This window comes from Myotis daubentonii, chromosome 16, assembly GCF_963259705.1.
Source record: "Myotis daubentonii chromosome 16, mMyoDau2.1, whole genome shotgun sequence".
Lineage (NCBI taxonomy): Eukaryota > Metazoa > Chordata > Mammalia > Chiroptera > Vespertilionidae > Myotis > Myotis daubentonii.
The window spans coordinates 46981519-47051839 of record NC_081855.1 but is presented as its reverse complement, the minus strand read 5'-3'; the positions used below and the strand labels follow the sequence as shown (position 1 = coordinate 47051839).

At 47.1% G+C, this 70321-nt stretch overlaps 2 protein-coding genes across 8 annotated transcripts; one reads left to right on the top strand and one right to left on the bottom strand.

Moving 5' to 3' along the window:
* Positions 1 to 3368: 3368 nt before the first annotated feature.
* Positions 3369 to 25967, bottom strand: TTLL6 (tubulin tyrosine ligase like 6). 2 transcript variants are annotated; one of them, XM_059670714.1, is made up of 15 exons: positions 25558 to 25967; positions 25124 to 25164; positions 23356 to 23474; positions 23111 to 23241; positions 21072 to 21228; positions 19961 to 20104; positions 19092 to 19177; positions 15939 to 16164; positions 14086 to 14261; positions 11887 to 12075; positions 10929 to 11106; positions 9458 to 9730; positions 6146 to 6500; positions 5102 to 5370; positions 3369 to 4100 (listed from the first exon to the last, which is right to left on the bottom strand). In XM_059670714.1, the coding sequence occupies exons 2-14, from the start codon at positions 25146 to 25148 to the stop codon at positions 5102 to 5104; spliced, it is 2328 nt and encodes a 775-aa protein (XP_059526697.1). In that variant the 5' UTR covers positions 25149 to 25164; positions 25558 to 25967; the 3' UTR covers positions 3369 to 4100. The 2 variants fall into 2 exon arrangements, with proteins under 2 accessions (XP_059526697.1, XP_059526698.1); XM_059670715.1 differs by lacking the exon at positions 25558 to 25967 and having other exon boundaries at positions 25124 to 25479.
* Positions 25968 to 43166: 17199 nt separating this feature from the next.
* On the top strand, positions 43167 to 69339 carry CALCOCO2 (calcium binding and coiled-coil domain 2). Of its 6 annotated transcripts, none has more exons than XM_059670704.1 (13): positions 43167 to 43265; positions 49511 to 49699; positions 54425 to 54527; positions 54681 to 54814; positions 55611 to 55736; positions 59073 to 59161; positions 59551 to 59620; positions 59775 to 59888; positions 60185 to 60271; positions 64011 to 64106; positions 66436 to 66571; positions 67788 to 67816; positions 68291 to 69339. In XM_059670704.1, exons 2-13 carry the CDS (start codon positions 49520 to 49522, stop codon positions 68465 to 68467), a joined length of 1341 nt encoding a protein of 446 aa, XP_059526687.1. In that variant the 5' UTR covers positions 43167 to 43265; positions 49511 to 49519; the 3' UTR covers positions 68468 to 69339. The 6 variants fall into 6 exon arrangements, with proteins under 6 accessions (XP_059526687.1, XP_059526688.1, XP_059526685.1 ...); XM_059670705.1 differs by having other exon boundaries at positions 43236 to 43352; XM_059670702.1 differs by lacking the exon at positions 43167 to 43265 and adding an exon at positions 43279 to 43413.
* The last annotated feature ends 982 nt before the right edge of the window (positions 69340 to 70321 follow it).

Sequence of the window (70321 nt, the reverse complement as noted above, 5' to 3'; positions counted from 1 at the left end):
CGCGGCCGCCCCGCCGGTCGGTCCCTGGGCCTGGCTCCAGAGCGGGATGCGGGATGCGGAATGCGGGATGCGGGATGCGGGATGCGTGCGGGGCAGACGGCGCAGTGGAGGGGCGGCGTCGGGGAAGCGCGCAGAGCAGCGGTGGACCCGGGCTTGCTCTCGGCTCAGCCCCTGGAGTCAGCCCTGCTCCTCCGGTCGCTTGGACAGCAACGCCGCCCTGACGCGCCCTCCCCGTGCGCACCTTCTCCAGCAGAACCTCCAAACCAGCCCGGCCCCGGGCCTCTCTCCCCTCGGGACCCCCAGCCCCGCCCTGGGCCTCTCTGCCGAGGGAGACAGGGAGGAAGCGCTCCCGGCGGCCCTCCACCTCCACTTCCCCAGGCCCCTCTGACCAATGGCCTTTCCCCGCAGGGTCCCGGGGAGAGCAGATCAGAATGCTGGGTGGGAAAAGGACTGGTTATCAGATCCACTGAGTCCCATGAAGGGTTCCTGTTTCTTCTCCTGTCCTCTCCCCTCAAACAGGGATGTTGGGGAATAATCAGGAAATTTCAGATCATCAGGAAAGCTGTTGAGGAAGGGGGACTCGGAAGGGTACAGCCAACCCAATAGCTGGCTTTCTTCTCTCAGTGGGAGCCCAGCCCTCCATGAGACATGAATGCAGCCACTGTCTATCTCTCCGTGAAGCATACAGTTCCCAACCAGGTGGCAAGAGGGACGCATTTTTGTGGGTATACACTGGGGCCTAGAGACACCAAAAGGCAGCGGGTCATAAGAGGGTCTACTGAGTCTATGTTTAAATACAACCACATTGTAACTAACATGAAGAAAAAAAAAGCAGAGATCTTGATTCAGATCTTTCGTGTTTAAATAAAGGGGGAGGGGTTGTGACTTATTGAAATATGCAAAAAATTGAAAATATTTGTAATCGTATTCATTTTACTGGGCCTCTGTGTTGGTGGGTGTGGCAGATAAAGAATCAGGGGTGTCAATGAGCTGGTCTAAAAGCAAAAACAATCCCTACCCTCCTTTGAGCCTCTGCTTCACTGGTTTAGATGGTGGGAGCTCTGCCCGTGAAGGGAGTGTGGGAACTGAAATGGGAGAGTTCGGGTGGAGAGGTGGGAGGGTGGAGGGAATGGGAAATGCAGCAGACCCCGAGTCAGAGGCCCCCACACTAAGTCCGGGCTCTGATGTCCCTCCCCTCGCCTCAATTTTCTCATCTGTAAGATGGGGATAATACTGTACTGATCTCACAGGCTGCTGGGAAGAATAACCAAAGGAATACACGTGAAATGCTTTATCATGATCAGACTTTCCTTGGCCAAAGTGCCAAAATGAAAGGGGACCATGCATGCCAAGGAGAGCAAGAGCAGCAGCCCAGGGATCGGCATGAGCACACCCATGGCTACTCGATGCGCTGGTACATGGGCTCAGCTAGCTCAGTCTCACCCTCTGCCAGATCCGAGTAGAAGTGAGAGTTCATTGCAGCTGGCCTGCCTCGGCCTCTGTTTGCTTTGGCCACAGTGTGCTGGCCCTGCTGGCTTTGCCAACAGGATTTCGGTGTTTGCTCTCCCACCTGGCATAACTGCTGAGGCAGCTGGCATTCTGCTCCTGGTGAGCATGCCTACCAATGCTGCTCACGGCAAGAGGGACCTGTCCCAGCACTGCCTGCTGCAGCTTCCTGCGGCCTCCATCTCTTCCTCAGACGGATGGGGTCCCTTTGTGCTATCTTTCCTAAGACTACGAGGCTTGAGGGAGCAGGGTGGTGGAGGGGCACCACAGTCTTTCCTTTCACAATGGTTGCCCAAAAAGTACATTTTCGAGGGTTAAAAGGAACCAGGAAATAGCAGGAAAAGAAATCAAAGGGCCAGAGAGACCAGGCACCAGCCCTAGACTTTTAAAGGACTCGTTTTGTTTCCCACACTTCTTTCCTCATGCTTTCTGCAGACAGTAGATGTTCCGGAGTAAAGAGAAAGGGGGGGCCCTTGCTGAAGATCACCCCAGACCCGTCAGAGCCCATGGTGGTGGGAGTGTCTTGACGGAAGCATGATTAGCAGGAAGCATGATTAGCAGGTGTCTGATGGGAAGAACACGTGCTCAGAACAATCACAACCCCTCCCACCCCGAGACGGCTCCTGGAGCCTCCAGCCACCTCCCCAGCACACAGTGTGCCCTCAGGAGGCGTGACGTACCCTCCACAGGACACACTGCCTGCTTGGCTTCCCCAGGCTGCTGGTGAGAGTCATGGCTGGAGAATGCAAAATCATCGAAAGCAATACTTAGGAAATTGCAGTTCCAAGGTCTTCGTGGACTCCCTAACAATTTGCAAAACCCATTTTATTGCTGCTTTAGATTCCTCAAGTTTGAAACGCCACAGTGCCCTGTCATTAAGCCAAGGGACATGCCAGTTGTAAAGACGAGGGTTGTGCATGATTCTATTCGGTTCATGTAATCACCCAGGATGGGCGGGGGAGGACGCTTAGAACAGCTGCCAATCTGCCTGACTTACACTCCCTGCCAGGGTGGAAGCAAAACTGGACTCTGAGATCAGCCTTCGAAGGCTCAGGAGAGGTGTCCTGCCTGTTTGAGGTGGGCCAGGGGCTGTCCAGTGTGGGTGAGCCAGGTAAGTGGCTCCCAAACATGGCTATGCATCAGAACCCTCCGAGGGAGCATTCTAGATCCAGGTCAACCCCACCCCACTTCCCCACCCCACCCCACCCCCTCACTGACCAATTTGGTCCACAGCAAGGTGAGCGCACAGTCCTTTTAGCTGCCCAGATCGTTCTGAGCCTGGAAAAACCTGCCCAGACCAACGTGGCCATTTTCCTAATAATTTTAGGAAAGTTATTTTTGCATCGAGAAACTTTTCCGTTAGTGCTGCTCTTTTCAACCCATCTGAGGACAGGAACTCATCCACTTGCTTTATGACACAGACTCTCTGATCTCCATCCCCCAAAGCTGCTTCTCCCAATGTCCTTATTTTCTTTCAGGGACTCAGTTCTCTGGAAGCCGCCTTTTTGTTCCCGTTTCCTTGTTCCCTCCATTTGTTCAATGCCATGCCCAGCTCTACGATGGCTGACTGGCCTGCCCGCTTTTCTTTCCCACCGTCAGCCATTCTGATAGGAGCTGCCAGGGCTTCAAACGCAGGCCACTGTCTGAGCCTCCAAACCTCTCTCCTACCTCAGGCTCTCTCCTTGCCACTCATCCGTCCTACCACCTGCTACCAGATCCATCGTTCTCACCCTCCATGAAATCTCTCTCCCGTTCAAAAACCTGCAGTGGTTTTCCACAGCCCACGGAGTTAAGGGGAACACTTCCCAGGATAACATTTTAGGCCCTTCACAATATTAACGAATCGGGCTCCTTGTCCTGGCATCGAGCATGGTGATTTATTTTATTAATGTACACATGAGGGGGAAATGCAGCATTTCTGTAGGTTGATGGAAGAAACATCTGCAGGCTGGGCACTCTCACCTCACCTCTGTCTTCACTGGCGAGATTGAGTGGGGCTGGTAGGGGCAGTAGCAGGAAGATGTCTGGGTACTGAGGTGGCTGGGATGGGAGGAAGTATGATCTGTACCTGGTGGTGATGACTGCCCCAATTCTCTCACTCGGGGCTCTGAGTTCTCCATCATGTCTAGCCCTCTCTCTGCCTTTGCTCTTTGGAGTTGAAGACCAACTGACACAGGCCTGTTGGTGGACTGAGGACTTTGGATTCTTGAAAGTTGTGAACCCTCCTCTGACACACTCCTCCCTCGCACTGCTCTGTCTGGGGGAGTGTTCTGGATGATGGTGCCATGTGAGGGGCCCATGGGAATGACACCGGTAGGAGCAACTGGGGCGTGTCCCGGGACAACATCGATAACTCCCAGAAGTCATGGTCCTACACTGTCAGCTAACTGGGAGGGCACAAAAAGCAAGGCTGTTGGCCTCAGTGGTGCTAGTGAGAGGGAGGGACTTAGTAGACTAGGATATCTAGTTGAGAAAATAAAACTTTTGGTTGATCCCATGGGCATTGTAGACACTGTAAGAAGAGACAAATCATTTCCTGGGAGTAAAAAGTAAAATGGGGGTGGGGTGGGGAATAGCAGAGATCCAGTCTGATTCTGGGGGGAGGAAAAAGAAGATTTTTTTTTTTAGATTTTCCTGTAAAATGGTAAAATGGCCTCTAGAATATTCAGGCCAATTAACACATCATCACCATTCTTATCTAGTGTTTCAGGAGATGCTCAGGTGATTCACCCATGGTCACCAGAAATTCATTTTACCTACATTCATTTTACATTCATCTTCCTACCTCCCTATAGCCCCAAACATTTGCTATAGATAATTTAAGAGCAGCCAAGATGGCTGGCCAGAGATAATAAGTGGTGGTGATTAAGAGCACACGCTTAGGAGCTCATTATCTGTGTGTTCTTGGGCAAGTCACTTAACCTCTCTAAACTTTGGTTTCCTCATTTGAAAAAAAAGAATGACATGGTATTAACCACATAGAGTTTCTCTGGGGATTGAGATAATGCACGCAAGGCTTTTGGTACACCAAAGGCAAGTGTGCCCAGCAGCTCAAACCCCTCTACCATGCAACGCTATGCTGTAGCGCTCTCTGAGGTTTCTATATTCCAACTGAAGTTCTGACAGGGGGCTCCCTGCTCCCTTTGGTCCTTTCACACAGTAGAATCAAAGCTTAAAGATCTTTGTTTCCACATCTCAGTACCCACTGTCCAGCTGCTCAGTCCCCTCGGTACACGCCATTACAGGGCCAGCTTTGGGGCAAGCGGCCTGGGCCGAGGCCAGGTTGGCACAGCATGAAAGCTGTGGAAATCAACCCCTCACAGTTGACATGGTTCTACTTCTGGGACTGGCTTTAATGATGGTCTCAATTTTAGCCGTAAGTGAAGACAAGACCAAGTGCACTAAAGCAGGGGGGACAGAGTAGTCGTAGCCGAAGTATAAATTGCACGGGGGTCACACGTTAACTAAGGTTAGTCTTAATTGTCTACTTACCAATCCATCCACCCACCTACTTACCCAACATTCATTCCATAAATATATACATATGGTGCTTGCCAATGCACCAGGCACATTAAGGGACTATGGGTGGGCCTACCTATTTCCTCTCACATTCTTTTTGGCCAGAGACCAGGCAGTGATTGCATGCTTCCCGATCCTGTATACACGGCTCCCTCATAGCACCCAGACGTCTTCTGTCAGGCCTCGGGTCCAGTCGGGCTGAGGTGGCCACCACCAGTAGATCCCTCAGAGAAACATCACGGCGGTGAGTTTTCTTCAAGAAGAGGAGGGAGGGCATATCCAGCGGCCTCTTCTCATGAGAGCTTTGGCTGCGCAAGTAACACTTCTGGGGCAGGGAGAAGTTTTCTGGAAAGGCAAAGAAACTGATAAATTGGCATTATCAATTTAGGCTGCTGGACTCAGCACCAATTCTTGGAAAAGGCCACCTCCCTCTAGGGCAGCGGTTCTCCACCTGTGGGTCGCCAACCCCCTTTGGGGGTCGAACGACCCTTTCACAGGGGACACCTAAGACCATCGGAAAAACACATATATCATTACATATTGTTTTTGTGATTCATCCCTATGCTTTAATTATGTTCAACTTGTAACAATGAAAATACATCCTGCATATCAGATATTTACATGATGATTCATCACAGTAGCAACATGACAGTGATGAAGTAGCAATGAAAATAATTTTATGGGTGGGGGTCACCACAACAGGAGGAACTATATTAAAGGAAGGTTGAGAACTACTGCTCTAGGGTCTCCTGGCCTAAATCTGATCCTGAATCAGAATCATCCAATGTTCTTTTCTCAAAATAGTTTCTCTTCCCTGTTTTTTCATACTTAATGCCTCCATCTGGTACAGATTTAGCTGAGTGGGCCTCAACTGAATGAGAACCAGGGAATGTTGAAGAGGGTACTTAGACATAGCATTCTATTTTTATCTTTCTTATCTTCCCAGTAAGACTGGAGACACTCCCTAAGGACACAGACTATGTCTCCACCATCAGACTGCGGTCACCCTCAGGACAGGGAATGTGTCCCCCTTCGGACTGGATGCTCCCCAAAGATGAGGCCTGGTTCTGTTGGTTACTCCATGTGCTCTGGGTCGATCCCTGAACAGGCTGGCACTCACGTGACTGGTTCTGTAACGCCAGCTTTGGGTTGCAGGAAGCTGGGAACAAGGAGAGCTTCTCCCTCAGGTGCACCTTGGTGAACAGCTCTGACATCAGATGCTGTTTCCTCGCGTTATTCTTTAGCCAAGTCCAACGTGGGTTCAACGAGTAGCGCTGGGATTTTGCCGGCAGAGAAATCGTTGATATTTTCTCCTGGAAGAGGTACTGGGGGGTCTGCTGTTTGCATTTCAGGGAGACCACTCTGTCCATCTCTGGGCTACTGCATTCTGGGCTGTTCGTCGTGCTCAGCAGCGGGGACTCAGGGGAGTCTGAGAACTGGGTGCAGGTTTCTGAGGTCTCTAATGATGATAAGAGCTGGAAGAGAAAACAATCCAAAATGTGATTGTGGAAAGCAAAGGGCTCCCTGCTATGCCATTCTTGATTTAAACAGATTAAGAACTGATTTCATCAGCAGGATGAAAGATTGGGTTAGAATAGTTTCCTCTGACCAGGAATTGGTTAAACCAGTGGTTGGCAAACTGCGGCTCCATGAGCCACATGCGGCTCTTTGGCCCCTTGAGTGTGGCTCTTCCACAAAATACCACGTGCGGGTGCGCACTTACAGTGCGATTGAAACTTCGTGGCCCATGGCAGAAGTCCGTTTTCGGCCTGGGTGAGTCTATTTTGAAGAAGTGGCATTAGAAGAAGTGGGGGGAATAATATTCCTGACTCATATAATCAACTGAAAAAAACTAGCGTTTTCTGTTCTTTCCTTATTCGGGTCTACATATGTATGCGAACAATCATTTTCAAGCATGAACCTTATCAAGAGTAAATTGAGAAGTTGCCTTATTGATGAGAACCTGGAATCGTGCCTAAAATTAAAAACAACAAAATACAAACCTGACTTACCCAAGCTTTCCAAGGAGATGCAAGGCCATTGTTCACATTAGTGTTTGTCAGTCATTGTCATGATTTAATTTTATGGATATTATAAGGTAAATTGTAAGGAATTTAATTTTATCAATATAATATTGTTATTAAGTATGATATCAAGTTTTATTCAACGCACCTATAAGTCTTTTAACTAAGACTTAAAACTTCTAAGTAAAGTTTATTAAGTTAATTTTAGGGAACGTTGTGGAGTGAAAGAAGATGTAGTGTTGAGGATTGAGAAAGGTATGCTGAGATGGTTTGGACATATAGAGGATGAGCGAAAGGAGATAGACGAAACAAGTATACAAGACGAGTGTGGATGGGAGAGTTGGAAGGGTCGACCACGGCGAACGTACCTCAATCAGATTGAGGACGTTTTTAGCAAAGGCCAGCTTAGGAGTGCCCTCATTAAGTGAATAACAATGTACCTACCTATATAGTTTCAGTTTAAAAAAATTTGGCTCTCAAAAGAAATTTCAGTCGTTGTACTGTTGATATTTGGCTCTGTTGACTAATGAGTTTGCCGACCACTGGGTTAAACACTAGGGCAGAATATGGTAGGGATGTCCACACAGCTTCCTCTGGAGGTCTTTGAATGTGACAGAGATTTTAAACACTAGAGATTAGTAATCAGAGAAATAGCCATTCTACAGCTATTAGATTAGCAAAAATTAGAAAGCTGTTGGTGAGATGCAGAGGCACAGGGACTCTCATGCACTGCTGATGAGAATGCAGACAGTCATTCTGGTGAATCATCTAGAAATATTTGGTAAAATAAGATTACAAATACCCTGTGACCAGCAATTCTGTGCCTAGGTATACACTCAAAATAAGTTATTAGTTCCTTTTAAAAAACTATGTACACCAATGATCCCAGCAACATTATTCACAGTAGCCAAATGTCCACCAAAAGATGAATGAATAAATCAAGTGCGGTAGATGCATATAATGGAATACTATTCAGTCTTTAAAAAGAAGAAAATTCCGATACATAATACAACATGACTGAACTTTGAAAACATTATGCTAAGTGAAATAAACCAGGCATGTAAGTACAAATATTGTATATTTCTACTTATATGCGGTACCTAGAGCAGTCACAGAGACAGAAAGTAAAATAGAAAGGAACAGAATAAGGCAGAAAAAATATTTGAAGAAATAACGGCTATAAACTTCTCAAATATGGTGAAAGTCCTCAATTTACAAAACCATTAAGTTCAAGTATCCTAAATAGGATAAATACAAATAAAAGTACACCCAGACACATCATAATCAAATTGGTTGAATTCAGAGACAAAGAGCACCCATTAAAAAGTGACACATTGCATACAGGGGACAATGTTATGAATTTTTAAGAAAGAAAGAGCCCTGGCCAGTGTGACTCAATTGGTTGGGCATCGGCCCAATCGCCGAGAGGTTGCCGGTTCAATTCCGGTCAGGGCACATGCCCGGTTGCAGGTTCGATCCCCCATGGCAACCATCAGTGTTCCATTCTCACATTGATGCTTCTCTCTCTCTCTCTTCCTCCCGCCCCCCCCCTCTAAAAATCAATTAAAAATCTCTAAAAAAGAAAGAAAACTAGAAGACAGTGGAACAACATTTTTAAAGTGTTGCAAGAAAAATAATGTTAACCCAGAATTCTAGGTCTAACAAAAATATCCTTCAAAGTGAAAGCTAAATAAAGGCTTTTTCAAGTAAACAAAAGTAGAAAGTTCATCACCAGCCGAGAGGGGAGCATTACAATAAACACTAAAGGGAGTTTTTCAGGCTAAAGAGAAATGACATCAGACAAAAAAACAACAACAAATAAATAGCCCTAGAGTTTTGGCTCAAAGACCCCCTTTTCTTTTCTCCACTCCCCACATCCATGAAATGCTGAGGTGATGATGTGATGGATTTATGCGGTGATAGCAGCACAATCAACAGCAGGGCCTAAGGAATCTGAAGTCCTGAGAGGGGAAACTTCACCACCAAGCCAAGGAGCCGTGGTCCCCAGAGGGTGAAGTGACCCCCTAATACTTATTCTCTCTGTGACTTCCTGCCACTTGGCCCTTGTTCTCAGACTTCTAGCCTTCAGAACTTGAGAGAATAGATGTGTGTTTTAAGCCGCCAAGTGTGCGGTCATTTGTCAAAGTAGCCCGAGGAGGTGCCCTGCCTAAAAAGAGGGGATGCATGGGCCAGCCTTTCCAACAGCCCTCAAAGTATAGGCCTCTCTTCCTAGCAGCTGCGCCATTCCACGCCTTGGGCATCACAGTGGGGAAATCAAGGCCCAGGGAGGGAAGGAGGCTTACTCAAAGGACCCATAGGAAGTCAGGGGCAGAGAAGGGACAAGAAAGCAAGAGTCCCACCACCGCCTCCCGAGCTCAGCCCCCTGGGGGGTAGACCTCCCCACTTACCACGGGGCTGGGGAGAATGTTCACTACAGACGCACACTTGACTTCCTTGATTCTGGAGATGGGTTTACTGAGATCCAGCCCAGAGCAGCTGAAAAGGCTCGAGTTCCTCAGGTCGGGGAGAGAGCAGTAATGTCTCGCAGAGGAAGGCTCGGGGGAAGCAGGGCCGTCTTCCTTCTTGGGGGCCTCCTGGTTGAGGCTGATCTCTGTCTCATTTTTCTTTTCATCTCTGACATCCAAGAGCATGTCAGGCGCGGAGGGCACCAGTGTCAGCGACTGGAGGGATTGGAAAGGAGGAAACGAAACACACAGCTCATGGGAACCCAGCTCTGTCCACGTCCAGATTCATCTGCACCCAAGAGTAGGTGCAAAGGAGATGAGGGGGAGAAGGAAAGCAATCGGTATCAAAAGTCTCTCTAATCTGGGGCTCTTCACCTCGAGTTCAGGGACTCCTAGAGAGCTCATGGATGGTTTCACGGGGTCTTTGAACCACTTGAAACTATCTTTGTAGCCCTAACCGGTTTGGCTCAGTGGATAGAGCGTCGGCCTGCGGACTAAAGGGTCCCAGGTTCTATTTCGGTCAAGGGCATGTACCTTGGTTGCGGGCACAACCCCAGTAGGGGGTGTGCAGGAGGCAGCTGATCTCTCATCGATGTTTCTAACTCTCTATCCCTCTCCCTTCTTCTCTGTAAAAAATCAATAAAATATATATATTTTAAAATACTATCTTTGCATACGTCATAGTAAGAGATTCCATGGCTTTTATCAGATACTCAGAGGGTCTATGGCCCCAGTAAAGTTATGAAAACAAACAAACACGTGCTCTAATCCTGTCTCTTTGGGTGAGTCATTGAGAAGAAGGAGATGGACTGAAAAGTCAACCGAATCTCTCCACTGAGCCTACAGAGAGAGCTAGGCAGAGACGGGGGGGATCCAGAGAGTCAGATCACAGGACAACCATGGCCCACAGTGGGGGACTGCCCACACTCGGAGCAGAGAGCAGGCTGGAAGGACCCAGCTGTGGTCAGTCACCCCATGTAATGCTCTGAGGGTCCTGCCTCCCAGAACCTCTTCCCTTTCTAGGCGGTGCCCCTGGCCTCCTGGAAGAGAGCACTACAATCCCAACTGGAGCTGGGAACAATGAGTACATGTAGTCCTGGAGCCTGCCCCCTATGTGGAGATTGTGCTCACCCTCCCAGCTGCTAACTCCTACTGATGGAGCAAGGCAAGACCAGTGAGCATCCTCTCTGCCTGGATGGAGGGGTCCTCCGAAGGACGCTGGGCTCCTTGTGACTTCCGGGGTCCCCCTCCTGTGGCCCAGCCCTCCGTACAGCCCATTCCTTCAGTGCATCCGGGCTCTGAGCAGTGGCTTCCTCAGCATCCCCCCCTCCCTGACCCCCCCCACCCCCGAATAAATTGGCCGCAGCCAGGGAAGGGTGCTAGGCACGCATGCTCCCCTCCCATCCGGATTTACTTGTTTGGAGACTTGGGTGGCGGCGGCCTTGTATTTTCGCTGTTGTGTCTGTTGCCAGCTTTTCGCCCCCTTGCCTCTCGCGTGCTCGCCTGCCGATTCTCCCTGCATCTCTACCTTCTTCTCTTTCGTTTGCAAGGATTTTTTCTCCTGTTTCAGTCTCAGCTCCTGGATCAGTTGCCTGCCCATTGAGGAACAGTGAGTGTCAGTAGGCTAGGGATGGGCTTTGAATGGGGTGGACAGGACTGGGCAAAGAGCAGGGAACTCCCCCTTCCCTCCCAGGATGTTCAGTCTGCACACGTGATTGAAGGTCACAGAACAGGAGGTGGAGGAGAGGCATCCCTTAAACCACGTCATTCCCAGGCTTGGGAATAGCATCCAAGGAGAAAAACGCGGGAAGGGGACTCCACCACACTCCACCACCACCCTATCTCGCTCCCTACCTCCCAGGAGGACAGATCCCATACATGACAGGTGCTGAAGAGAGGGGCTGGACAGGCCAAAGTCAGGGGCTCCCACAATGGACCACTTCATATCCTGGGCCTCTGGCCAATAGTGTAATGGAAATAACGTAGTCCCATGAATCAGGAGACGGACCGTAGTCTCTTTCTTGTCATTACTCTGTATGATGTCTTCTCTGCCCCGTCCTCCCCTTCCATAAATGAGGTGGTGGGCGGGGACCGGACTGGATGGGATGAGTCCCTCCCAGCTCTCAGATTATATACCTGCAGGAATCTGAGGGGCTGGGCATTCTGGAGAGGGGGTGTGTAGGGGGGTGCCTGTCTCAGGGGCGAGTTTCTAGAAACAGCCACATAGCTACTTAACAACACTGGTCCTTGTGACACCAAAGCAAATGCTTCTCTGTCAAGTTCAAGGTTGGAGACTGGAGCTCATAAACCCTCCTCACAGACCCAGGCCAATCATCCAGCAGGTCAAGCCCACCTCCAAGGTGCTTTCCTACCGGGCATACAGCTCCCGGGCCCTGGAGGTGGCAGTATTCTGGAAGAGGGAGTTATTGTCCTGGAAAAACTTCTCATACTTCTCCGAATTCAGATTGGGATAAATCAGGTGGAAACTTCCACCGTTTTCCTTCTCATACTTCTCAGTTTTCTCTTGTCGCAAGGCCTGGAAACCCTTGAGTTCCTTGATCCTGTTGGCAAGCAGAACACAGGGCTGCGTTGGGAAATGGCTCGATGCTTGGAAGAAATGTGACCAAGCTGGATATCATCTAGGGCCAGGCAGGGGCCCTGCACACAACAGGGGTCCATCGGTATTTCCTAAATGTTTCCCTGAGAGGATTCTAGCCATCCTGTCATATGCACTAAAAGCTGTTTAGAACAGTCTTCTCTGGCCCTAGCTGGTTTGGCTCAGTGGATAGAGCATAGGCTTGCAGCCTGAACGGTCCCCGGTTCGATTCCGGTCAAGGGCACATGCCTGGGTTGCGGGCTCGATCCCCAGTAGGGGGTGTGCAGGAGGCAGCTGGTCAATGATTCTCTCATCATTGATGTTTCTAGCTCTCCCTTCCTCTCTGAAATCAATACAAATATATATATATTTAAAAACAAACAAACAGAAAAGAACCGTCTTCTCTGACAGTTCATCAGATTCTCTCCTGTTGCGAGTAAAACCCCTTTCCCTCTTGGCATAGTTCTGACCAGGCAGACTATGGCCAACCTTCCCAATCACAGCCCCTCCTACCCTGTCACTCTCTGGAGAACGACAGCTTGTGTTTTGCTAAATGTGAGGGCTTCTTGGATGCGCTTTTATGAGCTCTGATGATCTCACTCTTCCTCACAGCCCCTGGTGAGATGGCGGTCATCGAGGGAAGAATGATAAGCCCCTTTTACAGCAGGAAAACCAAGAGCCACTGAGCTATCCAGGCCAAGTTGTGACAAGAAGAATGACTCAGGAGAGGGCCCTAGCTGCGCCTTAGCTGACGCTGCCTCCTCCTCCAGCGGTTTAGAGAAAGCTAGCACAGTGGAGGGCATCCTGGAACCCCAGGCCACACACCCCTGGGGCTCTGGGTCCAGACCTGCCGCTTACCAGCGAGGTGACCTAGTAGAAGTCAGTTCCCCTTCCAGAGTCTGTGTCTCCTTAGCTCCCACTGCCTACACCCCACTGCCTACCACCCTCCTTACGGAGAAGACAGTACACAAGAAAATGCATTTCAGACACAGATGCTGTTGCCTCGGTTCCAGAAGTTTCATCTCGAAGGACCGGGCTAGCTCCGCACATGAGAGCAGGGGCCACAGCGGGTCTGAAAATCAACACAGGCATCTCCTTGCCCAGGCTCAGAGTCTTCTGGCACTAGACTCACTCAGCAGAAGGAAGCCTCTGTAAGGCGAGTGCTTCCCAGCAGGGAGCAGGGACACGTGACCTCCTGCCAACACAGTAACACGGGGGAGGACAGGCAAATCTTTCTTTTGGTTAAAAAAAAAAAAAAAAAAGGAATGGTTTTACTTTTCATATTGGTAATCCCTAAATCTTAAATCTTCATCTGATATTAATAAGCTTATCTCCATTAGGTATAGTTATACCTATAACTTAAATCTCCTAAAATAGAGACAAAGGAATAGTCACAGTAAAAATATTCAAACTGCCACATTCCACAAATACAAACTAATTTTCCAAGTGGGATAATCATTCGTAAGCGCTGACTCCCCTCCCCACCAACTCCAGGCAAAATTCTTAATAGTCTCAAACACAAACGATAATGCCAGGCATTATGGTAAGTAAGCCTTTTATACACCAACATTTCATTCCCCCCAACAACTTTATGTATCATTCGCTCCGTTTCACAGAAAGAACACAGCGGCCCAGAGAAGTGACATAGAGGCCACCTAAAGAGCCCTAGCCGGCTTGGCTCAGTGGATAAAGCGTCAGCCTGTGGACTGAAGGGTTGCGGGTTTGATCCCGGTCAAGGGCATATGCCTGGGTTTCGGGCTTCATCCCCAGTAGGGGGTGTGCAGGAGGCAGCTGATCAATGATTCTCTCTCATCATTGATGTTTCTATCTCTCCCTCTCCCTTCCTTTCTGAAATCAATAAAAATATATATATTTTTAAAAAGACCATATAACGAGTAGGCTATTGTATCATAACTTGGATCAGGACAGACCAGTCATAAAAATGGGGTCCCTGGGGGGGGGGGGGCTACTATACTTGGCCTCCCGGGAACGGCATTGCTGCAGGAACCGGCCCCGTTGCTTCTCCTCCTCCAAGACTTTCTTTTTGTCACAGCTCCCCAGGTTGATCAGGACCAAGGTGTCATAGAGCAGGCTGTCCTTCACCTCCTTATCCAAGCAGGAGTCGGTGGAGAAGCTCGGAGAGTGGTTGACCTGTGAGGGCAAGACGGCAGCTGGAAGCTGGGCTCTCCAGAGCGACAGCGGAGAGTGAGGCCTAAACGCCACCTCCAGGGAGCGACCTATGCCCACCTTGGGGCCCTGGGCAGGGAGAAGGTCTGGACTGGAGCCACAGTGAGGAACGGAGGAGGTAGAACCCCTCTAGAGTAACTGGCTTTTAATTATTTCTTTATATATATATGTATACATACTAGAGGCCCGATGCACGAAATTCATGCAAGGGGCTTGGCCCTCGCAGCCGTGGCGGCTTGCCTTGGCCCTCACAGCCCCAGCTTCATCTGGAAAGACATCTGGAAGGTCGTTTGGCTGTCTGGTCTAATTAGCATATTATGCTTTTATTACTATATATATATATTTTTTAATTGATTTCAGAGAGAGGAACAGAGAGGGAGAAAGAGATAGAAACATCAACGATGAGAGAGAATCATTGATCGGCGGCCTCCTGCATACCCCCTACTGGGGATCCAGCCCACAACCTGGGCATGTGCCCTTGTCAGGAATTGAACCCGGACCCTTCAGTCTGCAGGCTGACCCTCTATCCAGAGCCAATCCAGCTAGGGCTAACGAGCTGTTATTTTAGTTCTTGCTTCTTGGGAGGCATCAGGGAGTACCCCGTCTTTGGTTTCCTCTCCATCTGGTGGGTGGTGTCCTCTCACGTGCCTGGAGCAGATGGAAGGGGCGGTCCAAAGGACCAGGCAGGGAGGTAGGGAGTAGAAAGAAATGATGCATTCGAGATCCTGACTGGGCTTGTGGGGGAGACAGGTGGGAGAAGGGAGAAGGGAGAAGACGTGTTCCTGCTCATAGGAAAGTCCATATTATTCAGAGGCACTCTGTGACATTGGAAGAGTTCTAGCTGTTTCTGCAGGCTTGCTCTTGAGGTAAGAGCTCCAAACAGCCATATTCTCCTTCCCACCCACACCTGGGAACAAGGACTGGGAGTGGAGGAAAGGCAAGGCCTCGGGAATCTGATGTGTAATTCTGGGTTTCCCACCCCAAAGGCTGACTCTTGTCATTGGCAGCTGGCACTAGCTGGCACCTCTGACTTGCACCCAAAGCCCTCCCCCCTCCCCCCAGTGCATACTGGATCACTGACTGCTCAGGCACAAGTACAATCTGGAAGAGAGACCGCCACCCGGAAGCTTCTCTTCCTCCTCCTCCCATCACCCTGGGGTCTCGGGGAGGCAGGAACATCACTGTGTGGCTCTGCACCCATTCCTGTGGCCACAGACGCCAGGCCATTCTCTGTTAGTGCTTGGAACGGAGCGGTCCAGGCCCCTGAGAGCCAGGCCTGCAGCTCCCACCTGATCTTCAACATCATCAGCCCAGCTTGGATGAAGAGCACCCCCTTTCTGGGAGGTGAAAGGGCTCTGTTACAGAAGGTAGAGCTGTCGCTCTGTGTCTGAGATCGGTTTCCAAGTCCCGGGGGCCTCCAAAAGGCACAGGGAATTCTCCAATTCCTGGCCATCTAACTCCCTCTGGTGGCCACTTCTCGGCTAAGGGAGGAGCCCCAGGCAGCAAGCACCAGGGGAGGAACTGGTGCCTTTAACTTGATTAAACAGATCTAGCTGAGTTGCAAGGGCGGAGAGAGGAGCCTGAAGCTGGCCGGTCCCAAACACAGGGGCCAATTTTCACCCCTCGCCCCAGCCTCCCTACCTCCAGCAACCAGGGCTTGAGTTTGCGGTCCAACAAAATGTCGAAGCCCAGGATTTCGAAGCAGGCGCTGTTGAGTGTGTGGTTGGGGAAGCAGGTGTGGTAGTTGTGCTTGATGATGGGGTAGGCGGAGATGATCGTCTTGATGATGACATCCTCGATATCTCTCCATATCTGCTCCACGTTGTAACCGTGGCTCTCCATGTACGTGTTGAAGGTGGAGAGCTTCCTGGAGGGGAACCACAGGCCATGAGGCTGGGCAGCCCACCTCTGGTCATCTAAGGCCACGGCATGCCGAGAACCAGAAACGTCCGTAGAAAATAGGGTGCCAGAGCCAACAGGGATGGACGCCCAAGAGCTAGGGAGGCACCAGGACTTTGTCAGCTCAGGAGGGTCGTGCAGGAGCCACAGAGCCACACTCCTCACGCCGCCACAGCCCTGGAGTGGGCACAGATAGAATGACACCCAAGGCCTGCCTGGGCACTTTCACTGTGACCCAGAACACACCCGTGGGCTTGGACAGGGACTGAGTATCCTGGGTGGAAAGCTTAATGGATAAATTTTAAAAAATAAGAAACCAGTACCCTACCTCATGCTTTTGTTTTGGTGGTTATTTCTTTGGTGTTCATTAGAAGCACTTAGGGAGCCTTTTAAGAAGACAACTACCACCCTGGTGGGTAGCTCAGTTGGTTAGAGCATCGTCCCAATATGCTGAGGTTGTGGATTCCAACCCCAGTCAGGGCACACACAAGGGCCAACCAATGAATGCATGGATGGGTAGAAAAATGGGTTGATGTTTCTTTCTCTTTCTTTCTTTCTTTCTTTCTTTCTTTCTTTCTTTCTTTCTTTCTTTCTTTCTTGCTCTCGCTCTCGCTCTTGCTCTCTCTCAATAGACAGACTTAAACACACACACACACACACACACACACACACACACTGCCTGAGTTCTACCTCAATCTGAGGGGCTTCTGGGGACACTAAAGACACAGAAACTTTGTGTCAGGACTGCCCACTTGGCAAAGGCAGCCCCAGGGCATTTCCACAGATGGAGTTACCAACTGCCCCGGGAAGTCCCACATCCCAGGAAACCCCTCGCTCCCAGGCCACCCGAGATGGCTGGTCACCCTGTCACAGAGATCAGAGGATGTGTACAGGTTTTTGAGGAAACATCTGAGGGGTTGCTCCAGTCAGCTCCACACTGGGCAGGTCAGAGGGAGCTTCCGTTACAAATCCACATAGCCTTCGGGATGACGCAGGCACATCACAGCAAATGCACATTGTCATGTGAATGCCCAGGGGTTAGCCAGTTCCACGGAACACACCAGCTATGTGCCAGGCTCCAGGCTCCCTGAGAGATGGAGAGGACCCGGTCTCGGCCCCGGAGGCCTGCTGAGAAAGGGAGATCGCCCCCACCCAGCCCGACGCAACCCTCCAAGCAGGCCTCGCCTAGCGCAGCGGTCGGCAAACTCATCAATCAACAGCCAAATATCAACAGTACGACGATTGAAATTTCTTTTGAGAGCCACATTTTTTAAACTGAAACTATATAGGTAGGTACATTGTTATTAACTTAATCAGGGTACTCCTAAGGCTTAGGAAGAGCCACGCTCAAGGGGCCAAAGAGCCGCATGTGGCTCGCGAGCCGCAGTTTGCCGACCACGGGCCTAGTGATTTCCCATTTGCTCGTTGGGACTCTGCCACGGAGGACTCCGTGACTGCCCCTGCACCGAGCCTCTCTGATGCTCTGAGGCCAGACGGGTGGCCTGCTGATCAGTCCTCTGAACCTGGTGCAGGAGAAGGAGCATGTGCCTCCGCGTCTCCGACCGACCTTCTTGTCCTGCTGCGGCATTCAAAACGGTGTGACCTGAGGCACCTGAACCTCTCAGAGACTTGGTTTGCTCATCTGTAAAATGAGATGGCGCCTAACTCACAGTTCCCCATCTACAAAGGGTAGTGTATAATGCCTCGGCCACGGTGTTGTAAAAATTTAATGGGGGAAAACAATGCAGCCTGGCCAGTGTGGCTCAGTGGTTGAGCGTCAACCTAGGAACCAGGTCACGGTTCGATTCCAGGTCAGGGCACAGGCCCGGGTTGCGGGCTCGATCCCCAGTGGGGAGCCTGCAGGAGGCAGCCAGTCAATGATTCTTTCTCATCACTGATGTTTCTGTCTCTCTTTCTCCCTCCCTTCCTCTCTGAAACCAATAAAAATGTATTTTTTTAAAATACATTTTTATTGATTTTCCACAGAGAGGAATGGAGAGGGACAGAAAGCCAGAAACATCGATGAGAGAGAAACATCGATCAGCTGCCTCCTGCACACCCCCCACTGGGGATGTGCCCACAACCAAGGTACATGCCCTTGACCGGAATCGAACCTGGGACCCTTGAGTCCACAGGCCGACACTCTATCCGCTGAGCTAAACCGGTCAGGGCAAGATGTATTTTTTTAAATGCTCCCAAAGCACCCAGCTCAGGCCCAAACACACGGGAGACCTCCACAAACACTTCCTTTTTCTTTCTCCTTTGTCGGGTCATGTTCGCATTCTTCCGTCCCCCTTTCTCTTAAAACTCCAATGAGACAGGATTAGCCGATAGCAGGCGTATAAAAGCTGCTTGGGAAAATGCTCATGCCTTCCTCTCCTGTTTCCCCCTCTTCTGGAGAATCGGAAAGCCAGCTAGCCACAGGTCAGGCCACACCGGGCCGCGTGACACACCATTTGAGAATCTCAGTTGGAGCCACACACCAGGCAACCACAGCTTAGGAAGCACTGCCTGGCACGGCCTTTCCCGCGGCAGACCAGAATCAATAAATATCTGTTGGCTTGGAAATGTCAGAAGGGCCAACGGTAACCAGTGTGTGTTTTGGGGTGTGTGTGTGTGTGTGTGTGTGTGTGTGTGTGTGTGTACCCTGCTGGGGAAACAGTTCAGTGTTTATCTCTCCTCCTCCCACCCTCCTAGGGTTTACGACGTGGCCTTCTTTTAATGATTAACAGCCAGAGGGCAGAGACTAAGGAGTCTGTTCTGGGTTTCGAGGCCAGGAAATATTTTCTGAGAGCACGTGACCCAGGATGGAAACGCTGATGCGGACTGACAGGGTCTGGGGCGCCGCGCTGAGACTGGCAGGGAAAGAGAAGAGGCGTGAGGCCGCTCGCTTACCTCTTGCTGCCAGAGAGCGAGTCTTGAACGAAGTTGGAACTGTGCTTATTGATGGAGTAATTGGTCAGGTGCATGCAGATATCATCCTGAGGGGAGAGACGCAGTCTATGGAGGGAGAGGAAGGGCAGGCCTCCCGCCTCCTCCTGAGGCCCCTGGGGCTTAAAGAAGAAAGGGGGCCCAGCCCAGGGTGGCTCAGCGGTTGGGAGTCCACCCAGGAACCAAGAGGTCACCGGTTTGATTCTGGGTCAGGGGACATGCCTGGGTTGCGGGTTCAATCCTCAGTGGGGGAAGGGGGGCGGGGGGGGGGGGAGAAGAGACAGTCAATCAATGTTTCTCTCTCATGATTGATGCTGGTATCTCTCTCTCCCTCTCCCTTCCTCTCTGAAATCAATACAAATATATTTTTTTAAAAAGCGGGGGGAGTCTTAGGGCTAAAACTGGCAGCACAGAGGAAGAAGAAAGGGGTATCCCACAGCCTGGAGTATGAGAAACTCCAATTCCTCCTGAGATGGGGTGGTGCCCTGCCTGAGGGCACTCCCGGGTGTGGAACTGTGGCTCTGGCTTTGCAGTCAGGCAGACCTGGCCTTGAGTCCCAGTCTGATCTCTTCCTAGTTCTGTGACCTTGGACAAGGCCTCCTTCTCTCTGGGTTTTCATTTCCTCTCCGTAAAAGGGAGGTGATAATGCCTATTCCCGAGGGCTCCTGGGAGGGCTCAAGGAAAGAACATATGCAGCCGGCAAGTGTGAAGTGTTCAGCCACGGCAGCCAAATCCACAATGTTAGTGAAAGTGTTAGTGGATTTAGCTAGGATTTTTTTTTTTTTTTATCACACTAAGGGAGGGAGGTAAGGCAGCATGTCCCCTGAGCTCACCAGGTTGTCTGTGCAAGGGTGGGAGTAAGAGGTCGTGGCGAAGCGGGCCAGTCCTTCCTTATACGTAAAAATCCTGAGAGGGTCACAGGATGTGATCAGCACATAAATCCGTAGGTCAAACTTGAACCCATCGATGATAAAGGGCTGGAGGAGAGAACAGAAGTTACACCAGCTTCGGAGAGATTCGACTTGAAAGTCATTAGCGCCCCGTCTGGTTTTCTTGGCGTCAGCGCCAACATTGCCTCTTGCTACAGAGTGCAGGCTTGGCCAGGGCTGGGGACAGGGAAATGGGGGTTTGGGCTCAGTGACTAGCCACATGATCTTGTACAAGTCACTAAACCACACTTTTTAAATAGCAATAAAAGTGCTGTGCTGCCCTGGCCAGGTGGCTCAGTTGGTTGAGCATCGTCCCATACACCAAAAGGTGACAGGTTCGATCCCCAGTTAGGGCACATACCTAGGTTGTGGGTTCGATCCCCAGTCAGGGCGTGTGTGGGAGGCAACTGATCGCTGTTTCTCACCTCTCTCTCTCTCTATGTCTCTTTCTCTCTCTCTAAAAATCAATAGAAACATATCCTCGGGTGAGGATTAAAAAAATAAAAATGGCCTGTGATGAAGAACATGCTGTCACTATCCAGGGCTATGTTATGGCTGCAGTTCTGTAAGAGTTCTCCCTGCGGTGCTGGCCTGCAGTGCTGGCCGGTGCCTCCCCCTCCATGCACACTTCCGCAGGGCTCCCTTCCTGCAGTGGGCTATCCCGCTGGGACCTCTGACCTCCAGTCATGGAGTAAAGCTGGTTACCACTATCAATCCAGGACCACTCTCCTCTCCTCAATGACCAAAGGTGCTCTCCCAGCTGTCGTCTGTTAGAGGCAAGGGACCAGCCTGGTAGAGCCAGGCCAACGGACAGGGTGCAAGGCTGAGGGACGCTCTGGCCCGGGTACATGTCACATCAGGGCAGAAGGCTTGGACTGACAAAGTCCAAGGCAGAAGGCAGGACTCGGCATCACCCTCACCCCTGCCCTCCATTCCCTCATTCCTCATTCGGTCCAGCGGAGCTACAGCCCGAGGTTGCTGTGGAGATAAATAAACAATCACCATGAAGAAGTACCTTTGAAATATAGAGCTGACAGATCATATCCTCCCCCGGTTTGATTTCTTTCACCGTCCGGGTGATGAATATACCTCTCCCTTGGCAGCCCGAATCCGGCTTACAAATGTATGTCTTATTTTTTCTTGACCTGCTGTAGTTCTGCAACTCTCCCCAGCTACCAGACAGGGAGTGAAGGAGATACACTTTTAGCTGGGAAGCAGTAAAAAGGAAGGCTAACTCTGTACATTAAAAAACAAACAGTCCTAACTGGTTTGGCTCAGTGGATAGAGCGTCGGCCTGCGGACTGAAGGGTCCCGGGTTCGATTCCGGTCAAGGGCATGTACCTTGGTTGCGGGCACATCCCCAGTAGGGAGTGTGCAGGAGGCAGCTGATCGATGTTTATCTCTCATCGATGTTTCTAACTCTCTATCCCTCTCCCTTCCTCTCTGTAAAAAATCAATAAAATATATTTAAAAAACAAACAAACAAAAATGATCTAATGTGAAAAACACCTTGGACTGACAGACAGACGCGCCGAGGCCTGGTAATAGGAGAGCCAGGAAAGCACCCACAGTGGGGAGAAGATGGGCTGTGGAGGGAATTCAGGCCTGGATTTAAACCCAGGCAACACCACTTACCAGTGTAACCCTTTGCAAGGACTTGACCTCTGAAAGCCTCAGTTCCATCATCTACACAATGAGGGTGATGACACCCTATCTTGTACATGACATAACGCAGACAGGGTGCTGATACAGTGGGGCCTTGACTTACGAGTTTAATTCGTTCCGTGACGGAGCTCGTAACTCAAATTACTCGTATGTCAAATCAAAAAGTGAACGAGTGAGACACGTGATGCTGGGCTGATGTTGTGGCGTTCACTGTGACGTTCGCTGTGCCAACTAGCGGTGGGGTATCTGAAGCTGGCTCGTAACCCGAATTTTAGCTCGAAACTCAAAGCAAAAAATCAGCTGAGAGACGGCTCGTATCTCGAAAAACTCGTTAGTCGGGACACTCGTAAGTCAAGGCCCCACTGTATATACTGCACACTCCATAACGTTAGCCGTGACCAAGGAATTTGATCTGCTGGTTTGCAGATTGGAGATTTGGAGATCTGAATCTGGCTCAAGCCCAGTGATGTGGCCTTGGGTCAATCGGCCTCTTGCCCCACTCTGGGCTCAGCCTTTTCTCTGTAACATCTCCACTCCAGCCAGAGTGTGAGAGAGGAAATACCATCTTTGAACATACTTTGAAGGAAGTATATTCAGCCTGGCCAGCATGGCTCAGTGGTTGAGCATTGACCTATGAACCAGGAGGTCACAGTTCAATTTCTGTTTGGGGCAGATGCCTGGGTTGCTGGCTTGATCCCCAGAGTGGGGCGGGCAGGAGGCAGCCAATCAATGAGTCTCTCTCATCACTGATGTTTCTATCTCTCTCCCTCTCCCTTCCTTTCTGAAATCAATATTTTAAAAAAAAAAAAGAAAAGAAAAGAAAGTATAGCCCTAACTGGTTTGGCTCAGTGGAGGGAGCATCGGCCTGCGGACTGAGGGGTCCGAGGTTCGATTCCGGTCAAGGGCATGTACCTCGGTTTCAGGCACATCCCCAGTAGGGGGTGTGCAGGAGGCAGCTGATCAATGTTTCCCTCTCATCGATGTTTCTAGCTCTCTATCCCTCTCCCTTCCTCTCTGTAAAAAATCAATAAAATATATTTTTTTAAATAGAAAAGAAAGTATATTCAGAAGAGAGAAAGAAACTTAATGGACTATAAATCTCAGTCTTCCTATATTTCTTGTTTTGCACTTTAACTCAAAGGAGCCTGTGACCAGTGGAGAAGTCACTTAACTCAATGGTCCTCGGTGGCTATGAAATGCGGAGGTGCCTGTTGACCTGATGGCAAACACATTTCCTTCTAAGTTGCTACTAAGCAAGTGAGGAAAGTCTGGGAACCCTGGCCACACCCCATATCCCTTCTCTTCCTGAACAGGAGAGAGAGATGGGAGACCCTGTGGGAAATGGAATTGGGGTGGGGAGTGGAGAAGGGAGCTCGGGTCGGCACTCACTCAGCAGGAAGACACCAGGTCCGAGGGAAAAAGTGGAAATCTTTAGGGAACAACTTTGACATTCGACTCATATTCCTGGCCAGCAAGTCCTTGCGGCAGATTTCACTCATCCCCGGGAAGTGATTGATTTTCTGCAACGGAAGCCGGAATTCATGAACAATGGGGGACACGGGCGAACCCATGGGATACCCTTGGGGGACAGTGAGGACCCCACTTATGCTGAGGACCAGCTCTGTCCCAGATACCTGGTAACTTTTCATCTCCATCACCCGCTCCAGCGACACTGAGAAGTCAGTCCAGTAGAGAGTCCAGTCGTCGTTTTCCCCTCCCTCTCGAAGGCCATACTGTTGGGCGGCCCTACGCACTGCCGGGGGTTGGAGAAAGAAAGGCCCATTAGCCCGGGAGGTGAGGGAGGAGCATAAAGTGGGGAAGTTACATTCCCAGGTGCTCCCAGACTAAGCACCGAAGTGAGACATGAGACTCCCTAGGACTGAAGCCATCTTGCCCTGCCCTAGAGACATCATCGCCAAGAAAGGAACACAAAGAGTTGAAAGCTATTTAAAAAATACAGCCTATGCCCCATCATCCCCTAGAACAGCCGTGGGCAAACTACGGCCCGCGGCCCGATCCGGCCTGTTTGAAATGAATAAAACTAAAAAAAAAAAAAAAGACCGTCCCTTTTATGTAATGATGTTTACTTTGAGTTTATATTAGTTCACACAAACACTCCATCCATGCTTTTGTTCCGGCCCTCCGGTCCAGTTTAAGAACCCATTGTGGCCCTCGAGTCAAAAAGTTTGCCCACCCCTGCCCTAGAAGGTTATCTGGGAGGAATGTTTTAACCACCCTGGCTTCCCCTGGCCAGGAAGTGGGCGTCTGGCTTTCCCCTAAACACGAAGCACTGAATGTTCAGGGAATATAAACCGAAATCAGTGATGGCGAACCTGTGACACGCATGTCAGAGGTGACACGCGAACTCATTTTTTTGGTTGATTTTTCTTTGTTAAATGGCATTTAAATGTATACAATAAATATCAAAAATACAAGTCTTTGTTTTCCTGTGGTTGCAAATATCAAAAAATGTCTATAGGTGACACGGCACCAGAGTTAAGTCAGGGTTTTTCAAAATGCTGACACGCCGAGCTCAAAAGGTTCGCCATCACTGGCCTAAATCCTTAACATCAGCCTGAGCCAAGCTTAATTAGTAGAGTCAATGAACAGAAAAAAAATTACACAATGTATTTCAAATCCACACACATGCTCTCACATCCTTCTCCCCCTGTCCCTGTTGGCACTGGTAACTGGGAGCTGATGCCAACACCAACGCAAATGCCTTCAAGGGCCTGGAGAGGAAGAAGTGCCTGCAGTGACCAGGAGAGTCAGGGCCGGCCCAAAGCATCCAAATTTGAAATTAAAATCATGACAACACCTCTGCTCTGTAGAACAAAGTAGGCCTACAGGTCATCTCCAGCTCAGGGACTGCCAGTTTGGAAGTTGTGCTCTAAAAAAAGAGCCACTGAGCCCTGGCTGGTTTGGCTCGGTGGATGGAGCGTTGGCCTGCGGACTGAGGGGTCCTGGGTTCAATTCCGGTCAGGGGCACATGCCCGGGTTGCGGGCTTGATCCTCAGGGTGGGCGTGCAGGAGGCAGACAATCGGTGTTTCTCTCTCATCATTGATGTTTCTCTCTCTCTCTCTCCTTCTCCCTTCTTCTCTGAAATCAATAAAAGAAATATATTTTTTTAAATAAAAAATTAAAAAAGAGCCACTGATTGTAGCAACAGCTGCTGTCTCTACAATCAAATCCCCTAATGACACAGCCCTGCGGTCAAACCCTTATTTCCTTGGAATGAGCTCCCCAACTTCCTCAAATAGTTAAATGAGCTGAGAGAAGCAAAGAACAGGATTGGGAGACACCCCTTTCCTTCCTCAAAAATACATAAGCGTGACCCTTCCCAACCCGGTGGGGGAACCCAGTGGGTCCCCATCGCGGATTCCTCGAATGCAGATGCTCACCACTCTCATATCGGCAGCTGCACATATTGATCACCAATCATCTGGAAAAGAGAAAAAGAAGAGCAGCAAGACAGAGACAGACACACTGGCCGGAACAAGAGGCCACACCCAGGAGCATCCCATCCCAGGTGGGGCCGCGGGAAAGCCAGCCCGCCGCAGGCCATTTTAAAAAATAATCATAAAAGGCAGTCTGGACACAAACACAGCAAAGACTCAGGCAAGGTGTGGTTTTAGATGACATGCACCATCATCTCATTCTAGAAAACATCATCTAAAGTGTCTCCTTTTTATCTGAACCGGAAGTGGTGTGATTTGGACAGTCTCACCGGACAGTTTCTCCTCTCCCGGCGCATGAGCAGCCACGGCCCCCTTCCTCCCAGGCCCCTCCTGCTCTTACCAACGTGGGTCCCCATCCCCCATCTTCCAATCCTAACCTCTTTTTCTTCCTCTTCTTCTTGCCTTGCTGCTGGGCATTCTGAAGCCCCTTTGGTGTCGCGATGTTCTCTCCCACCAAAACCAAGGTGACGATTTCTTTCAGATCTGCCGTGGAACTGTCCTCCCTCTCTTCTGACTCGGTCCCTTTCTTGCCTTCCGAAGGCTGAGGCTGGAGCATCTCCCTGGACTGGGAGGAGACTCTGGGGAAATACAGGCCCCCCCTGGAAAGAAGGCAGAGAGGGCGGCAGTTACTTGGGTCCACCTGCAGGGGGACCCCCTCTCTTGCTCATGGCGGTGGTCCGCCAGGGCTCGGGGACCAAGCAACAGGTTGCCGTTTATCAAAGGCCACCCCACCTCTACCGCTGGGGCCAGGCTCCGGGAGGGAGCTGATTCCATCTTTTGCCCCTGACGCTGGCCTGAGGGACTCACGCGGCCAATCCTGGCTGTGGTTTCTCCCTCCTGGGAGGTTCAGGAGCAGGCTGAGATGCTACGCCTGGCACCACCTGGTAAACAATCTTATTATTAAAGTGAGTGAGTGTCTGGAGACAGCCTCCGAAGCAAGCCCTAAGCCAGTGGCTCTCAACCTTCCTAATGCCGCGACCCTTTAATACAGTTCCTCCTGTTGTGGTGACCCCCAACCATAAAATTATTTCCGTGGCTACTTCATCACTGTCATGTTGCTACTGTTATGAATCGTCATGTAAATATCTGATATGCAGGATGTATTTTCATTGTTCGCGACCCACGGGTTGACAACCGCTGCAAGCCTTCCTAGCTGAGGGAGTCGGTCCCAGTGGGTGCTGATGAGTGCTCTGAGGAGGCCTGTGAACGTTTGGGCCCTGCACGAAACCCCTTGCAGGCAACCTGTGGTCCTGACAGCAAAAGCAACCGGTGCTCATGGAGCGCAGGACTGACTCAAGCCCAGGGCCCAAAACAGAGCTTCGGAGACCCCAGCCACAGAAGAGGCTGTCGTGTCTCCCCCACCAGCCCATTCCAAGTGAAAACAAGACCCATCATAAAATACTCGTAAGGAAGGCCTGCAAAATTCTCATCCCTCCACCCCCATGATGACTTCTTTGATGTCTGCTTGAATTTCAAATATCAAGTCTTTTTTTTTTTTTTAATGGTTTTTAATACCCCTGCTTCACTAATCCTTAAGAAGGTGCTTAGTTTGCCTCTGGGTAGCCGAGAACTGGCCAGGCCTAATTAACTGACTTATATCCTGTTCACATCTAAGGCTTCTATGACCATCCAGCCTATTTCTGGTGTTCTCCTGCCTCTCCTCACCCCCAAACCCTGGCAACCTCCTACCACCCGGTCCTCGCTTTTAATGCCTGTAGTCCTCTTGCTGCTACTACCTGCTCTTCCCTCGCATACTCTTCAACTTCTTGCAAAGATAGTGATAACATCTTTATTCGAATTTATTATTACTATTTTTGAAATACTATAACATTAAAGGAAGTTTAGGAGAGGGTAGGGTGAGAAGTCACCTTTAGCTCTTCTACCCTAACATGGCAACATTGGCCCTTTTGTATATTCTTTTTTATTCTTAAATTTTTTTAATTTTTTTTGTATTGATTTCAGAGAGAGGAAGAGAGATAGAAACATCAGTGATGAGAATCACTGATGGGCTGCCTCCTGCATGCCTCCTGGGGATGGAGCCCACAACCCGGGCATGTGCCCTGACTGGGAATCGACCCAGTGACCTCCTGGTTCAAAGGTCGAAGGCTCAACCACTGAGCCACACCAGCAGGGCTATTCTTAATTTCAAGCGTAATTATTCTTATATAATTGTAACCATAACACGTAAAGAATTTTGTATCTGCTTTTTGACCACTTTATATCATATCAATATCCTTTCGGTTATAAGCCAACTTTACATATTTCTAGTTTTTAATGGTTGTGTAATAATACCCCATTGAAGGAATGTGTCTGAATTTAACCAACCACTGCCCTATTGTTAACAATGTAAGTTGCTTCCAACTTTATTATTCTATAACTAACTCTAAAATGTACACTTTCATGTACAGAAAGCCTTTTACTTCTTTGGGATTATTTTCTTACAATACATATCCAGAACCAGGAGTACTAGGTTAATGAATATGAAAATTCTGTAGCTTATGTATGTTATGTATTTATTTCTTTATATCACCATGTTGTTTCCCAGAGGGATTCCAACCCTTTGGACTACAACCAGCAATAGGCAATTACAGCAGGCTCACCAGTCACACAGCCTCTTGGGAATCACCTCTCCGTTGTACCCAGACTTGCTAATTCGAGACAATTTTATGCCTAACGGCCATGTTTTTAACATGACTACCCCCTTCCACCTCGCTCTGCCCCTTTCCCAAACCAAAACTGGGGGGAGGGGCTCTAAACCTATAAATAATCTATAATAATAAAAGCATAATATGCTAATTAGACCCGACAGCCTAAAGACCTTCCAGACATCCTTCCAGTTGTCCTTCTGGACGACCTTCCGGATGAAGCTGGGACTGTGAGGGCCGAGACAAGCCACTGTGGCTGTGAGGGCTGAGCCCCTTGCACCAATTTCATGCATCAGGCCTCTGTCTATATATATAAAAGGCTAATATGCTAAGTGTCCAACCATCGACCAGTCACTATGATGCACACTGACCACCAAGGGGGCAGACGCTCAATGCAGGAGCTGCCAAGCTGCAGTGACTTGGCTGTGGCAGTTCTCGGGTGACATACCCCGAAACCAGAGAGGAGGGAGCCCAATTCCTCGCAAGGCCGCACGATTCCACCTTTAGCCGTGGGCTACGTTGTTGCTGGGGCACTGTCAGCCCTGAATCTCGTTTACTGCACACTTGGGTTTGCGTTCCACACCCTGTCCCTCGGCAACTTTGCAGAGTGGCCTCTCGCACTCTGGGACCCCTCGGGGGATGTCAGAGGGCCAGTTTTGGCCCGATCCCCGTAGGCCAGGCCAAGGGACCCCACCTGCTGGAGGGACCCTGCTCACTCCGCAGATGCCGGGGAGGGACCACAAGAGGTTGGCTCCAGGGCATGTCCAGCCCATCTCACCCAGTCCCACCCCACCAGCACCTTCTAATTAATTTCCTTTCAATGTGCATGAATCTGTGCACCGGGTCACTAGTTTAATAATAAACCTGTATGTGGACTTTTCAAATAATTGTCACATATTCCATCTCACTGAATGCTCACAGCCACCCCCAAAAGGGAGGCAGAACTATGAAGTTGGCCAAGGATGGGCACTTGTTTCTCTCCCTTGCTGAAGCGGGCTGTCACTTACACCCAGGTCCCTTTACGGTGACACCTGCTCAGGGGAAGAAAGAGTTGTGCTCAGTGCAACTTAGCGAGGAAACCTGGGCCCTGAGAGTCACAATTTTTCCCAGCGAACAGGCACATTCTTGGCAAAGTTCAAGAAGGCTAAAGTACATGAAATCCTGACCTTCGGCTGCTCCCTTCCTTCCAGGTAAACAGCCAGCTCCACTCCCTTCGACCCCCATCCACAACGGCTCCGGTTTACCAAGCCCTTGAGGAGTGGCCCCGTTTACCTAAAGGTTAATGTTAACTCGAGGAGGGAAAACCGACCCTGAATTTGGCCTCGAGTTGTGGGTTGTCTTGGCTCTTTTTCATATCCTTGCCCAAGTAGGAAGAACAAATTATGACTGCTTACATTTGTCTGCCTCAAAGAGAGCAACAACGTCATCACCAAAGGTCAAATTGTTTACTCTCACAAGCGAGAGCCTCAGGCACAAATAGCAGGAAACTTGGCCCATGCACTTTTTTTTCAGAGAGAAGAGAGTTACGGCCCCTATTGGGGATCGAGCCTGCAACCCAGGCATGTGCCCTTGCCCAGAATCGAACCCAGGAGCCTTCAGTCAGCAGGCCGACGCTCTACCCACTGAGCCAAACCAGCTAGGGCTAGGGCTAGGCCCATGTACTTTTAAAGGAACTAGTTCACTACAGCATTCTTGCCTACCTTCCTTCCCCTGAGCCACTTCGGTGGCACCTGAGACAGGTGTAAGGCAAACAGCTGTTGCTGTCATATGTGGCTATTTCTGGTGCCTTTGGTCCCCTGGCTTTCTCTTCCCCCAGTCTCGCCTTCCTGCTTCATCCAGCCGTGGCCAAACTACGGCCCGGATCCGGCCCGTTTGAAATGAATAAAACTATTGAAAAAAAAGGACCGTACCCTTTTATGTAATGATGTTTACTTTGAATTTATATTAGTTCACACAAACACTCCAACCATGCTTTTGTTCCGGCCCTCCGGTCCTGTTTAAGAACCCATTGTGGCCCTCAGTCAAAAAGTTTGCCCACCCCTGGGCTAGACCCTGCCAGCTTCTCTCCACAATCTCCCACAAGAGAGTATCTTGCTCAAAGGTTGCTACTGGGGCTTGCATCCTGAATCTCGCCTGCAGAAACATTTACTCAGCCCACAGTAGTGTGTGGTGGTTGTTATAGTTGCTAAATAGTAGTTACCAGTACTAGAAAATGTAGATTTTTTTTTTTCATAAAACTCCCAGATTCCCCTATTTCTTTCAGAAAATAGGTCCCCATTGCTTCATGCCAGCAATTAACCAGAGCAGGGGAATGGCTTCCTCTTTAGACATTTTCCGTGTCTGCCCCAGTCCCTAACATTCCCTATTGTCTCTCTGATACAGGAGCCAAGTGACGGTTGCCCTTGTGCTATTGTTTTCCTTATAGTAGCATTAAGAGAGAAAAAAACATGTTAGTATGTCCAGGTCACTTCTCTCATTTAGGCTACATGCCTGGCCCCATAGACATCTGGAGGTACCTGACCTCCAAGCAGCAAGGCCTTAGAACAAAAGCTGCTTCCTCCAAGGCTGGACCCAAAACAGCTTCACGCCTTCATTTTCAGAACAAGAATTAGATATGACCCTGGCTGAAGCTAGAACCCTCTCAGTCTACTCTAGGCTTTACTAGGCTCTACCAGATTCTCCTTCCCAGTCTCAGCAACTACTTCCTCCCTGCTAACCTGGGGGTTCCCACCGTCCCTCCTGCCTTCTGATAAAGCCCTATCATAGATATTATTTTCAATCTATTACAGATGAGAAGACTAAGGCAAGGAGAGAGCAAGGTAAGAGGCAGAGCTGGGATTAGAAGCCAGGTCTGTCTGACTCCACGGGCTGCTTTGCCTCCACACTCCACCCACACTGCCTTTCCCTCTCTGCTGATCACCCATAAACGGTACAATCATAGAGTGAAGCAACTGATCTCCTGGCTCCCACAAGGAGTCTTGGTGACTTTTGTCCCTTGAGAATCAGTTGGTCCCACAGCATTTTCCTTAAAGCCAACTGCTTCCAAATTCCCACAGGCGCCTGGGTCTCCCAGTTTTGCCATAACCTGGGAACAGCTCTATGGTTTCCACTAGGTATTTTCACTGTTTCTTTCCCTTCTTTTTACCAATATCAACCTTGTACCAGGGCTCCTAGTCGGGGTATAACTAGAACATTTTCCAAGCTCTAGTGAATTCCTGGATATTACAGCTGGGAGGGACTTTGGAGAGTGACTCTAGGTCAACCTGTTTGATTTTTAGAGGAGGTTTGACTTGCACAAAGCCAGGGAGCAAGTCAGTGGAACCAGGAGCGAAGGCAGTGCGCACTGTGACCAGGCAGTGCGCACCTTTACTTTGGGAGCTTGAAAGAGAAGAGTACGTTGGCCTATCAATCTAGCAAACACAGGAATACAATCTTCAGTTTTGTTTTTCTTATTGACCCAAGACACGTTCAGTTCACCTTTCCAAATAGGATAGGTAAGACAGTGAACAACATCTGATATTTTCTTCCATTTTAGAATGGGGTTTGAGCTTGGGATCTTCCAAGCCAGAGGCTGCCAACCAAAGGGAGTTAGACTGCATGAAAATGACCTTCCCTGGCCACCAGGGGGAGGAAATGAGCTCTAGGATGGCTCCGTGCAAACACTGCAGGTTATTTCTGGACTATACTTGTTGACTACTCTTCTTGCCCCTAGAGGTGGTGCAAAGGGGTAGAATAATGTTTAGTGTTTTCTTTGCAAGGCTGAATTAATACAGTGTCCTGTAAATGGCACGAAAGGATCCTTTGATTAAGAACAATAGGGGAGCCCTAACCGGTTTGGCTCGGTGGATAGAGCGTCAGCCTGCGGACTGAAGGGTCCCAGGTTCGATTCCGGTCAAGGGCATGTACCTTGGTTGCGGGTACATCCCCAGTAGGAGATGTGCAGGAGGCAGCTGATCGAGGTTACTCTCTCATCAATGTTTCTAACTCTCTATCCCTCTCCCTTCCTCTCTGTAAACAATTAATAAAATATATTTTTTATTAAAAAGAACAATAGGGGAGCCCGGGTGGGGTGGCTCGGTGGTTGAGCATCGACCTATGAACTAGGAGATCAGGGTTCGATTCCTATCAGGGCACATGCCTAGGTGGCTCAGTTCCCAGTGGGGGGCATGCAGGAGGCAGCCAATCAGTGATTCTCATCAGTGATGTTTCTATCTCTCTCTCTCTCTCCTTCTCCCTCTATAAAAATATATGGTTTTTTAAAAAAGAACAATAGGGGCTGAAACCGGTTTGGCTCAGTGGATAGAGCGTCGGCCTGTGGACTGAAGGGTTCCGGGTTCGATTCCAGTCAGGGGCATGTGCCTGGGTTGCAGGCACATCCCCAGTGGGAGATGTGCAGGAGGCAGCTGATCGATGTTTCTAGCTCTCTATCTCTCTCCCTTCCTCTCTGTAAAAAATCAATAAAATATATTTTTAAAAAAAGAACAATAGGGGAACATATTTCAAGTTTTAGCCAAATCTTTTCATCCTGACCTTCAGAGCCCAGGCTTTTCTTTCAGTCTGCAGAAATATGCAGCACTGAAGAGCCCTCCTGCTGTGTCTGCCTGTGACTGCCTTCTCTTCCCCCAGATAATAGGTTTTCCTTCCTCCCTCCCCTTTGCATCTTTTGGTCCTCATTCCTCTACTAGAAGCATCTCTCCCTTGGCTTCCAGTGGCTAGCTGTTGGAAAAGGCTGGCGTGGACTGGGGTGAGGAGAAGATGTGGAGGTAAGAGGTCTGCTTACAGACTTGCTCTCAGATTTGCCTCTTTGACACCGTGTACCCTAAGAAGCCAAATACATAGGTCTCCCATTATTCACGGTTTTGCTTTCCAAAGTCAACTGAGATCTGAAAACACTATTACATTTCCCCAACCATCGACATCATCTGCTCCCGACACCCACCCATCAACATTGGCATTGCTCAATGATCCTCTTTCTGAGGAATCGCCAAAAGGCCAGTAGTAGTCTAATGCTACGTCACAATGCCTGCATCACGCACCTCACTTCACCTTATCACCTAGGCTTTGTATCATCTCACATCATCACCAGAAGGGTGAGTACAGTACAATAAGATATTTTGAGAGACCACATTCACATAACTTTTATGATAGTATATTGTTATAATTACTCTGTTTTATTCTTAGTTGTTGTTTATCTCTTACTGCACCAAATTTATAAATTAAACTTTATCACAGGTATGTAGGTATAGGGGGGAAAAAACAGTACATATAGGGTTTGGTACTATCTGTGGTTTCAGGCATCCACTGGGGAATCTTGGAGTATATGCCCCGCAGATAAGGGGGGACTACTATAATTATCTCCTCTCTCATTCCCTTTCTCTGTGATTACAGGATCACCAAGAGGATTAAAAATTTCCTATCTAGAAAAGTGCTTTGAGCATTGATGGAGGCAGGATCAAATAAGATGCCTTTATGGCCTTTTGGCTTTTCATTCTAGCTACCCTTTGAATTTTTGCCAAGAGGAAGTGCTGAGACTAATGTATAGCATAGGAAATATAATCAATAATATCATAATAACTTTGTGTGGTGGCAGATGGGCATTAGACGTATCATGATGATCACTTTGTAAGGTCTATAAATGTCGAATCACTATATTGTACACCTGAAACTAATGTAAGAGTGTGTGTCAACTATAATTTTTAAATAAATGAATTAATTTTTAAAAAGTGCTGAGAATGACTGGCCACACTCACTGGGAACAATAAGAATCGTGCTGACTCAAATGCCATCTTTTATTCTGCTGAAAATTAAGGAATTTCACAAGAGTGGAGGGTGCAGTTTTCAGGGCAAGCTCATGCCCAGCCATTTTCTCCACAGTACTCAGTGGATTACTAGCAAAGGCAGACGGATCTGGATGCAACCTACCTCTGTCACTTACTGGGAGGGTGACTATGGATGAGAAACTGAGTCTCTTATACCTCAGTTTCTTCATAAGTAAAATGAAGATAATATTCATCCTATGACCTATGGATTGTTTTAAAGATAAGTTAGTATTTTTTAAAGCAGTGCATGGTCCAAAATAAGGGCTAGATTGTAAAATAAAAATATGATGGTAGGACTGGTGAACATATTAAAAGTGCCTGCCGCATACCAGCGCTTAGTCAATGTTAGCACATCCCCACAGATAAGTTACATTTTTCCTAGGATTCAAATCCCAAACGAGATCTTTCCTCACGAAGAACTTTCCTTTAGGAGGGTGAGAAATAACAAATGGAAGTGAGAGAGAAAGAGAGGGGAGGAGGCAGGAACAGTTGCAGAGGGCTGTGCTGGCCGTGAAAACCACAGGTGTGTTTCTGGAAGGTGTGGCCAGAAAAAGGAAGTCAGGTGATCAAGAGAGGGTGTCACGATGGGGAAAGAGGGGGTGGAGAGGGTGGTGCGATTCCCAGGATTCCCTGGTATCCAAGGGACAGCTCCCTGGGGGCCAGGGGTTTGGGAAATCGAGGGAGGGCAGCAAGTGAGGGTGCCCCCGGAGAGATGTGCGCACAGAAGGGTGTGTGGAGCTGGGAAAAGAAGGGTCGGTTTGTGGGCAAGGTCCTGGCATCGGGGCCTTGAGGATGAGAAAAGGGAATGAGGGTATTTTAGCGGTAAATTCGAGTCCGGGGCGGGGGAGAGAGTGGGCGTTACTGAGACCAACTGAGAAGAGAGAGGCTGCGGAGCCCACGGGCGCAGGGGCCGTCGGGGTGAGAGGCTGTGGCCTTGGAACGCCAGCAGGGAGGGCCGAGGAATAGCCCTGGGGGAATGAGCCCCGTGGGGACATCGGGGGTGTGTGGGTCTTCAGTGGGGAGGCCCTGGGGGGCCGCGATCGAGGGCCAGCACCGGCTTTGGGGGGCTCTTACCCACGATTCCTACTCCCCCGTCTCGCCCGGGCGGTGCGGGCCCTGGTCGCTCGCAAGCACGCTTGAGGACCCCCTCCTCGAAGGGTTGGGACACGCTCCCATTGGCTGCCAGACAACCCCTAACCCCAACCCGCGCTCTTCCTACTTTGGGGTCCGCCCGGCCCTCATATTTGCATATAGGGCTTTCTAGGCCTTCGATTGGCCCCTGGGGTGGGCTGCCATGCCCCCCTCCTCCCTCCTCATTCCAATTAACCGCCCCTGCGCTCCGAGAGGCCGGCGCGGCGCCGAGGTTGTCCCGGGAGACGCGAGGACGCTGAGCCACGCTCCCTGCGCGCGGGGCTGGACTGCGGCTCGCCCTCCCCCGCCCCGCGGGGCCACCGCGTCCGCGCCGTCGGGGCGCCCTGCGCAGGCGCAGATCCGAACCGTCTGGCTCCCCGGCTCCAGCTGCGCTGATCGAGGGGCGCCTGGTACCTAATTAGGCCCCTGGGGGGCAGGAGCGCTGTACAGAGAGCATCGGATTGGGACCCAAGTCAAGATCTCAGGCGCTCTCTTAGGCTTAGCTTCTTAACTGTGAAATGGGTATCACAAACCTCTATGAACGGCTGAACTTTTTCTAATCCTGACAGCTCCCAAGCGTATGGGAGATCGTGGCTCCTCCCCTGAGTTGGTCAATAAGAGAGGGCCGCCCAAAGTTGGGGGGTCTTGGCTTCTCACAGCAACATGGTGACTGTCCTCAGACAGGTGGGGGATCAGAGTCCTGACTGGTTTCAAATAACAGGGGTTCCCTTCCTTTTCTACCTGGGTCAGCATAACAGCCTGGAGAGAATCTGTTAGACAGACATGAGCAGAGCAAGGACGGTGGGCCAGGTACAGAAACTCACCAGGGCTGATGCCTAGCGAGGGGCAAAGCTGGGAAAACAAGAACCTCGCCCAGGGTAACCTTTCCTCCCCTAGCATATCACTGGTCATGTGGTTTGAACCCCTGATCTTTCATATCCCTGGTCAGGCAGTTTAGACCGCCTGACCTTTTCCTCCCTAAAGACAACCTCTAGGCCTCAGTCGTGTTTTAACTCCAGACCCAGAAAAGCAGAAAAATCAGACCAGTGACTCTGAGGCTGCCTCAGGACCAGTTACATTGACTAATGACCCCCCCCCCCCGCCCTGGACCGACCAATCCGTGGAGACCATGAACCTGAAGAAGCACACCTGGAAAGCTGATGACCATTCTATGGAAACGCTCCCCTGAGACCGCCCCTAAGCTTTCTACCTATAAAAGAGCGATATGTACGCTCAGGACAAAGGACCCAGCACCGGTTCTCCCCAAGAGAAGCATGTCAGCGCTATTCCCTTCCCCCCACTTCCCTCTAAGGGACCCCAGGGGACTTGCAACCAGGGGAGCAATGGGCAGCAGCAGCTCGTCCCAGGCTAACCCCCTAAACCTGTCTCCAAGGCCGCTTCTCTCTGACTTTTCAGTGAACTAAAGCAGCCCAGCCTCGGCTCTCCTGTTGCTTCTCCGATCGATGGCAGTGATGGCAAACCTACAACACGCGTGTCAGAAGTGACACGCAAACTCATTTTTTTGGGTTGATTTTTCTTTGTTAAATGGCATTTAAATGTATAAAATAAATATCAAAAATATAAGTCTTTGTTTTACTATGGTTGCAGATATCAAACAATTTCTATATGTGACATGGCACCAGAGTTAAGTTAGGGTTTTTCAAAATGCTGGCATGCCAAGCTCAAAAGGTTCGCCATCACTGTCCTATGGCCTTCCTTGTTTTACTGTCCTGAGTACATTTTTGCTGCCATCACGGACCCAATACCCTTTGGCTCAGTGCTGTGTAGCTCTTCCCTTTGGATATTCCCACCCCCATCCCCTTTTCTTTAAATAAATTCAATTTTTCTTTAATAGTCTTCTAAGGTGGCTATTTAGCCTGCCCGAGCAGCACGGACTTGAACCTTTCAGAATCGTTATGAGTTTATTTGAGCCAAATTGATGACAATTACCGGGAGGCAAACTCTCAACGGATTGAGAAAATGCTCTGGAAAATGGCAGTTTTACCATTTATTTTATACATCAGAATCAAAGGAGGTTACATGAAATCCATTGTTGATAGATTAGGGAAGCAGGAGAAAGCAAAATGGGGGAATCTTGGGGATTAGATAACAAGTAAAATGAATAGACACAGACTTCTTTTACTTGGCGGGTATATAGATAATGAACAGTTAACAACACGAGTAACAATGAGGGGTTTTGTGGTTTATGCTCTGCTGCAGTGTTTGTGCCCAGAGGGGTCTGGAAAAAGGAAATTACCCTGACATTCCCAAGGTATGTTATCCTAGATGCAGAAAGACAATAGGCAGGCTCAGTGAAGGTACAGACTGACCTTTGTCAGAGGAGATAATACCGGCCTCGACGTGACTGCCCGCCATGACTCGCTTTTATTAGGAAGTTTTAATTCAGATCACCTGTGGTTGCTTTCCGTCTCTGAGTTTGTAAGGCCACCATGCAGGCCTCCCCTGAGCTTGTCAGGTTTAATCGGTGGCCTCCTTTTCGTCCACATCTGGCTCAACCCAGACTCCTCCCTTCCAAGGATTGGCAGCCAGTAGAGCTGTTTCTGCCTCGATTAATTCAGGATTGGTGCAAGATGAAACAAAAAATCAACTTTAAGTTCCTGAATCACAGCGATTTTAGAAACACCTGTAAGGACTCCGCTGAGGATTCCCGTTGCCCATGTCCATCCATCCCTCTTCATTCTTTTTTTTTTTTTTATAAATATATTTTATTGATTTTTTACAGAGTGTAAGGGAGAGGGATAGAGTTAGAAACATCGATGATGTTTCTAGCTCTCTCTCTCTCTCTTTCTCTCTCTCTCTCCCTCTTCCTCCCTCCCTCTCTCTCTCTTCCTCTCTGAAATCAATAAAAATATATTATTAAAAAAAAAGAATTGCCTATTATCATGGAAAGATTAACAAACTTGTTGCCCAAACAATGAAGCCCCATCCCAACCTGCATAGCCTACTTCCCCATGCCTATAAACAGCTGGCTTGTGTGGGGTTGCAGAGCAGATTTTTGTGGGTGACCGGCTGCTCTCCCATACTGCCGGCAGTATTGGAACAAACACTCATTATGATTGAACCCTGTCTCTGCTGAATTGGCTCAAGTAGTGACAGGCAGCCCGGACCCATTGGTTGTCCCGTTTTACCTACACCTGCTGATCTGCCCAGGCAGGAGGCTAGAGGCAAAGGCATGGCTTAGTCCCAAGCAGCCTGCTACATGGTGCTTAAATTCATCCTGGAGGGTGAAATCAGTGGCCCATCTGCGGATCTTCCAGAAACCTCTGCTATCCTCTTCTCTCTTTCCTCCAGGTGGCCCTGGGTTATCTTGCCCCTCCCCCTCTCCAAGGCCCTGGGAGCCCAGGTGACCATCATCAACTGGCCACCCAGCAGATGCTTCCCTAAGACCAACTGTGCCAGCTCTGTTCCCCTCCCCCATCCCACCTTTTTCTACCCCTGGTGTCCTACCAATCTGCTCTCCCAAGCTCCAGCTTGGGTCTCTGGTCCCTCTGGAGTGATATTGTGATGGAAATGAGGGAGAGGATGCTGGAGGGAAGCGCAAAGATTTATGGTTTCCTGAGGGTTTCCATTAAAATCCCTGACAGCCAGCTCTTTATGGGAGTCTGGCCGCAGGAGGAGCTAATAGGCCAGCGCCTGGCACCGCTGTCCTTTCATGGGTGATGACAGGAACAAACACAGAGCGAACAGTAGAGCTGCCCCCACTGTAGAGCAAAGCAAGCTGGAACCCCCCTCGGGCATCCCCTCCAGGGCCAGAGAGGGACAGCCAGGAAGTCAGAGAGCTTTCGTGATGTGTGCCCGGCAAGCTAGAAACATGACAGTCACAGAGCTTTTTTGAACCCGGATGTGAAAAGTTGAAGCAATATGTTGGAGGGTCCTTCCAGTCATCAAAGCATTTGGATGGTGTCCCCTCTCTGAGCTCCATCTCAGAGGCAAGTGTGTGTGTGTGTGTGTGTGTGTGTGTGTGTGTGTGTGTGTGTGTGAGGGAGTGGGGTGGGGAGGGAGTCTGAAACTCTTGTTTTCACTGGCTTTTTGTTCCTTAGGAAACCCACCTGACTCAATAAACAGATCGTAAAACAATAACAAAACCCTCAGAAGATTGTTTGCAGTTGACACACAAACTCTTGTTTCTCAGCTTAGGACTCTTCGAGTCACCCAGGGAAAAAAGCCAGCCCTGCTTCTGCTCCCCTGAAGCAAGGGCCCCCCTGGAAGCCTCTTCTCGCTGCGCCCATCACAGGGAAGTGGGCGTGGCTCGGCGGTTGAGCATCGACCTATGAACCTCTTTCTCCAACGTGGGCATAGAAACTATGTGGCCGTTGAAAAACAAAACTGCTGAGTCCGGGTGGATACAGAGACAGCAAGTGCCAGGGATACAATTTCTCTCACCTTCCTTTCCAGTACAGTGGAGAGTCCAAAGGCCAGAGTCATTACCGCTGGGCAGGACTGGGCAGTCCTGGCGCTCAGGGCAAAGGTGAAAGCAACAGCTGCTGCTTGGGCACTTGCTCCTCGGCTGCCTCCTGCGTCTCCTTCCCAGAGCCCACATCCCTGGTACCCGGAGTCTGTAGATCTGCGCTGGCCAGGACAGCGACGACATAGGGCTATTTAAATCTAAATTATATAAACACCCAGCTCCCAGCTGCAACAGCACATGTCCACACGTATTAGTGGTTACTGGACCAGCCAGCGCAGGTGTTGGACATGTCCGTCCTCGCAGAGAAACCCACCTGACAGCCCTGCTATAGATGAGCAGCTCTCCCTCCATCTCACATTGCTCTCCCATCCTTTTCCTGCTTGTCAAGCGTGTTATTCAAATTAATCAAATGTCACCTCTGACAATGACTCTCTTTGACCAAACTTCATTAGGCTCCTCTGAGCCCTTTTCTCGTCGAGGCCTCACCTTGGACTTCTGTGTCTTTGCCAAGTCAAACTTTACTAAAAACTCTACGTAGTTTAGAGAGAATCCTCCGCCCTTGATATCTGACCAAGCCCTAGCCTGCCTTCAGCGAGAATCCTATTAAGTCAGGTTAGCAAGACCCTCCCTACCCTCTTACTGATTCTTTTCTCCACGGACCTCTTCACTTGGCTTGATGGTTGTAAATCCCAACTTGCCCTTATTGGGTTTGGAGTTGAGCACAATCTCGCTCCCCTATTATAATGTTCCTATTGCAATATTCCCGAATAAAGTGTTCCTTTCCATTTTAACAGGCTTCAGAATAATTTTTTCTTTAACACCTCTTTTATAAAAGCTTCCTTTTTAAAAAGAAAAAAAATCCTCACCTGAGGATCTGCTTATTGTTTTCAGAGGGAGGAAAGGAAAGAGAGAGGGGAGGGAGAGTGAGAGAAAGAGAGAGAAACATTGATGTAAGAGAGAAACATTGATCAGTTACCTCCCAACTGGGGATCGAACCCAAAACCTAGATATGTGCCCTGACCAGGAATTGAACTCACAACCATTTGATGCACAGAACGACGCTCCAACCAACCGAGCCACCCGGCCAGGGTCCTTCTTGCCCCTAGGAAAAATGAATTCTGTGCTATCTTAGCACTGTGTCAGCTCTTCTCCTAAAGCCAATATTATGTGACATTGAACTCAGTTACACTTTTGTCTTTCCTTTTGGATTTCTGAACTCTCATGAAATGTACAGTGAGTGCAGTGATTAAGAGTGCTATCACTTCAGTCTGAATACTGGGTTCAAAGCCCTCTGATGGCACTTAATAGCTGTGTGAGCTTGGACAAGTACTTTATGTTGCTAAGCCTCAATTTTCTCATCTGTCAAATGGGGATAATAAAAGTGCTTCCCTTATAACGATTAAATTAGATAATCCGTTGTGTCAGGCACAGAGTAACTACCACCACCCGCAGTTTTTGTTTGCCTCCACACCTAGCAGTTGAAGATAGGAGTGGAAAATTTTCTCTCTAGGTCTGAATATCAAGTCCCAGTCCTTCATATCCAGTTATACTACAGGGTTGTACTTGCAGCCTTCCCTTGACATTTCTATTGGAAATAAATCAGACTAGTTAATCTTATTTTTATTCTATGCTGTCAAACAGTTTCCCAGAATATCAGTAAAACAATCTGTTGATAAGACAAAACTGAGTTTCTTCTTGCCATAGTAAGGAAGAACACTGCCTTGGCAGAGCTGTAGCAGTGGCTCAGAGGCAGCAGGACAAAGTCGTGGTATTGCTTGAGACTTGGATGTTTAGCTTGGCGGGGCAGGGCAGGAGTTGGTTAGGACTGGGTAAGGTCATGATGTCAGGCTTAGGACTGACGGACCCCAAAACACAACGAGTTTGAGGCCAGGTGTCCTAAGAGTCTTGGAACGTACAAAATTGTCCTGTGATGCTTTCTGTTGAAGAGCTGATGGTTCTCTTAGAAAGTTTCTAAAATGAACAATAAATGTGCCTGCATTTCTTAAAACGTTATTTTTATTGATTTCAGAGAGGAAGGGAGAGGGAGAGAGAGAGAAAGAAACATCTATGATGAGAGAGAATCATTGATCAGCTGCCTCCTGCACGCCCCACACTGGGGATTGAGCCCACAACTCGGGTCATGTGCCCTGACCGGGAATTGAACTGTGACCTCCTGGTTCATAGGTCAACACTCAACCACTGAGCTACTGAGGCTGGGCTGTACCTGCACTTTTAAGTTCCAGGCAAGTGTCATGAAACAGTTGTCATGTTAATGTATACATAAGCTTATGTGGGTGTAGGCGGTGTCCATCTCAGTGGTTTTTAAAAGGCTAATAAGTAAAATTAAGGAAATGTATCCAGGATAGAGACAGCAATTACCCCTTGAGGACAGAGTTTAAAATGGAAGAGTATTACTTTGGTAACTCAGAAGGTGATTTGAATTTTCAACAGAAGCCCCACCCCCTGGTTTACTCACTCCTCACCATCCATTCACCTCAGCTGAACGTCACAGGTCTTGTGAGAAGGCAGAATTAGGAATGCTCAGTCTCCTGACTGAAACCTAAAGTGGCCTCAGGGGCATAACTTCAGATGCCACTCCTTGGAGGAAGGGCCCTTCTATGTTTAACCTTTCAGAGATAGCATGTGAGTGTTAAAGAAATAACTATGCTGACCCTTATTAAAATGGTAAGAAAGACTTTATCCAGGACTATTGCAATAGGGACATTACAATAGGGAAGAGAGATTGTGCTCAACTCTAAATACAATAAGGACAAGTGGAGGAAAGTTACGGAAAGGAGCCCTGGCCAGGTAGCTCAGTTGGTGAGAGTAACCTCCCCATAGTCCCAATACACCAACGAATGTGTAAATAAGTGGAACAACAAATGGGTGTTTCTCTCCCTTTCTCTCTAAAATTAATCGATATGTTTTTAATTTAAAAAAGAAAGAAAGAAGATGATGAAAAGGAGGAGACACCAAGGGTAGGAAGGATTCTTGCTAAACCAGTTTAGGATTCTTGCTGAAGGCAGGCCAGAGATTGCTCAGATATTAAAGATGGGGAATTCTCTCTAAGGTGACTTGGCAGGACTCTTGCTGAGTTCATTCTTAGCCTTCGGGAAGCGTACTACTTCGACAGAGTTAAAGCTAAAAGATCATTTCTTTATAGAAAGGACATGATGCCTGGCTGGAGTGGCTCAGTTGGTTGAGCATCATCCTGAACACCAAAGCGTTGCCAGTTCCATTCCCAGTCAGGGCACATATCTGGGTTTTGGTCTGATCTCCAGTCACGTACAGAAGGCAACGGATGGATGTTTCTCTCTCTGGCTCTCACTTCCCCTCTCTAAGCATGTCCGTGGATGAGGATTAAGGAGGGGAAAAAAGGAAATGATGAAACACAAACTCTGGGGCACCTGGCAGATTGTTGGGTCTCCTTTAGGGGTAGGTGGGAGGCATGATTAAATGTCAAAGAGGGTCTCATCTATCAGACTCTCAGTGAAGTGCTATGTGGAGGCAGGAGAAAAATGAAGATGACCTCTCAATGGCCATCCAAAGAGATGGAGCTTTCATTCAAAACTGAAAGAAATAAAGTTTGAAATTTTTTTTTAAGTTAAGTAAATGACTTGTTTTAGAGCAGTGGTTCTCAACCTTCTGGCCCTTTCAATAGTTCCTCATGTGGTGACCCAACCATAAAATTATTTTCGTTGCTACTTCATAACTGTTAATGTTGCTACTGTTATGAATCGTCATGTAAATATCTGATATGCAGGATGGTCTTAGGCGACCCCTGTGAAAGGGTCGTTGGACCCCAAAAGGGGTCGCGACCCACAGGTTGAGAACCGCTGTTTTAGAGGAAGAAATAAGCTCCGTAGAATGAGATCCCTGAGGAGCCCCTGGAGCCCAGTCATCTGAACACTACAAGTCCCAGCAAGCAAAGAGTGGGGGCGGGGCTTGTGACCCATGTGACTTGTGGGCGGGGTCGGGCGGGATCAGCGCTCCCTGGGGTTTTTGGCTCCGCCCCTCTCCCCTGCCCGGTCCTGTTGCGTCGCCGCCGGCTGCTACCCCTGGTGAGTCCCTGGAGTGAAGGGGGGCAACCGGTGCCAGCTGGGCCCTCGCGTCCCCTACAAGCAGACTTGCAGCCCCGAGGAAGTCCCGTGAGTGGTAAAGGTGCCACCGGTTTCGGTTTCCACCTCCTTCCGCCTTCCCAGGGATTCAGTGAGTGCGAGCGGCGTCACGGGGCCCCTGGAGCGCTCTCCGCGGCCTCGGGGGGCGGAGGGCAGTTTTCTCCCGAGCAGAGCAGGGCCTCGGTGCTGGCGGCCGGCTGGGAGGCTCCGTGGGCAGAAGGGGTCCCTCTGACGGGACTGCGGGTCCTGACGTCACAGCATCCCACCCCGCCCGCGGGCGGAAGTCTAGTGATTCCTGAATCCTAGCCCTTGGCATCTCCGTCGCTTGGGTGGAGGCGGAGGCGGGGCCCTGCGCAGTCACTCACTCACCCTGCTTTCTCTTCGGGCCTCCTTTTCCCCGTCTCGGACGAGGCGTGGTCCCCGAAACCCCTTCCTTCAGGGGAGCCTCTGTAACCGGAGGAGGTGTTCCAGAGAAGGAGCGGGAGTGGAGTGACCCGCTTCTTTACTGTCCACCTCCCATTGCCCCTCCCGCTGCCCCCTCCAGGCCGCTTCAGCTTGGGGGCGAATCGTTTCCACTCACGTTGTAATTCAACCTTGCATGCGAACATTTTTTTTTTTTATCACTTGGATCCTTGCTCCTGATGCAAGCCAACGAGTGGCGGAGCCGAGTAGAATAATACAGAGGCTGCACAGTAAATCCTCACCTAGCCTTGTCCTAGGGTTCTGCAACTTTAAGCCAGACGTCGTACAGGCAAGCCAGTTTTACCAGAGGCCAATTGATATAAACGAGAGTGAAGTTCCTACGGCGTCTTATCAACATGAGGACTCCACGGTGTTGAACAAAACCACGTTATTCGAGGGCTGCTGCATATTATAACTTATCTCCAATATTGCAAAACCCGCTTAAAGCAGCAGGTCTTCGTAGATAGTTGTAGAGCACATGGTTAAAGAGTACCCGGGCGACTTTTCAGAAGGCCTCTGCCTGAAACTCTACCCTTCAGCAGATATGACAGCTGTGGAGTGGAAAGGACCCCGAGAAAGGCGGCCAGTAAGAGTTCCGTAGCACTAACAGGCTGTATTATCTTTCAAGTCAGATAGTACATCTGGGGCTCTTTAAAGAAATTTGGCAGTGCTTATTGAAATAATGCCATGCTTCCTTATTTTCCTAGACCCGTGGTCGGCAAACTGCGGCTCGTGAGCCACATGCGGCTCTTTGGCCCCTTGAGCGTGGCTCTTCCTAAGCCTTAGGAGCACCCTAATTAAGTTAATAACAGTGTACCTACCTATGTAGTTTACGTTTAAAAAATTTGGCGCTCAAAAGAAATTTCAATTGTTGTACTGACGTCACAGCATCCCACCCCTCCCGCGGGCGGAAGTCTAGTGACTCCTGGCTCTGTTGATTGATGAGTTTGCTGACCACTGATTAGGATCATCATTATAGCTGCAAGGTTTCTTGGAAATCTTCTAGCCTGATCTGTGCATTTTATTGATGAGGCCTCAAAGGAGGTGGTGTGACTTGGCCAAGATCTCAGAGCTCGTCAGTGGCAGAACTAAGCTAAGACAGGAACCGAGGTGCCCCGGCTCGTAGCCTGGTCCCATTTCCACTACACTCCAAACACTATCACTTGTCACTTCAGGAGTTAGCATGGTCACCCCTTTAAGGGGAAAAGTGTAAAATCTCAGTAGAGTAAAATGGAGATTTCGTAGACAGCTTGGAGCTTTTCACAGTTTCTCATGGTTGCCTGCATCTTCTGTCCAAGAACTATTTTTCTGTTCTTCCCTCGTACTGCTGGCACTGGTGGTATGGGATGTGGGATGCGGGCCGCTGAGAAGGAGCTGGGCAGCCAATCCAGTCAGTTGTTAATGAGTACCATTTAAAGCCTTTCTAAGGCACCCTGAAAGACTCTAGGTAAGGAACTATAATGAACTTGGAAAGTTTGAATTACAGTAAGTGGCTTAATAATTTGAGGACCAGTGACTGTGTTGTTGTTTTTGCTCACTGTCTCATGCCATCTACAAATCCAGTGTGTTCTTTAAGGGTATTTCTGTGAAAGCATCTCTTCCAGGGCCACGAGTGGGACTCCAATTAGTTCATCCATTTTCTAGTTGCTCATCATTTGGAAAGTTAAGTAAGCAGAAGGATGAAGAAATTAAATTAATGTAGGTTTGCTTTCCCCGGGGAATTTTATCACTGGGAGGGAGGAAAGGCTATTAGGGTCTCTGACCTTAAACATCAGTTGATATCTTCCTTCCAGGAAAAGTCAAATGAGGTATCGTCACTGGCCCAGCTTAGATTGGCAGGGTCATGCTCTCGGCTTGCCCATGGCCTTTTCCATCCTCGGCTTTGGTAAGAGGCAGACAAGGGAAGCCACTGCTGTTTTCTGCCCTCCCTGCCTCCTCAACCCCTTGCACAGTCTTGACAGAGGATAGTTTTTATTTTAAGAATGATTGCGTTCTGCCCTGACCTGTTTGGCTCAGTGGATAGAGCGTTGGCCTGCGGACTGAAGGGTCCCAGGTTTGGTTCTGGTCAAGGGCATGTACCTTGGTTGTGGGCACATCCCCAGTGGGGGGTGTGCAGGAGGCAGCTGATCGACGTTTCTAACTCTCTATTCCTCTCCCTTCCTCTCTGTAAAAAATCAATAAAATATATTTTTAAAAAACCACTAAAAAAAAAAAAAAAAAAAGAATGATTGCGTTCCAAAAACCCAGAGTGCCCTTGGGTGCCTGCTGGGTCCTTCTGGGAAGGTGGGATCACTGAAATGGGTAACTTTATGGAATCTTACATTTTTATAAGCAAGGAACCAAGACTGTTGACTTTTCCAGATAGATGATTAGATTTTCAGATGAAAGATAAGAGAGTATCCATTGGCTATGCACTCAAGCTTTTTTTTAAAAAAAAATTATTGATTTCAGAGAGGAAGGGAGACGGAGGGTAAGAGAGAGAGAAACATCAATGATGAGAGAGAATCATTGATCGGCTGCCTCCTGCATGCCCCCTACCGTGGATCGAGCCTGAAACACGGGCATCTGCCCTGACCGGGAATTGAACCGTGACCTCCTGGTTCATAGGCCAACCCTCAACCACTGAGCCACAGCAGCTGGGCTGCACTCAAGTTTTGACATGAGCTCTTCCATGTCGTTTTGAACATATATGCTGACCTTTCATCAGTGACCTTCTGTTCATGAGGTACTGTATAGATTGTTTTTCTAGTAAGGAAAGAGAGGCTGTACCCAGCCCCCATACCATTAGCTGGTCTTGTCTTTCACAGTAGCATCCATTTGCAAAGCAGCTTGCGAGAATTTGAATGTGTGGAAGGTGGGTAATGGAGTGTAAATTTTATGGGTCCTTCAGGAAATCAAATCTGTGCCTTCTGTGTTTTTGGCACCATGCCACTTGAACCAGCTCTACCAGCTGAACCAGCCATACCAAGAATTGATGAAGCACTTGGAGATTATCATCTCCTTCCCCTATTTTAGACAAGAGAAAGCTGGGAAACAGCAGCTCCTCCAAGGGTATCCAACAAAGTAAGAGCAGGACTTAAAAAAAAAAAGTTAGTCCCACCACCATTCACCACCTTTCATTATTTGATGAATTACATGCATATATCTTTTTTTTTTAATTGTTTAAAGTATTACAAATAGTAGTACATATGTCTCCTTTTTTTCCCCATTGATCTTCCCCCGGCCTCCCCTACCCGCCGGCACATGCCCTCCCCACCCCCCCAGTGTCTTGTGTCCATTGGTTATGCTTATATTACATGCATATATCTTATTCATTTATTTATACAATGAATACTCAATTAGCAATCACTACAAGCTAGGCATTATGTTGTGTATGCAGTGGTGATCGTGTAATGAAGAAAAAGAACAGGAGTATGGTACTTGGGTACACTGAGGTCCTGAAGTCCCTCTCACCTGACTGTTCAGATCCATAGTCAAAAGACAGATTAAGTCATTTTACATGACAGGGGATATGCTGGCCCCAGTCTGACTGGAGACCACTAGGGAAGAGAGGGGCCTGAAGGCTGAGAAAACTTGCCGCCCTCCCTCATCTCAGAGCTCATGGGGGCAACTAGCTTATCACGAGGAACAAGTCCTGACCTAGACTGCAACATGATCTCTCTCTTCCTTAGAAAAACTGATCTGAGGTTTGAGGTTTGAGGATGTGGTTAAACTGTGTCACAAACCAGAAAGCCAATACTTTTTTTTTTAAGTTAAACTCAATCCCAAGAATAGGTAGTTCAGTGGCTTTTCTGTGAAAAAACTGGCCTGGTTGCTTAGGGTTCAAAATAAAACCAGGAAAAGTAAAGTGGGGCAGGGCTAGAAAAGCGACTGTCTTTTTCTTATTATTGTACTTACTTATTTTAAATTGTGTGTATGCGTGTATACAATCTTCCAACATGTTCCAACAGCTGAACTTGTAAGGTATCATATAATGTTTGCAATGCACAGCTCTTTCTTCATCGGCTGTGTAGAGATGCAATATTGTTTTCATTTCCCGGTAAAATTCTTGGTTGCAAATCATGGATTCACTACGTGTTAGTCCAGGGAGGCATTTAGAAGTCAGGACATGTAGCTTTTAAGGGTTAAGAAATATCAAGTCTCAGCAATTCAAAAGACTGTGTGTGTTTCTTTTATGTGCTACTTTTACCTCCCAAATTGTTTCCCATCCTTGATCACATTTTATCTGTACTGTGACCTAGAAAGTTTATTTAATAAACTTTATTATCTCCATTTTATAGATAGGGATCCAAACTCGCTTGCTGTCCTCCAAACTTGGGCTGCATTTTTCTGTTTCTTTGCTTTTTTGCATGCTGTTTCATGCCTGGTATGTCCTCACCTCAAAGCCATTTATCAAAATCCTGATCTTCCTTGAGGGCTTTACGTAGAATTCTGCTCACTCCCTGAAACTTCCCTTCATCTTCCTAACCAGTCGCATCGCTTCTCCTTTTGAATTTAAGAGATTTTGCACTTAACTCATCCATTGGCTGTCACTTGTTTACTCGTCTACTTCCATATTGGGTTGGGGCTCATTGTGAGGGCAAACACTGTGTCAGAAGGGGGGAAAAAACACCCGCAACAGTAGTAATTCACTAACATCTGCTAAACCCTTTTTTTATACAAACTCTATGCTAAGTACTTTATTCTGTCATTCAACATGTCGACTTGGTGTGAAGTGCCTGCTCTATGGCAAATACTGATTTAGGGACTGGACACTACATTATTTCAGTTCATGCTACGAAAAACCGAATGAGATAGATGTGATTAGCCCCATTTTACAGATTAAGGAAACAGGCATAGAGCCCAGTGATTAAGTAAATTGCCCAAGGTCACGCATATCATTGGTGGTGAAGCTGGAATTTGAACTCCACCATTCTGAGCACAGAACCCATGCTTGTCACCATCACATGTCAAACAGTCTCCTTCTCTCATCCCTATCTTCCTCCCTGCACCCATCCCCAGTTCCTAGAGAAGTGCCTTCATATATGGAAGGGCCTGGTGATTATAGGATAGTAAATGGAATTGAATGGAGAAGTTGAAATCTAGAGAAATTGGTATTCCGAAAGTCACAGAGCTTATTGAGATGAAAAATCTAGAATCGATATCTTCCAATCCCCAGCTCAAGCTGCTTTCCTCCGGGCCGCCTCACTTATTTCAGGCATTTAGAAGGAGGTGAACAAACTAGCTCTGAGCAGAGAACAAGGGCATGTGAGCATGGTGGTGCCTGTGGTGAAGAGGTCAAAGATCCCAGAAAATTCTTACAGCAGCGGTTCTCAACCTGTGGGTCGCGTCCCCTTTGGGGGTCGAACGACCCTTTCACAGGGGTCGCCTAAGACCATCGGAAAACACATATATAATTACATATTGTTTTTGTGATTAATCACGATGCTTTAATTATGTTCAATTTGTAACAATGAAATTGGGGGTCACCACAACATGAGGAGCTATATTAAAGGGTCGCAGCATTAGGAAGGTTGAGAACCACTGTCTTACAGGAAAGGAAGTTATGAACGCAAAGTGGCTCAAAGTGAAACCAAAAGCAGGTTGTATGGTTTCAGTACTAGTCAGGCTGCTTTTTGCTTTTCCGACTTGTCTCTAACAGAATGTTCCCTGGACGAGAGCCCAGAAATCGCCACCATTTCAGACAACTCCCTCTGAGCCGTATTCTATCCCATATCTCATAACAGGACCCCGCCATGGAGGAGACAGTGGGAGACCCGCCCACATCAGCTGTCTTGCTGGACCACTGTCACTTCTCTCAGGTCATCTTTAACAGTGTGGAGAAGTTCTATGTGCCAGGAGGGGACGTCACATGCTATTACACCCTCACCGAGCACTTCACTCCCCGTCGAAAGGATTGGATTGGAATCTTCAGAGTAAGTAGTTACTTTAGTATCAAGTGACTGGGAACTAGAGCTGAATCTTCTTTACTGTGTGTTACAAGCAGTTGGCATGTTATCTGGCCAGTGTTAAAGTCCTGAACTAAGCCCCCCAGCAGTTCCCCCTTAACACACCAACATCTGCCTTGGGACCCAAGCCAAAATAAGGTTATATTGTGCTTTCAAAGACCAAACGTACATTTTTTTAAATTATCCTGTTTTGGAATGTTCATCTGTGACTTGACAGGGATGATTGTTCCCTTACATCATTTCTGTGACTTTAAGCTTTCTTTTCTTACTTAGTAGAGTGTCTAATTTGTTTTAATATGAGTATTGAAAATCTGGAAAGGATGCTGAGAAGTTGCCTGGTTTGGCATCCTGCATCTAAGTTTGTTCCTGCGTAAGTGTGTTCTTTCTTCTTCGTGAAGATTTCCCAGGGCAGAAGGTTTATGAGCTCCCTCAGTGGCCTCTTCTAATGCCTGATCACCCTGTCAGTTCAAGTACAGAAATGGGACTTCTTTATTAGAGCCAACTTGCTCTCTATCTCGGCTTCTCCCCTCATCTGTGTCTTTATCTGTCACACACACACACATCATAATGACAAACCTTCCTATTTCCAGAGACGGGAAGTAAAGGTCACATTTAAGTAATTTACACTGCTGAGTTCCAACGTCTGTGACCTTTGTTTTGACACCTCAGTCTGTCATGTGCTTGTTTGCCAGTGTCGTTCATCCTGAACTCAGACATCATTCTTGACCACACTGTGAAGGAGCTGGTGCTTATTTACATCCCCCACTAACTAACTTTTCCTTAATTGTTTGAAATTCCCAGCTATTTGCTGGAGCCAGGGCAGCTGGTGTTTCGAGGCAGCGACAGACAACTAGAGGGACACGTGACAGCTCTGCAGACTGCAGGAGGCTGAAACATTAGACTAAAAGATGTCCTAACACAGAAACCTGACACACCAGAGTGTTTCCTATTTTGTAAAGAAGATGATAGTTGTTTTATCCTTCCCACAGGTGAGGTAGAACTTACTACAATGGAGCTATACCTTCGTTGTCCAGTCCAGTAGTCTCTAGCCACTTGTGGCTATTGAGCATTTAAAATGTGGCTAATGTGGCCCTAGCTGGTTTGGCTCAGTGGATAGAGTGTCGGCCTGCAGACTGAAGGGTCCCGGGTTCAATTCCAGTCAAGGGCACATGCTCGGGTTGCGGGCTCAATCCCCAGTAGGGGGCATGCAAGAGGCAGCCGATCAATGATTCTCTCTCATCATTGATGTTTCTATCTATCTCTCCCTTTTCCTTCCTCTCTGAAATCAATAAAAATTTTTAAAAAAGAGAGACAAAAGAAACAGCAAAAAAATAAATAAATAAAATGTGGCTAGTGTGGCCGAGTAACTGGATATTAAATGTTATTTAACTAACTCAAAATTAAATAGCCTGTGTGGCTACTGGCTATAATATTGGACAGTGCAGGTATCCTATATAATAAAAGGGTAATATGCAAATCGACCAAATGGCGACCAGTCACTGTGACGCACACTGACCATCAGGGGGCAGACACTCAACGCAGGAGCTGCCCCCTGGTGGTCAGTGCGCTCCCACAGGGGGAGCACCACTCAGCCACAAGCCGGGCTGATGGCTGGCGAGCACAGTAGTGGTGGCGGGATCCTCGTGGCAGTGCTAAGGATGTCTGGCTGTGGCTCAGGGAGCAGGCCTAAGCCATCAGTCGGACATCCCCCAAGGGCTCCCGGACTGCTAAAGGGCACAGGCTGGGCTGAGGGGACCGCCCCCCAAGTTGTGCACCAGGCCTCTAGTAGATAATAAAAAAGAGGAGGATTCAAAAAGTACTTATTAGAGTTCATAGTGTAATCTGTAACTTTTTTGTTATGTTTCTGTTCAGCTTAGACTGGTTGTATTCCCCAAGCACTTAGCAACTTCCAGTGAAGACTTGCCCATAAACCAAATGAAAGTCAAGCTTTTTAAAAAGACATGTTTAAAGACATTTTTTGAAATGCATCTGCATTTGGAATGCTTCATGCATTCCAGAGGTATTGCCATGCCTCCATAAGGAAATGGTCAATCCAAAGAAAGGCCTCTGATGTTCATGTCCATAAACCTATTTATTTGAACACCTACCCTGAAGCCTGAAAGTTTTAAGACTAATAAAGAATGCAAACTTTTTGAGAATACACTGTGTGCTAGGCCTTTGATGAGGTTGTGTGTGTGTGTTCTAACTTAATCCTCACAGCACAGTAGCCCCCGAGATAAGTCATATTATCTCTTGTGCACAGATAATACTTTCCCAAGATCTCCCAATGAGTAAGGGGTAAAGAAAATTTGTTTGACATCCAAACCTCTGCTGCTCCTCCTCTCTTCCTTTGAACAATAAATGGTAAATTAGAGAATTAAACGTCAACTCTAAACTTTTGTCCTTTTTGTCTCACTTCTAAAGCTCTCCCAGTGTTCTTTCAGTGTGGTTTTTTTTAAAATATATTTTATTGATTTTTTACAGAGAGGAAGGGAGAGAGATAGAGAGTCAGAAACATCGATGAGAGAGAAACATCGATCAGCTGCCTCCTGCACATCCCCCACTGGGGATGTGCCCACAACCCAGGTACATGCCCTTGACCGGAATTGAACCTTGGACCTTTCAGTCCGCAGGCCGACGCTCTATCCACTGAGCCAAACCGGTTTCGGCCAGTGTGTTTTTTAAAATATATTTTTACGGATTTCAGAGAGAAAGGGAGAGGGAGAGAGAGATAGAAACATCAATAATGAGAAAGAATCATTGATCGGCTGTCTCCTGCACACCCCACCCTGGGGATCGAGCCTGCAACCCGGGCATGTGCCCGGACTGGGAATCAAACCGTGACCTCCTGGTTCAAGGTCGACTCTCAACCACTGAGCCACACCGGCCAGGCTTTTCACTATGTTCCTAATCATATCCCTCAAGTCCACATCACCAAGTGCTTCCTGGCACCAAGTAGGCATTCATGAAATGTTTTTGAATGTGCAGTATGCTACGTCTTCTCAACATAGCAAAACCTACCACCACTGATTGAGCTTAAAGTGAGTGGGAGTCAGCTTTCCTACCTTCAGTGTCTAGTCCTGAGCTCCATACTCTCCTTTACCTGAGCATGTAAATGCCTCCGAGGTTTCAGAGGGGGAAATACCACGCCATGAGAAGCAGGCTGGGACCAGGACTACCCAGGTGGAGGAGCCAGGGTCAGAAATCGCAGTAGCTAAAAGCTGTTTTCTTGTTCCAAGGCGGCAGTAATTCTTAGGCTTTTCCTGATGATATTTTGGTCACAGTACATTAAGAAACTACAGGAAGTGAATGAAGACTCCATAAAATTCCTGCTTCCTGCTCCGCCGCATACTGCAGTGGCTGTGAGATGCTTACAGCGATGGGGTGTGTATTAATGAGACACTAAAACATGCCTAGTATGTTCTGATGAGCTTTCAGTGTGGCCTTTTCAACCCTGCTCCGATTCCTTAATATAGAAAAATGGAATTTATTCTCCGTTCTTTTTCTTCCCACTGGGCTCAGGCAGGGTCAAAATATGGCAATAAATGTAATTTTGCTTCTCATTTGCCGAGCGTTCTCCCCTTGGAGACACAATGGCTCCCTTTCTATTCCCTGGTGTCCTCTTATCTTCGAGATACAATTTGAGCCATCTTGTACTCCTCTTCACATTTAGTGAGAATATTTTCCACGTAGCCAGCTGTCTGCTCTGAGGCATATTTTACAGAATCCTTCTATCTTATGACTTACTGCATTCAGTACCTAGAAGAGGCCTTTATAATATCAGATTGTTATTCTTTTCAGCACCAAAAAGGCTTCATTAAACATGCCTTAAGAAAAACACCAGCCCTAACTGGTTTAGCTCAGTGGATAGAGCGTCGGCCTGCGGACTCAAGGGTCCCAGGCTCGATTCCGGTCAAAGGCATGTACCTTGGTTGCGGGCATATCCCCAGTGGGGAGTGTGTAGGAGGCAGCTGATCGATGTTTCTCTCTTATTGATGTTTCTAACTCTCTATCCCTCTCCCTTCCTCTCTGTAAAAAATCAATAAAATATATATTTTAAATAAATAAATAAAAAGAAAAACACCAAAGAAATGCAAACTCTATAGTCTGGACTCGGCTATGTGGTGCCTTGTAATCTAAGAAACCTCCTCCTTCTCCATCCCCAACATGCAAATTATTCAAAAAATATATATTTTTTAAAAATGCAGTAGTATAACCATGTTGGTATAAGTGATAAGACTGATCTGGACACAGGAAAGGACAAACTAAGGGAGAGGGCAGATCAAAAGTGCTTTCTGATGAAGTTCCCAGAACCTTTGTAAGACAATAGCAAGATCCAGGTTCACAATCGCAGAACTTCTTCCCATCACTCCCAGTTCTGTGTCTGACTTGGAGACACAGTTTTTGGAACTCTTGTCCTGGATGTTGAGTTATCAGTTTTTGTTTCCTTCTAAGACAGGTATTTTGGACTCTGTGTGTGTGCCAATTTTTTGCTGTATCAGACATTTTACCATATATGGTTGCCATAGGTCAAAAAACAAGATTTGATTCATGGTAAGTGGATTTTGTCCACTCATTCTGTTGTCTTTTCAACATAAATAAAAGGTAAGCACACTTTGAGAAGACATAGCCCAAATAAGGATTCCCCCCTGAGCACTTCCAGATGCTGAATGGAGCCTCTTGTCATTGCAGGTGGGATGGAAGACAACCCGTGAGTATTACACCTTCATGTGGGTTACTTTGCCCGTTGACCCAAACAACATATCGACCAAACAGCAGGAAGTCCAATTCAAAGGTGAGAAAAATAGGGGGTAAAAGGTGTTGAAAACAGTAGCCAAGACTAATTTATTTCATTGATCTTGGCTTTCTGGAGCAGATAAAAGACTTCCCGATTTTTAGTTTTCTGAATAGACCTGACTTTGGATTACAAATAATATTGTGTTCTCAGCTTATTACCTGCCCAAGGATGATGAGTATTACCAGTTCTGCTATGTGGATCAGGATGGTTTGGTCCGGGGAGCAAGTATCCCTTTCCAGTTCCGCCCAGAAAACGAGGAGGACATCCTGGTTGTTACCACTCAGGTCTATAAATAACTCACCTCTATCCCTTCCTGCCAATAAGAGTAGTAATTCTAGGATAGGGAGGGATTTGAGTCAAAAAGCCTTTAATGACTGTCTAACAGATACTATTGAGAAGAATTTGTACAATACTCACTCAGACCCTCTTCAGAATGACTTAGGAACGTTAGCAAGAATCATAACAAGGGATTTCTCCTTTCTCTAAAACTAGTGTAGCTCAGTTGGCATTCAGTTATTTCCTTAATTTTTCCCACCGCACACCTTATCACCACAGTAAATTGATAAGCTCCTTTGAGGAGAGATGCACTAACTCTTCTTCTTGGATCTCTCAGTCCTACACAGAGCCTGTCATGTATGAGTATTAGATTCACTTACTTAACAGGACATCTCCTGTCCATCTAGTACAATGGTAGCACTAGGGATGCAATGTAGAATCAAAACACTGTCGGTGGCCTCAAAGAGCTAAGTCCTTAAGAGAGACAAGCAATACTAAGTGTTTGCGAGAAGAGTCTACATTCTTCTGTCATTCCCCCTTTTCACTTTATATGGCCTTAATTTTGTTTCTCTTTCTTCTTGGTAATGGCAGGCTCAGTACTGCAATTTATACAGACACACATCTATTACTGTCTTCCTTACATATTGAGGGGCTGCTCCCATTTGGGGTACAGAAATGTCACTATAGTGAGTGGGAGTCATTCATACTTTCTCTGTCCCAGGCTATGGGAATTTTCTGCTACAAGGATTTGAATATCCATTGAGCTACAAAGGGTCAAATAGTTTAAAGAATGCTCTTTCATAGGGTGAGGTGGAAGAGATTGAGCAAAGCAACAATGAGCTTCGCAAAGAAAACCAGGAGCTGAAGGACAGCTGTGTCAGCCTCCAGAAGCAGAACTCAGACATGCAGGCTGCGCTCCAAAAACAGCAGGTACGGCTGTTGGCTAACGGTGACTCTGGAGTATGGAATTGGATGGTGCCTCTTAGCCAGGCCAGCACCATTTTCTGTTTTGCTTGTGATCTCACTCCCTTACACTAATATCTTTGACTAGGCATAGTGTTAAACATTTTATGTGGATCATTTTATTTAAACTTCATGGCAAACTTTTGGAATATGTACTATTATTACCCCAACTTTATAGATGAGTTACCTAAAGCTTAGGGGAATTAAGTAATCTCTTATACAGCTAATAAGTGATGGAGCCAGGATTCAAACCCATGCAGTCTGACTACTTCTTTTCAGTGCCTGTTTATAATCTATAATAATAAAAGTGTAATATGCAAATTGACCGAATGGCCAAACAGCGGAATTACCGTCTGCACGACCTTCCAGACGAAGCCAGGGCTGCGAGGGCTAAGGCAGAGCTACGAGGGCCAAGGCAGCTGGGGCTGCGAGGGCCTACCCTTGCACAAATTTCTTGCATCGGGCCTCTAGTTAGAAATAATTTGCTTTGATGAGCTAGAACGTGGATATCAAGAGAGAAGCAGTAATAAAGTAAGGTTGTGGGTTATCTAAACTCTTTGTAACTTCTTTTCAAATCAGCGGATGGTGAATGAGAGTTGATAATGCTAGAAGCTGAAGTAGAGGTTTTCTCTAAAGACTGTAAACTAGCCTGGTCAGTGTGGCTCAATGGTCGAGTGTTGATCTATGAACCAGAAGGTCACAATTTGATTCCCAGTCAGGGCACATACCCAAGATGTGGGCTCAATCCCCAGAAGAGGGCGTGCAGGAGGCAGCTGATTTATGATTCTCATCATTGATGTTTCTATCTCCCTCTCCCTTCCTCTCTAAAATCAATAAAAAATATATTTAAAAAATAAAAATAAAAAAGATATATCCATTAAAGGTGACATAGGTATAACTCACAACTCGGCTGTCAAGAACAGCATCTGGCCAGGAGCCTTACAGCCTATCTACCAGATTCTAACCAAGAAATCAGAGGGTCTGGGTTCTTGGATTCGCTCTCCTGCATACTTGCTACTGGTTATTATAAAGATAGCAAAAGCCAATATTTATTCATGAGTACCTGCTCTGTGCCTGGCACTATAATTAAGCACATCACTTAATTCTTAAAACAGCCTCACAGCTCTGAGAGGTAAGTGACTTGCTCAATGTCAATGTCATATTTTGTGGCTTTGGAACGAGCTGGGATTTGCACTCAGATTTTTTTATTTTTTTTTTAAGAGAATGCTTTTTTTTTTAAAAAAAAAATATATATATTTTATTGATTTTTTACAGAGAGGAAGGGAGAGAGAGAGAGTCAGAAACATCGATGAGAGAGAAACATCGACTAGCCGCCTCCTGCACATCCCCCACCGGGGATGTGCCCGCAACCCAGGTACATGCCCTTGACCGGAATCGAACCCGGGACCCTTTAGTCCGCAGGCCGACGCTCTATCCACTGAGCCAAACCGGTTTCGGCCACTCAGATTTTTTTTATGTTTTTGGAGACAGGATCATACAATGGTTAGGAACCTTGTCTTTGGAGTCAACAGGCTGGTTCTCCCATTTATTGTTTGATGAGCCAGAAGAAATTTCTTAACATCTCTGATGAGCCTCAGTTTCCCTCCCTGTTTTTTCACAGAGATACTAGTACCCATGTCCATAACAGCATTTTTTGCAATGGCCAAAGGGTTAAAGCAGCCCAGGTATCCAGTGACAGCTAGATGGCTAGACGAGACGTGTCGTGGCATGTACATACAATGGAATGTTGTCCAGCTTTAAAAGGAAAGGAAACTCTGATACATACTGCAACGTGGATGAACCTTGAGGACATTATGCTGGGAAAAGTGGGTCAGACACAGAGAGATGGATACCATATGATTCCACTTACATGAGGTACCTAGAGTAGTCAGCATCATAGAGACAGAGAGTAGAATGGTGGTTGCCAGGAGCTGGGGGAGGGGGAAATGGGGAGTTAGTGTTTAATGGGTTCAGAGCTTCAGTCCTGCAAGATGAAAAGAGTCCTGTGGGTGGATGGCGTGATGGTTGCACAACAGTGTGGATGTTCTTAATGTCATTGGACTGTGTGCTCGAAATGGTTAAGATAGTAAATTTTATGCTATGTATATTTTACTACAATTTTTTAAAATATATTTTTATTGATTTCAGAGAGGAAGGGAGAGGTAGAGAGAGATAGAAACATCAATAATGAGAGAGAATTGTTGATTGGCTGCCTCCTGGGGATCAAGCCCACAACCTGGGCATGTGCCCTTGACCAGAATAGGACCCCAGGACCTTTCAGTCTGCAGGCCAACGCTCTATCCACTGAGCCAAACCGGCTAGGGCTTAACTACAATTTGTTAAACAGAAAAAAAAAAAATGACTTTTTAGACGTCTATAAACCAATGTTTCTCAACCTTCTGGCTCTTTAAATACAGTTCCTCGTGTTGTGACCCAACCATAAAATTATTTTTGTTGCTACTTCATAACTGTAATGTTGCTACTGTTATTAATCGTAATGTAAATATCTGATATGCAGGATGGCCTTAGGCGACCCCTGTGAAAGGGTCATTGGACCGCCAAAGGGGTTGCGACCCACAGGTTGAGAACCGCTGCTATAAACTAAACCGTTTCCCACCTTAGAGCTAAAAACAAATAGTTGTTATTTATACACAAGAATTGATTCAGTTCAGAAGGCACGGGAAAAAAAAAATGTTTAGGACGAATATGGTGGCCACTAGCCCCATGTGAAATGTGGCAGGTTGTGATATACTGTAAGCCTAAAATATATTCCGGATTTTGAAGACGTTGTCTGAAAAAAGTGTAAAATTCCTTTTATTGTTTACATATTAAAACAATATTTTAGATATATTGGGTTAAATTTACTAGTGGTTAAATTAATTTCATGTTTCTTTTTACTCTTTTTAATGTGGCTACTAACACTTTTTAATTACATATGTGGCTTTCTGAATTTATTGAACAGTGCATTTCTAGGAGAAAAGCAGCATTATTTTATCCACTGCTGTGTCTGCAATGCCATACAGTGTCTGGTGTGCCGTAGGCACTTATTAAATATTTGTTTAATGAATTAATGGGCAAATATATGCTCCAGTGGAAGAGAAATTAAGGTAGATACATTTTTAATGTAGAAAGAACGTATTAGGAATATTTGAATATGAGAAACCCCTTTACTTGGATATTTTATTCACTGTTATGCCACGCTGTGTCTGACATGTAATACGTGCTCAATAGATATTTGTTGGCTGCCTGAGATATTAAAACTGTCTTAGAAATGGTTTGTGCCTTTGACATTTCACTCTATAGGAGGAGCTAAAAACCTTAAAGAGCATCAACAAGAAGCTGGAACAGAAAGTGGAAGAGCAGAAGGACATTTCGGAGACAGAGCTGCTACAGTGAGTGTGACCCTTGCATGTGAGGAACTGCCGTCTGATAGGCACCCTTAGGAGGGTCAGATTAGATTTCTAGAATTTGTTAGACTACAGTCTTCCTATTATGGCATTGAGGGTGTGGTTCTCCCCTTTGAGTCATGATCTCTTTGGTTCTAGGTTAGAGAACTTTGTGTCAGAATGGTAAGGAGAAATGACCTAAATTCACGTATTAACGTGAAGTATCAAATACCTGCACTTTGAAGTCAGGAAGCCAAAACAGGACTGAAGGAGAGACTAATGGATTTTAAAATAAATCTGGAGGCTTAGGGCCAAGGCAGCCTTAAATCATTTAAGGCCTGGGGGAGCCAGCAGGCATCAGCATATATTTCACATAGTCACCTCTACCTCCGCAGACTGAAAGAACAAAACCAGAAGCTGTCCGCAGAAAACGAGAAGATGGGAGTCAGAGTGGATCAGCTTCAGGTAGGCCACGGCAAACCTTTGCCCAGCGCTCAGCCACTGAGCCACACCGGCCGGGAGGAACACACATTTCTTTATGTTTTGCACATTGAAAAGCATTGTTTCTGGTTAGCTTTCCTTCTTTATATCTTTGCTGTATTTACTACTTTTGCTTTAGGCACAGCTATCAACTCAAGAGAAAGAAATGGAGAAGCTTGTTCAGGAAGCTCAAGATAAGACAGAGCAGTTGGAATGTCTGAAAAAGGAAAACTTTCTCAGTTTAATGGAACAGGTAGAGTCATGGGAAAATATATAATTTTTTGTCATTGAGGAGAAAATATATACATTGTTCTTTCTTTATCATATACCTGGATATCACTGGCTCTGGGGGAGGTCTCAGAGGAAGCCATCTGAAAGAGGTATCTCATGGCTGTTCTCAGAAACTAATAAGAGAAGGCTTGCTTCTTTCTCTGCATCCTGCTTGCTCATTAGCTGGGCAGGCCCTTCCCCAGTGCGTGTGTGTGTGTGTGTGTGTGTGTGTGTGTGTGTGTGTTTCTAACAGTGGTCCTGAAATCTGTTTTTGTGCAGAGGAAGCACCAGCAGAAGCTAGAGAAGACAGTGGAGGAGCTGAAGCAACAAGAAGCTATTGCAACGAAGAAAGAGCAGGAGTTAACGGCATGTCTATCTTTGGATGGCTACATGGGAGGGAGCCTACAAAAAGGAAGGGATAGGGTCTACGCTCAGGTGATGGACAGGATAAATAAGCAAAGAGGAGAATAGCACTTACCTCTGGACATGTTGCATTCTACCCAAAAGGATAGAGAATTTGCTATGTACAGAATGTTTAGGAGATGTAGGTATTTTAATGTGTGATGAATGATAAAAGAATAGTGGAAGGTAAACTTTATGACAGGTTGTAGTAAATAGAGCCTTGGGCTGGGAATTCCCTTCTTTTCTTTTTTAAAATATATTTTTATTGATTTCAGAGAGAAGGGAGAGGTAGAGAGTGTTAGAAACATCAATGATGAGAAAGAATCATTGAATGGCTGCCTCCTGCACACCCCGCACTGGGGATCAAGTCCGCCAACCTGGGCTTGTGCCCTGACTGGGAATTGAAAAGTGACCTCCTGGTTCATAGGTCAGTGCTCAGCCACTGAGCCACACCAGCCAGGAGGAACACACATTTCTTTATGTTTTGCACATTGAAAAGCATTGTTCCTGGTTAGCTTTCCTTCTTTATATCTGTTGTATTTACTTCTTTTGCTTTAGGCACAGCTATCAACTCAAGAGAAAGTAATGGAGAAACATGTTCAGGAAGCTCTAGATAAGACAGAGCAGTTGGAATGTCTGAAAAAGGAAAATGGCCAGCTCTTTCTCAGTTTAAAGGAACAGGTAGAGTCATGGGAAAATATATAATTTTTTGTCATTGAGGAGAAAATATATACATTGTTCTTTCTTTATCATATACCTGGATATCACTGGCTCTGGGGGAGGTCTCAGAGGAAGCCATCTGAAAGAAGTATCTCATGGCTGTTCTCAGAAACTAATAAGAGAAGGCTTGCTTCTTTCTCTGCATCCTGCTTGCTCATTAGCTGGGCAGGCCCTTCCCCAGTGCGTGTGTGTGTGTTTCTAACAGTGGTCCTGAAATCTGTTTTTGTGCAGAGGAAGCACCAGCAGAAGCTAGAGAAGACAGTGGAGGAGCTGAAGAAACAAGAAGCTATTGCAACGAAGAAAGAGCAGGAGTTAACGGCATGTCTATCTTTGGATGGCTACATGGGAGGGAGCCTACAAAAAGGAAGGGATAGGGTCTACGCTCAGGTGATGGACAGGATAAATAAGCAAAGAGGAGAATAGCACTTACCTCTGGACATGTTGCATTCTACCCAGAAGAATAGAGAATTTGCTATGTACAGAATGTTTAGGAGATGTAGGTATTTTAATGTGTGATGAATGATAAAAGAATAGTGGAAGGTAAACTTTATGACAGGTTGTAGTAAATAGAGCCTTGGGCTGGGAATTCCCTTCTTTTCTTTTTTAAAATATATTTTTATTGATTTCAGCAAGAAGGGAGAGGTAGAGAGTGTTAGAAACATCAATGATGAGAGAGAATCATTAAATGGCTGCCTCCTGCACACCCCGCACTGGGGATCAAGTCCGCCAACCTGGGCTTGTGCCCTGACTGGGAATTGAAAAGTGACCTTCTGGTTCATAGGTCAACGCTCAGCCACTGAGCCATGCCAGCTGGGCAGGAATTCCCTTCTTAAAGAGCTATTGTGCGGGCAGACAAATGATTATAAAGTTGAGCTCTATGATTGGAAAATATTATAGCAGTAAAAATTTTGTTACAATTGATATAATATTGTCAGTTGTCGTCATTATAAATTATTCTGAGCTATAGTAAAATGGTCATGCTAGCCTAATGACTAATAATTTTCTATAATATATTATTGGAAAAAAGGCCTCATGATGATGACAGGTGCCTAGGAGCCCCATTTTCTGAATTGATGTAAGAACATGAGAAATCCTGATGTCTGGAGCCTATCCAACTACTGGGATTATAACTCATTATATATGTATCATTCATTCAGTCAGTGAGTCATTATCCAATCAGTTATTGAGTACCTACTACTATATAAGATACTGTATATTTTAGCCTAATAAAGAGTAGAACAAAGTTTGTAAATCACCAGTTCATAGGTTAAGTTTAGCTAACAGAAATGTTTTATTTGGCCCAGATGGTATTTTTTTTTAAATTGAGTTAGTTACTAATACTTAAAAATGGGAATCTTTCCCATTAAAAATTGTATTTCAGCTTCCATTAAAAAATTAGAGGATCTGGACACATTGAGTCCATATCTGGAGCTGAGTAGCTGCTGCACCCTTTACTAGTAGATAGATCATGTGACCTCCATTTGTCTGCTGTCTTCACTGTTTCATTGCATTCAACTCCTTCATTCAATTATATTACATATTTGGGTTTGTGACCTCTAATGTAGCAAAGAAATTACTGTTTTAAATAATCTAGAGCCATCCAAAGATTTAAACCTTCTTGTGGCAGCTATGGGTTTTCTCAGTTTTCATGGAATATTTTGCAAGATCCAGGGACTTCCCGGCTGATACCAATTCTTTATTCCTAATGCATCCAAAAGGCCCCTACCTATTAGGACTCTGGTCTTACACTCCAGGGGCCTAGGAACAAGAAAACAACAGTGGAAGAGCAGTTAGTACAAGAGATGGACTTGCTAAGGGCAAAGGTAGAGGCCGGGAAAGCCTGTTTCTTAGAGAAGTACAAAGAGTCAGTGACTCCACAAACAGATCGGGCAACTCAGGGCTGCTGCACTGGTAGGTGACAGAGACAAGGGGCCCAGGAAGCAAGGGGTGCGAATGTTTGTGGTTCTTAGACAAGCCCAGAGGGTTGTAGACCCTTGTTAAGGAGAGAAATTTATCTTTCTGCTAAAGAGAGGAGGGATGGAGTGTGTGGCCAGAAACCAGCCTGGGAATCCCTGGAAATACAGGCCGCAGCTCAACCATAGGCCTCAGGGAGGATTTTTGTAACCACTGAGCAGATTCAGAGAGCCTCTCCTTACGTCTGCTCTTTGAGGAAGTGAAGCAGGGCTGGAAGAGCCAGCAGGAGCCAATGGGGATGGGAAGCCAGGGGCCTGCAGTCAGCAGATCACCGGATAGCCTCTAGTGTTACTACCTCAGGGTTGGCTAGAAGCGCACAGCAGTTTGAGCACCAGCATTCAAATAAAAAATCTTAGGAAAAAACTCCACAATTAGTAGGATTAGCTTAAGTGTTTTTGTGAGGTTTGGGAATGTGGATGTGTGTAGGTAGGAGGTGGAAAGCTCTGAAGCATGCCCAGGAGTTTGGGATTCATGAAACTAGTCAAGTCAACATTAAGCCCAGCATCCCAGTGTGGGTTCCTGGTAGCCTTGAATAAATTCCTGCTCAGATTCTCTCTTCCTCACTGTAACTTGAGTCCAGATGCCTGTTTTCACATGGGAGGGAGTCATGCCAACCTAGCCCTAAAAGCTTCAGGCTGCGTTGACTGAGATGTTTATTCAAGACAAAGATGATTGCTTCCATCGTTGGGTGGGGTTAAACAAGGCTCCATTTATCCCTAACTCTGATAAGTCAGCATTGAGGTTTTCCCCAAACTGTTTCTCTCTTGGGTCACTTATAAACTAGAAGAAACTGGCACCTGGATGCTTGCCCAGGCCTTCGGGCATTTTAAGTTACTTTTCTATTAGTTAGAGCTGCTCTATAGTACCACTCCTCCCTACTCCATCCTCCCCCACCTTGGTCCCAAGACTTTGTAAAGCTAGAACCTCTGTGATCTTGTTTCACCCCACCGTGGATCCAGATTATCATATATGACCCTAATCCTAATTTTTTTTTTTTAATTATTGATAGGATGAGAACTTTGACCTGTCAAAAAGGCTGAGTGAGAACAAGATGATATGTACTGTTCTGCAGAGAGAGAAAGAGAGATTGGAAGGAGAAAATGATGTGAGTATGTAAATGAGGGTAGAAAACTCCAAGATTTTAAGGGGAAGGAGCAGGGTGAACCAGAGGTATGGTAATAAAATAAAAAGTTAAATAGCCCTGCTGGTTGCCCATCAGCCTGGGGACCTGAGGGTTGTGGGTTCGATTCCCAGTCAATCCCAGGCTCGGGCAGGAAGCAACCAATAGATGTGTCTCTTAATTTGATCCCTCCCTCTCTCTCTCTCTCTCTCTTTTTCTCTCTCTCTTTTTCCCCTACCCCTTCCACTCTCTAAAAAATCAATATATCCTCAGGTGAAGATTAAAAAATAAATATAAATATATATAAATTAAAATATATATATATATATATATATATATATATATATATATATATACACACACTAATAAAAGGGTAATATGCTATTTAGAGCAGACATCTTCCGGACAAAGCCACAGCGGCTGCCTGAGGCTCAGGCAAGCCTCAGATGGCACGGCTGCTGCTGTGGGGGCCCAAGGCTCAGGCAATGAGGGCCGGGCCAAGGCTCAGGCAAGCTGTGGTGGCTGCTAAGGCCAAGGCTCAGGCAGCTGCAGCGGCCAGCAGTGGCAGCAGCCAGCAGTGGCAGCAGCAGAGGTGTGATGAGGGCGTCGCCTTCCCCTGATTGGCCAGTCGTCTTCTGCAGAGGGAGGCCAAATTGCAGCTTATGGGGAGCGGGCCTAAGTTGTCAGTAGGACATCCCCTGAGGGCTCCCAGACTGAGAGGGGGCAGGCTGGGTTGAGGGGACGCCCCCCCCCCCCCAGCAGTGCACGAATTTTCGTGCACCAGGCCTCTAGTATATAAATGAAAAATAAATATAAATAAATAAGTTAAATAAAAGAGCCCATTCTGGAACAGTGCGGGAGGCACATGCTCCTAAACAAAGTAAATTTAATCTGGTTTCCTGATCTACCACAAAGTCCCCTCTCTGTTCTATAACAAACTTGTTTGGCATGGCAGCAGTCAACCTGAAAGAAACAGCTTTGACGATGATCTGACTTAGTATTTTTGGTTTTATCTTCAGCGTGATTGTAAGTGTCGTCTTTGGAGAGTAATACCCTGTGTCACTTTTATGCTAGTGAGGAGCCCCTTTCCTTCAGCACAACTTTTTCTTTTCTCTCTGCTGCCAAACCAGGAGCAGAAGTGGTGGTCTGTACCAGTCCTGCACCCATGGTAGGCTCCTAATAAACACTGTGCATTCATTCATCCCTTCATCCGTTCATTCATTCATCCAACCGGTATTTTCTGCTGTGTGTTAAACACAAGTTATTATTGATTGATTGATTGATTGATTGAGGATGATCACAGCAAATGAAGTGGTTGCACTTGAAGCCATTCTCATGCCTTGACTAGCATCGAGGAGTGGGTGTCCATGCGTTCTGGCCACTCCCTCTAGGTCTACACCTCCAGCAGTTCCCAACCTCTACCCTCTCTGTGACCCTTCTGGGCTATGCCTCCAAGCAATTATTTCTACTTTTGATTTTACTATTTATTCCAGGGTGTTTCCGTATTGTAAAAGCCCTTGGGGGTCTATTTCTGGCCCTGTCATTCTCAACCTCTTCATTTAGACAAATACACTGTGACTTTGAAATCCTTGTTTTCCTGGAATAGGCCAGTGGGACCAGGCGGGGGGAGGGAGGGATGTGCACACAATTTAGCACAAGAAGGAAAAGGTCTGATATTTGGAAGCTTTGTTAAGAGCTATAGTAAAGTCCTCTTGAGATGTTATGGAGCAGTTTACTAATTTTCTTTTTAAAGAACTTCCAATGCTCTCTGTCCCCCTTGTACCTTATTCTCTTTCTTTCTCTCTCATCCCTTCCCTCCCTCTTACCTTCCTCCCTCTCACTCTCTCTGTTGGGATATCCATTGGATGGGATAAAACATAAAGAAGGGAAAAAATATATCAGATTAATATTTACATTGTGTAAGAAAATTGTTCTAGAAAGGAGACTAAAAAGAAGCATTTTGCTCTCAATGTACAACAATTTCAGTCTTAACATAGCTCCTGCCAGCCTCATATATCCATACAACTTTTGTGCCTCCTTCAGTATGGATGTGTTTAGAGATTTTAAATTCTTTTTTACGTTAATCTAAACACAGTTTGGTATGCTTTTAGATTCAGATCTTAAGAACTCAGATCTTCAGAGCCCTGGAGGCTGCTGCTTCCCCTTCTCAAGAATCTGGTTTATCATTTCCACGGCTCTTCAGTACCACATTGTTTATTAAGAACTACCTGTAATGGGCACCCTTTTGCCAGTTCGTTGAGGCCATTCTTTGTTGTTGTCTTTCAACATGTTGCCCTAAATCTTCTATCCTTAGCTTTTGAAGAGGGATAACTTCAGATTGATGAGTTACATGGGTCTGGATTTTGACTCTCTGCCATTTCAAGCGCCTACTTCAGATCAAGGAGATGCAGGACAAAACCCAGGACTTGTCTTTGGAAACCCATATTTTGGTAAGACAACTTTGCCATGGGAGCTGAAAGATCCCTGCCTCCATCCCTTTCCCCCACTCAGTTTTTGTGTCTGAGATGCTAATGAAGTCCAGTCTCATTGTTAAGACTTGCTGGGCAGAAGCTGAGGACCCAGTAGAAAGATTGCCAGGCGAGAGGTGTTAATTGAGAAATAAATCTGAATCTAGAAGACACAAATCAGATCACTCGCCTAGAAGCAGCAGACACAAATTGAGTCCCGTGGCTATATTCCCAATACATAAATCGGGGGCCTGTCTCTGTGTAGCAGATATACACGTTCAGAGCTGAGGAGCCTAATTAAGATTTGGAAATGGAAGCACAAGAGGCACGCAGTGCCACCCAGAAACAGCATTACGTCAGCCACCCGATGACCTGACCAAGGGCAGCAAGCGTGTGCTCCACAGAGACCCCTGGGGGTGTGGATGACAGGAAGTGGGGGTGACAGCCTCTCTTGTCTCACATGGACCAGGGGTCAGGTGTTCTTAGCAAACAGGGAACGTCCCTCTCTTGTCTTCAAAAGTGACCTGAGACCTCATTTTCTGGGCAGTTTAAAGTGGTCAGGTTCTCAAGAGTCACAATCAGATCTTTGCAACAGGCAGGGGTACGCGTTTATTTTTCCTTTTAAATATTTGTAAGTACTTTATTTGAAAAATATCTACATGGATTCAGTCTTTTTTTTAAATATATATTTTATTGATTTTTTACAGAGAGAAAGGGAGAGGGATAGGGAGTTAGAAACATTGATCAGCTGCCTCCTGCACACTTCCCACCAAGGATGTGCCCGCAACCAAGGCATGTGCCCTTGACTGGAATTGAACCTGGGACCCTTCAGTCCGCAGGCCAACGCTCCATCCACTGAGCCAAACCAGCCAGGGCTTAAAATTCAGTCTTAAAATCTATTCTCAGACTGTTTCCTTATTGAATTGTTACTGTTTTTATAAAAATCTCATTTTCCACCCACTGAAACTAGATGGGGTTTTTTTCTGATTATGTAACATACAGGGCCTCTTCATGATTTTTTCATTCCCCCCTATTGACCTCTATCAGAAGTAAACGGTTTATAAAGGAGATAGACAGAGGCAGTGGGAGAAAGGGAAATATGGGGGCTACAAAAAACAGCTGCTAGAACACAAGTACTGGGGTAGGGATCTGGGGGTGATATTTTCTCATTGAATGAAATCTTTTTTATGACCCTCAGGCATCCAAGAAAGCTCTGCCCCCAGCCTGGTAAGTATTTTGAATCATGAGATTGACCACATCCAATCCTTGAGAAAGTGCCCCTTTCTGCTCCAGTTCATGGGAGAACCACGGAAACTGGGTCATGTTGATGACTCCTGAAGTCAGCTGCAGCCTGTTGAGGTGGGAGAAGGAGGCACAGTTTATCCACCAACATCCGGCTCAAGGTCTCTATTGTGAGCTGGGTTTAGTACAAGATTAGGAAGGAGGTGTGAAGTAGGCAGCTAGCCAAACAGGGTATGTCCCAGCCCTTCCGGCTGGAAGCTGTTTGACTGCTTCAGCAACTTAGGACCTTTCACCCTGGGTTTGAGAAAGCCCCAGGGAGCCTCTCCAGACGTGACCTTGAGCACCTACCATGTGCCAAGCATTATGCCAGATGCTGAGGACAGAGTGGAAAATAAGATAGACATGGCCTCCGCCACATACAGCCTACACTTTTACTGACCTCTTTGTTCTTCCTCCCAGCGCACCATCAAGAAATGTCCCACCTGCAAATCAAACCTTGCTGATGACGTTTTCGATCACATCTCGCAGCAGCAGCCCATTGAGACCCTGTCTTTGGATTGTCCGGTTTGTGACAAGAGCTTCTCGGCAAACGAAAAGCAAATCTTTGAAGACCATGTGTTCTGCCACACTCTCTAAGTGACCCCGCCTCCTGGATCTATACTGTACATAGATTTTATAGAGTAGAACCTATAGCTTCTGCTATGAGTTATGACACAAGATCCTGCCTAACCTGAAATCATTAAGGATTTACTCAGTCCTGCTGCCCTAAAGGTAGAATCATGTCGATAATCTACAGGATAGTGTTAAGGGCTGTTACTTCCATCTGTGTGGGTTATGACCTTTTAAATCACAGAACGCTAGCTATGTCAGCCTCTCACCTATGATGCCCATTTTTCCAAGGATCTCCAGTACAAGGGCCCTGGAATAGAAGCAACCTGGCTATTCAGAACAGGTTTGACTCAAATATAAAGTGGTTCGTTTTCGAGGTTGTCCACAGCCATTCAAGGTCAAGCCTTCAGTATATTTGTACTCAGTCTTCAGTCCTATCCTTGGGGCTGGAGATTGATGAGAAGTTGAGCATTTCTTCCTGCTCTTCTTCAGGCCTCTTTCTCCAACCAATTGCATTAGGCTGGCCAAAAATGGCCTGGCAGAGAACTCAGGCATCCAGCTGGGATACCACAGGTTTCTCATCTTGATTTCTCAGCTCCTAATAGAAGCGCCTTATTCCGGAACCATGGACATGAAATACTATTTCAGTCACAGAAAACTTGCTTTCTCTCTGGATACCTCTGATTGGCGTTTTCTACTCTTTGATCTTTCCTACGCACATAACATTTATTGTTGTGAGTCATTAACAGTAGTGGGAGTTGTTAGAAACTGTATGGGTTTGCAACTTTCTAAGCTGGTGACTTTCATTATGGATGAGTCAGAATAATGAGAACTAATGTTAACCTCTTTAATACTAAAAATAAACTAGTCCTCTTTTTCAGGGACTTTGGCAATTTAAACCTTGAGTTTATAGTCTTATTTTTAATCTTATGGGAAAAGCGTAATCAAAAGAATTGTGGGAATTATGGACCTCACCAATAATTTCTCTTCACCTATCTTAACTAGTCAACAGAAGAGTTTCCTGGCAATTATCTTGAGGTGGAGAGGAAGTGATGAAACATTACCTTAGTTTGACAAATCTAGAACCCTGATTTCTTGCTCTAACTTTTCATGCATTTTTTTGAAAGGGGGCAGTATGGAATTTGGTACTTGTGTGAACTAAGTTCACTTCCCTCCATCCAGACTAATTGAACTATAAGAAAGTAGTTCCATGCCCTGGCCAGTTTTGCTCAGTGGATAGAGCATCAACCTACGGACGTAAGGGTCCTGGGTTCGATCCCCTGTCACAGCACATGCCCAGGTTGTAGGATGGATCCCCACTAGGGGGCATGCAGGAGGCAGCTGATCCATGATTCTCATCATTGGTGTTTCTATCTCTCCCTTCCTCTTTGAAATCAGTAAAAATACTAAAAAAAAAAAGTAGTTCCATTTTCTCTCCCCTTAGGCACTGAACAAGTAAAAATGACTCCCAGGTAGTCAACCAGCAGGTCACTATACAGACTTTTGCAAAAAGTTTTGAATAATGTGAAACGTGATTTCCTGGATAAGGTTGAACTAACTATAGCTGCATTCCTTCTGTTTTTATCCTGATTGGAGTTATGCCTTAGACCAGCCATGGGCAAACTACGGCCCGCGGGCCGGGTCCGGCCCATTTGAAATGAATAAAACTAAAACAAAAAAAAGACCGTACCCTTTTATGTAATGATGTTTACTTTGAATTTATATTAGTTCACACAAACACTCCATCCATGCTTTTGTTCCGGCCCTCCGGTCCAGTTTAAGACCCCATTGTGGCCCTCGAGTCAAAAAGTTTGCCCACCCCTGCCTTAGACGAACTATATTGCCCAGTCACGGCTCTTTGCCTTTATTTCTCCATTGATA

Coding starts and splice junctions, on each gene's coding strand:
- TTLL6 (XM_059670714.1), bottom strand. CDS start 25,148: ATGTGCAGCTGCCGATATGAGAGTG. Junction 16,165..19,091: donor TCGCTCTCTGGCAGCAAGAG/GTAAGCGAGCGG, acceptor GTTCCCCTCCAG/GAAGCTCTCCACCTTCAACA. Junction 14,262..15,938: donor TCAAGCCCTGGTTGCTGGAG/GTAGGGAGGCTG, acceptor TTGCCCTCACAG/GTCAACCACTCTCCGAGCTT.
- CALCOCO2 (XM_059670704.1), top strand. CDS start 49,520: ATGGAGGAGACAGTGGGAGACCCGCCCACATCAGCTGTCTTGCTGGAC. Junction 54,528..54,680: donor GCAGGAAGTCCAATTCAAAG/GTGAGAAAAATA, acceptor TTGTGTTCTCAG/CTTATTACCTGCCCAAGGAT. Junction 67,817..68,290: donor AAAGCTCTGCCCCCAGCCTG/GTAAGTATTTTG, acceptor TCTTCCTCCCAG/CGCACCATCAAGAAATGTCC.